General features: G+C 47.8%; 3 protein-coding genes across 3 annotated transcripts; 1 reads left to right on the top strand and 2 right to left on the bottom strand.

The window, feature by feature from the left end:
• Positions 1–2,469: 2,469 nt before the first annotated feature.
• On the bottom strand, positions 2,470–4,332 carry LOC136452620 (transcription factor WRKY19-like). Its single transcript, XM_066453223.1, has 3 exons — positions 3,820–4,332; positions 3,596–3,721; positions 2,470–3,484 (listed from the first exon to the last, which is right to left on the bottom strand). The coding sequence occupies exons 1-3, from the start codon at positions 4,176–4,178 to the stop codon at positions 2,947–2,949; spliced, it is 1,023 nt and encodes a 340-aa protein (XP_066309320.1). The 5' UTR covers positions 4,179–4,332; the 3' UTR covers positions 2,470–2,946.
• Positions 4,333–32,490: 28,158 nt separating this feature from the next.
• Positions 32,491–33,183, top strand: LOC136454938 (uncharacterized). The gene has a single exon (XM_066455173.1). The coding sequence runs from the start codon at positions 32,491–32,493 to the stop codon at positions 33,181–33,183; it is 693 nt and encodes a 230-aa protein (XP_066311270.1).
• A 1,143-nt stretch (positions 33,184–34,326) lies between these two features.
• On the bottom strand, positions 34,327–40,808 carry LOC136450247 (COP1-interactive protein 1-like). The gene is made up of 4 exons (XM_066450625.1): positions 40,628–40,808; positions 40,400–40,468; positions 38,759–38,932; positions 34,327–38,390 (listed from the first exon to the last, which is right to left on the bottom strand). Exons 3-4 carry the CDS (start codon positions 38,811–38,813, stop codon positions 34,483–34,485), a joined length of 3,963 nt encoding a protein of 1,320 aa, XP_066306722.1. The 5' UTR covers positions 38,814–38,932; positions 40,400–40,468; positions 40,628–40,808; the 3' UTR covers positions 34,327–34,482.
• Positions 40,809–72,089: the final 31,281 nt, after the last annotated feature.

Below are 72,089 nucleotides of genomic sequence, written 5' to 3' on the forward strand. Positions count from 1 at the left end.
CACATTATAAATTAATTTTCTTGCCAAACTTTGCCACAAGTGTGGCTTCGGTTTTTGCTCGTCACACTTTCTGTGGCTACCACAGTTTGCCAAAAGTTAGGCGTGGTAAATTTGGGCATGAACCAAACAAGCCTATTTGCTCGCCACACTTTACGTGGCTACCACAGTTGACCGAAAGATGGTCATGACAAGTTTGAGTATGAACCAAACAAGCCCGTATATCTTTTGTGCTGTTTCATGCCACATCGGATGGCCGACCTGTACGTGTGATTACTGTACCTAGGCAAAGTCGAAGTCATTGTAACGTTTGGGGGTGGCATATACCTGTCAACAATAATGCACAACAGGCTTTTTTTGGGTGTGGTTATACTAATACTAAGAGCATGTCTAACGGTTTTTGTTTCCTAAATCCACTCTTTGAACCTTATTTGAAGAGTCGTTCACTGCTAAAAAAATTTAACCAAGGCATTTTGCAAAGGGCTCAGAGGCGGACGGGAATTTGAACCGCCTCAGTTAATGCATATGATTAACCGAGGCGGTCACAATCAACCGTCTCGCAAAATCGATTTACGGAGGCGGTTAAAAAATAACCTCCTCCAAAAATCTATTAACCGAGGCGGGCTAATACCTCCATTTTTGGAGGCGGGCCTCTTATAAGGCCTGTCTCAGTTAATATGGCCGAGCCCACAAGGAAGCCCACTCAGCCCAAAACTCGGTCACAGTATATAATCAGTCAAAACCCTAGCCCTCTCTCAGTCTTCTCTCCTTCACTCTTCTCCTCAACGCCGCGCGCTCCTCCCGCCGCTCGGCCTCACGCGCCGGCGCCCCTCAGCGCCACTCGGCCTCTCTCTCCTTTCCCTCACTGGCTTCACTCTCACTCTTCTCTCCCTCACCTCTCTTCTCACACGGCACGGTGATGGCTCAGAGGCGAGGCTCGACGAGTGCGTGTTGGCGGAGCGGCGATGTGGCCACCCGTCGTGGGAGGGGTGGCGGATCCAGTTGCGGGCTCAGCCTCCTCCAGCAGCCTCTCTCCCACGCTCGGATCCCTCGCGACAGTGGCGGGCAGAGCAGCAGCAGCAGCGGGCGGGCACGCAGGGCGACGGTGGCTCCTGGCGGCGCGGACCCACGACGTCCGAGCTCCCCGGAGGTGGATCCATGCGGTCCGCGCGCCCCGGCGGCGGATCCAGACCGACCAAGCTCCTCGGCGGCGGATCCATGCCGGTCGAGTGCCTCGGCAGCAGATCCAGACCGGACGAGCTCCACGGCGGCGGATCCACGACGGCCGCTCCCCCAGTGCCGGATCCAAGAGGCTACGAGGACGGCGAGGACGGCGGCGGCGCGCCGGGCGCGGGGCGGCGGCATCGGTGGCATTGGGCTTGGCGGGCCCGTCGATGGGCTCATCGACGCGCTTTTTCTTTTTTTTTCTTTTTTTTTCTAATTTATTTACCGAGGCGGGCAAGCAACCGCCTCCGTTAAGGCCTGATTAACCCTGATCTTTGATCGGAGGCGTTTGACTTACCCACCTTGGAAAATCGTTATTGAAAAGATTTCTGCAGTAGTGATTTTAATAAAAAGCAATCTATATATGTATCCACGCTCCATCAATTTCTCTATACCTTGTTCGGCACTCTAGAGAGCTATCTCTGCACTCTAGAGAGCTATCTCTGCACTCTATTAGAGCGAGAAATCAGGAATAGTGTTGGAAATGTTTGGGGGTCTAGTTTAAGAAGTTCTTGGAGGATTAGTTTAAGAAGTTCTTGGAGTACTTTTTTCACCAAAATCTCTATTCCTATCAACAATAAAGGATATAAAGAAGCTCTGGTATCTACTCCAAGCCATCAGGCCCACTATACGAAGTCAAAGATGCTTGGCCGATTTTGCGATGACCTCAGCAACGATGACTTGTGGCGGTTTTCACTAGAATTGGGTTCTCTTAGCCATGCTATCCTGGTTAGGGATTTTACTAGGTTTTTTATTTTAATTAATCATGTTGTAAGGTTTTTGGTCCAGTTTCTCTTATAACTATAGGTTAATTCAATTATTTTGTTGTGAATTGTGAGAACTCTCTGCATTTTGAAAGGTTCTTCGAAAAAATATTACTTCCTGTGTCCTAGGAAAACATGTCACTATAGCTTTATTCTAAATTAAACTATTTTAAATTTGACTATGTCTGTAAGGACACCATGTGTATTGTTAAAATACTCATAATGGTCCTGTTCGCTTGTCTTATGAGCCGAACTATTTCAGCGAACGAGCAGTGTTTTTCTCTTACAACAAATCAGTAAACAATACTTTCAGCCGCGACTTTTCAGTAAAACAAACAGAGCCAATAAATCTCCATTAGGCCCATGCATGTGAAATGGAAGATTCTCCATTAGGCCGGTGCATTGTATAGCTAACAAGAACATGTAAAAAGTCGAAGGATACACAAGAGAGCAGGCAACTATACATATGTTAGAATGTCTTCAACAACCACGACCCAAAATATAAGACCCATTCGTTGTTTAGGTAGTGATACAGGCAAATGGTTCAATACATATTTTTGTCTTTTCCAACAACAAGACCCAAAAGATAACCCTTTCTGTAAATGGGTCTACAGGAGAGAGGATACTCAGATTTAGGTTATGCCTCTCCCAGCACCCAAAATAGGTTTTTCATATAGGTACTCTGTTGAAAACTATAGATATTATGTCGGAGACCTATTTTAAATTTAGGTTCCGCAATGGGTCTCCCGTAGAAAACAGCCTTACTGAAAGGCTTCATAGCTAGGCTCGTGTGACGTGCCATAGCCCTATCTACCCTTGCAGACTTACAACTTACAAGGGAGATTATACATCTGTGAGGCATGACAGTGAGAGAGGTAACAAGCTTGCTCCTTTCGCCTTGTCGTCTTTACCTATCGGTATTTCTTCGCTAAACTAGTAGATGCAGGCACGTTTGTGTCGTTTAAAAATAGCTGGCCGGGTTCCCCAGCTCCAAGAAATCGGCGGCGTCCAGCGGGAACATGAAATCCATCTCCCCCATAGCCATAGGGGAGTTGGTCGTGGAGGCGTGCTCCACGTCAGGCACGTTCCGGACACCGGCCATGGTCACGCCGGTGCCACCGCCCACCGCGTAGCCGCCGCCGCTGCTGCTAACCAGCTGGCTCTCTGGCGTCGCCGGCGACACGAAAGGAGACGCGGTGACAGTACAGCCGGTCTCGATGAAATGGCTGCTCGTCGCGCCGACGCCGGCGTCGTCGAAGCCCACCGGCTTGTTGGAGGCCGGCCTGAGCGAGAACGGCAGCACGGCGGGCCCTGCTTCGAGCCCCGGGGAGGTCTGCTCCGTGGTCGGCTGGTTGCTGGGGTGCGCAGCGGCGCCCTGGGCGCACGTGTGGGCGCCGTGGTACACGACGTCGAAGAGCAGCGGGTCACCGTCCGTGCGCTGCACCTGCTTGCTCGCCTGGCAGCTCTGCGCGTGCCTGTGCGTGCACCGGAAGTAGGATCTGCAAGAATAAAATAACCAAGAACAGGTGAGGTGAGGGTCAGCATCGCTCGTGCGCGTGCGCGCATGCTCGATCGGCTGAAAAAGGATTGTGTTGTGGCGGCGCGCTGACCTTGGGTACTTGGCGCCGAGGATGTCCTTCTGCCCGTACTTCCTCCAGCTGAGGCCGTCGTCGAGGGGGCTCACGTCCTGCACGGCGCTCACCCTCACCTGGGTGCTCCACTTGGGCAGCGTCTTCCTGCGTGTTCGATCGATATGATCTCAAACCAAATCACACACAGGTAATAACCAACCACAGCCACAGTAGTAGGCTCTTGCTTTGAGTCCCTTCCCTACCTCTTCTTGCACTGGCCGGCCGCATTGCCGCGGCCCCGGATCTCGCCGACCTGGTCCGACCCGCCGCTGCGCGGGCTGCCATCCCCACCAGACGGCGGCGACTCCGGCTGCCCGGCGCCGGCTCCCGGACGCCCCTCGGCGCAGCAGGACACGGCCATGTGCACGGCCCTGTCGATGGAGGCGCGCATGGTGCTCACGAGCGCCCGGCACCGCTGGTCCCCTCCTCCGGCACCGCCGCCGCCCTGCTGCTGCTGCTGCTGCTGGACCGCCGCCATGTGCGTCTCGAGCTGCCTCGCCATCTCCAGCACCTGCACCAGCTCCGCCACCAGGGCGCACTTCTCTTCGGGCACGCTCTCCATCGCAGCTAGCTAGCTCACTCGGCAGTGGTAGCTAGCTCCCGGCCTGTTGCAGGCAGCTGACTCGCTCACTCCTCTCCTCAGTGCGAGCTGTTCACACGAGTTGTCTTGGCGGCTGGCTGTGTGTGTGTGCGCGCGCGTCGTCGAGGTAGGTGATGATGCGTGTGACAGAGCGTACAACGGGGAGGGTGGGGAGGGGTTCTTATAGAGGGCCGAGGATCGGAGACGAGAGGCAGCACCAGTATCTTGGTTGCTGTCGTCGGGTCGGGTGGAAGAGTAGGAACTTTGACTGGACTAAGCGGAAACAAATTAGAAGGTGTTTAAAAGGACCTTGTGTACCACTACAATTATATTCAAAGGTTTTGACTTGGACCGGTCTTTGGTCATGGGACTGGCCACCAAGATGCTGAGATGTTTTTAGGCTATCTCCAACGATGAGACCTTAAAATCGGCACTCATTCCATTGTATGTGTCACCCTGTGCAAAAGGGTCGCATACCTAAAACATGCCTTCTCCAACAGCGGACCCAAAACAGAGACATGGAACCGCAGCCGCCGCAGTCGTCGTCCAGGGTGCAGCGGCGGCACCCCCTCACCCGGCCCCCAAGCAGCGGCGGTGCCCCTCCCCGGCCCTCAAGCAGCGGCGGCGTCTCCTCTCCGACCCTCAAGCAGCGGTGGCGCACCCTCTCTCGGCCCCCAAGCAGTGGCGGCGCGCCTCCTCCCAGGCCCTCAAGCAGCGGCGGTGCGCGCTCCCCAGGGGCGAGGCTAGGGCCACCAGGGTTGCGGTCTGCGGGCGAAGGTCGGCGGCGCACGCCTTGCTGCTCCCCTTGCCCGGACGCCACTCCTCCTCGTCTCCCCTTGCTGGTCCCCTCCCCTCCATGCTCCTGCGCTGGAGCGCGCCCGAAGGTGCGAGCGGCACGGCCGCCGCCGTCGCTTGCGACTGCATCCACCACTGGCGGGCCTCCTCCACCGCCGCTTCTGGGGGCTGGATCTGGCACCCCATGGTCGCCAGCCCCTCATCGAGCGGGAGTCACGTCATGCTGCACCGTCGGCGCCCCTAAGTCGCCGCGGTCATGTGACGCTGCCGCGCTCGGCCTACTGCCGGGCGAGGCCGGATCCAGGGCCCCACCACCGTCTACCCCTCCTCACCCACGTGCGGTGGCCAGCGCAGGGGAGCGTGCAGCGCATTCGCCGGTCATCTCCTTCGTCCCCGAGTAGGAAACCGCCTCCTTCCCCAAGCCCGGTCTTGCCCCTTCCTCCCTTTTCCTCGTCCTCCTCGCGTTGGCCCTGCCTCGACGCCTGCTCCGCCTCCGCTCCGCACGCCTCCTACTGCTCGCCGCCTCCGACTCCACCTTCGAGTCCTCCGTCGGGGTTGACTACGCGAAACCCGCCAAGTCGGAGCAGGAGGAGGAGGCCTTCGCGCTGGAGGAGGAGGACGATGGCGTAGAGGCCTCTGCCGCCATTGAGGGCGTCGCCGCCGCTGCCGCGCGTTGCCCCACCCCGGCGCCTCCTACGCGCCAGAGATTTGGGTTGAGGAGAGAGAAGACAGAGGGAGGATGCACATTTGGGTTCCCTCTCTCCTTCCACGTAAAATAGGCGCTTGGTATGCCAACTCTGTTTGACGCCGGTTTTTTCACGTGCGCAATGCATTTTGAGTTTGGGTGGCTGCATGCGTAGGCTGTTGGAGACAGTAGTCCGGTGCACACTTTGACCGGTTCCCCCCACAGCTGGATCGCTCTTTTGTTGTTAGTGGTGCACATCGTGCTTCTGGTCCTTTTACTAACTGATGATGCTGTACTGTATAGTAGGAGTAATTACTTCGTCCCCTTTTAAACGCAGATTATTTACGGTCCACAGGATTTTTAACGCGCCAACGACCTTTCCTTGGTGTTTTTCACTTTTTCAGGGGAGGTTTTGGGTGGGACTTGATGCATCTTCTTTGGTACAAGAATTGAGAAGGTACATTGATTTGTTTTTATTTTTATTTTTACAAATCTGAGACAAAGATTATTTCCTACGAGCACGTGTTAGAGACCAACACATCTCAAGATTAATGAAGTTAACATAGGCACATCGTTGCCGATGATCCAAGTCTTGTCAATAGCGGTGACACTCTAGTGATGCTCCAACGGTTCATGGCCAAGGTTAAGGTTTTGGATTGGAAATGGTCGGTTGGGATAGAGAGAAATCTGGAGAGGTCTCTTTGCCCAACAATGGTTGTGTATTGTAGGCAAAACATCGAGGTAGGCGGCAATGATGCCACTCGCCATGAAGGTGAAAGAAAGCAATCGAAAAGGATCAACGGATGAGAAGACGGACCTATATCAAAGTGGTTAGGACAGGTGGCGGAGCTAGCGCTCCATAAGTGAAAACATTAGTACTCCTACTATTTACACTTACTGTTTCCCAAACTCTACAAGTTGAGCTATTGCCTATTGGAACCATAGTTTCCTTTTAAAGCCACTTTGAACCGTAGAAACTTTTTTTCTGAATCCTGGGTTTTTTTGTGGAATTGAAATGTTCCATGTGAACTTTTTATATTAACCTTATAAAATTCATGCGTTCTAAAAAGTCTAAATCTATGAAATCAATGGAACAATGGTAGCCTTGAAGGCACGGAGACATTTTTTTTTTGAGAGGGAGGTTCGCCGAAGATTTCGTAGGATAAGACTATAAGACAAGCCACGATAATTGAGAGGAACGGTACCATGAGCCCATAACCAATCTGTGCTACAACCCGAAGCTTTTCTTTTCTTTTTTTATTATCACGACACCAGCAATCCGACTAATATTGAATACTCTGCTCCGTATCCAGTAGCGCCTAGCGTTCTCGGCTCGGAGGTCCGAACTCCAGTCCTCCAGCAACACACAGCAGAGCTAGTGCGAAGAGGACACGTCATCTTCGTTGCGGACTGTGGACGCAAATGCTGCTGGCTGGGACGAGATGTCAGCGACACGCACAGGAGGTAGCTGGTGCCGATGCTGCCCTGGCGGCTGGCGCCGTGGTTGCATTGGCAAGTAGGCAGCAGCTCGGTGGCTCTGCTTGCTTGCTTGCATTGCATTTGGAAGGCGGCTTCGCCGATTTGCCATCGCGGTCGTCGTGGATCGTCCATCACGTTCTTCACATTGCGATATGCATGCATAGTAATGACGTAATGTGTATATATATTATATAATACTTACTTATTACTGTACTTCATTATACAGTGTATGTGTGCAGGTTCCACTGTGTGGGGCCTTTAAAACCGTGGTGGGTGGGCTCTACTAGCTAGGACATGCCCATGCATGTTGGACGCGTCGAGATTTTCCTCACACTGCCATTGATCTCCTGTATTAACTTTGCCCATACATCTCGGAGCGGAGGACCCGATTCTCACGCGTCCACGGAGAAGGAAAGGAAGGGGATATGATATGCTTTGGAAAGAAGCTTTGACTTTCTACGATTCTGAAATAAACGAGGTTCGCGCCAGTTCGTTGCTACGGGACAGCTAAATTTTTATACTAAAAACATACGGTTCGCATGATAAGATAACAATATTGTGAAATTAAATACCGAAGTTATAGTGACATTTAATTCAAAAGGCAAAGTTCATGAAATTAGCAGAGAGCGCGGCGTCGTAGACTCACTAACTCGACTGTATAAATTTTTCTGTGATTTGGCTAAGATAATGTTTTACATTAGCAGGAAGAAATCTCTGATATCATTTACGTGATTCGGCTAAGATAATGTTTTATGTCGGCAAGAAAAAATCTTCGACATCCATTTCTTTTGTGCGCCAATAAAGAAAATTTGCTAAACCGTGCAATAGGGACGATGATGTTTGAGAAGGGTGTCCACGGAGCGGGATTGGATGCTAACAAGCAGCAAACTAATAGCATCACTCATACAACTCACCTGTTTTTATACTAACTAACAATGTTATGGGACACCGTTCAGATCGGAGCTTTAAACATAAGGAAAAGTGTCTGGCTACAGCCTACAATTGGTAAACTGAACTTAAACCAAAAGCAAAGGCAAGTGGGGATCTCGGGAATAATGGTTGGTACCTTATTCAGGAGAAAAATAGAGTCCGTAAAGGATAGTGATCATCCGTGAATGCCACCACACATCGCTTAGCTACTATAGTCCTGCGATGCAAGTGCAAATCAAGTGTTGCTCGAATTTTCTTCAGATGATGAACAATGAGCTCAAACACAGATTCAACAATAAGATCAGTTGCAGCATTAGATGCATCAACAGACAGGAGGTTACCTTTGGGCTGTCCCGCCCTCGCCGCGCCGCCCTTGGCCTCACGCCGCCCGCTACCCGCCGTCCCAGGCGCAGGGCCGCTCATCGTCCTCGCTCCACGTCTCGAGGCGGCCGTCAGGGTCCGACACGTCGGCCTTGAACACGATCAGCCCCAACACGTCGTCGTCCAGCCCCGCCCCCGCCGCGCCACCCTTAGCCTCATGAACAAGAAATGCATGCTCACCTGGCTGTAACAATCGATTGCTGCCTTAAAATCTTTGTCTTTGAAGGCAGAGTCGCCACGTTTCCTTGCATCCAACATATCCCTCATCTACTGTGTCCATTCTTGAAAAGATAGCTGCAGAATGGAGAATGATGCCGGTTTCACATATCCTACAAAACAGAAAGATTGGAACCAGAATGCACTCATTTATTTTACCTCATTGTTCCCTTCATCATCTCTGTAATGTGCTGTAAATAGGATTTGATGGATGGCAGTTAGGTCCATTCTTGAACAGGCTTCTCCCATGGGAGAAAGAGGGTGTTGTGGAGTAGGAGGTGCCTGTGGTTCTTCCACTTGCTTTGGAATTCCAAGCATCACACGGGACAGTACCTGTTCCATATTTTTCAAGGTAGACCGCAAGAATCATCAGGGTCGTTTTGGTGTTATCCAAACACCCATGTCCTAATTATTCAGCTATGTTAAACACCCACACCCATTTTAGATTCCAATTAGCATTTGGCATCATGGCGTATCCCCAAAAGATCTGCCGAATTGAACACCCGAGCCCGACCCTAACACAGACACCCGCACCCGTGTCCATGTAGTGTGTTTAGAATTTTGTGGTAAACCATACGCTTTTGTAAGAGATATAATATACCTAACAAAAATACTAAAAACACTCGGTTTCACACATTTATCCAGTTTATCATAAATAATGTTCATTCAGCATCAACAATTGATTGGTATTGCAGAGGGTCAGATAATCTACAGATATGTTGGAAACATGGAGCCAGTATGAGCAAACATTGAAAAGCATATAAAGCAACATAAGTAAAGAATGGAGCACACATTCTGTTCTGTAGCAGGTGAGGCTTGAGTGAATCGGTACAGATACCTGATCTCTGCATTTTCCTTCTCATATTTCAATTATAGTTCAATGTTAACAAAACAATCTTCGGATTCAGGAACTTCTTTGGTTGCTGCTCAAATCCAGCATATGAAAATGTCTTCTTGAACACAACACCATTCACCAGAAAAGAATGTCTCTAGGTACCTTCAGGAACCTAAGATGCATACAACAGGTATTAATGTCTTATCATGAAAAATCAAATGAATACTATATTATGTGGCATGCCTAGTATGTAAAGCCTGTAATCAAGGGCAAAATAAAGCAACGAACGCATCATAGGTGTATTGGGCACCTTGACATATTTTGTAATTAACTTGATTAGCTAGGTGTTTCAGTCATAGAAGCGATGCATAATGTCGGGTTCATAAATCCGGGGTCCCTAATGGACATGCTTCCCAGCAAAAGCTCGGCCCAGCAGACGACGTTGCGAACAATGCACAACTCCTGGGCTGGCCCAGATACCCAACAACAGGCCGAAAGGGCGATCCAGTCTTCGACCGGAAGGCCTAGCCAAGGAGGGACGACGCTCGCATCCGACTCCGGCCTGCCTCTCCGACCGGAAGGCCTGGCCAAGAAGGGACGACGCTCGCTTCCGACTCCGACCCGCCTCGCTTCTCCAACTGAGAGTACACTGAACCTCTACCTATAGCTCTTCTTCGACCGGCGCGGTTGGAGCCGACTGGGAAACGACCGAACGGGGACGCCCGCTCGGTAAGGACCCAAAGAATCAGGCGGAGCAAGTAAGGCGGGGCTCTCAAGTCAACCGCAATACCGAGGACCGTACCCTGCACACCTGCGAGACAGTACTGTCAGGCCATGTCAAAAGGATGCCCTGCAACCTTCCAGATATATCAGAACACAAACAGTGTTGTAGGTGCCGACATTTGACCAACAGTATGGTAGGCGCCAACATTTGCCATACCAGAAGAACACGGTGGAACCAACCACATGCATCCAGCGATCAACAGTGTTGTGGGCGCCGACAAACCGCCTTGTACCAGATGGCATGGGCAACAAGACTAGGTAGCACGCATACTCTCTTTCTCTCACACTCTCTCTCATGTAAAGCCGTCCACTTCATCTATAAAAGGAGATGCGCTCTCTCCAAAAGAGAAAATGATTCGAACAACCTAGGACGATCGATTCACATACGACCCGAACAACGAACAGACGGTTGATTCTGATTCTCTTTGCTTGGCTCTAGAACTCTAAATCTAGACAGAGCATACGTTCGAACACTTAGCGTATGTCGGAGCTCCCGTCACTCTTGGCCCTTCGGTCCAGAGTCCGACCGGACCGATGATACCCCCCATCTTTCTCCCTCTCGTTTGTAACCCCACAGCAAACTTTGAGTACCTAGGCTCAGGAATAAAGTCTCTGACAAACTCAGACTGGACGTAGGGCACATTGCCTGAACCAGTATAAACCCTGTGTCATTGAGTGCTAGGCCACATCCGATCACAACGTACGGCAAAACGACAAATATTTACTAGTTGGTCACTTTTCGCACCGACAGTTGGCGCCGTCTATGGGGAGGACGCCGTATGTTCATGCTTTTGGTCATCGGATGGCCCACCTTTCTGCCGTCTTCGGCATGGCGGGCTCATGCGATACGACTCACTTCGGTTCGCTGGAGTTTCCCACACTCCCACCTGTTGGGATGTGGGTTCTCCCGTCTTCGAGCCATCCTAGGCCTTCCTCTTTGGAAGCCTAGACTTCATCACTGACCGGCTCGGCATGCTTCACCTCCATGAGGAGGCACTTGTCCCGGCACCCATCGGAGGAGGAGCGCCCTCCGTCAGTTCTGGGTCACCCGATGACCTCTCTGACAAGGCGCCTGTGCTTCGCTCTGAGCCTACGCTGGGCTCAAACCCCTCTGTGAGTAACGTACATACTGTTCTTTACTCTCTTTTTTCTATTTTCCGCCAACTCTCCAGAGGGACCCCGTTGTCCTTGCCACGACCGCCATGCGACCGGTTCCCCTACGGCCTCGCGTCCCCCGCCGATGCGTACGAATGGGGGCTCCGAAAGATGCTGGTGCCGCCCCCTCTCACATCCAAATTCATGGGGATGGTGGGCTACGCTCCTACCTCTTTTCATGACCTCATGGATGACGATGTTCAGAGTGATGGCTCTAGCATCGGTGATGTTGTGGCACCTAGCCACCCTCTGTCCCGGGAGTGCGCTATGGCGGACGTCCCAGGACAACTGCCGGTGGTAGCGGAGTCTCTACAGACCCACACCCCTCTGGACCCTCGCGTGGAGGCCCTCGCGTGTGCGTAGGAGCATGGCGAGGAGCTATGACAAAGGTGGCAAAACTAGCCACCACCTGCGTCGGCGCGCTCGGCGCAGCATGCTGTGCCACGCTCGCATAACCCGGCGAGCGGCGCTCGGGGTCGCGCCAGCCAGGTCCAGTGCAACATCATGGACAGGGGGGATGATCCCTCACAGTTCACTCAGGCTGGCCAGAACATCGCCGCTGCGGCGATGCTTCTGCGTGGCCTTCCAGAGCCTGTCGACCCCCAGCAACAGGTGGTCCACCAGAACCTCTGGGTGCGGGTGGAAACCGTCGCCGTTCAACAGGCGAAGAACTCCACGTCGTGACACCGACCATGGCCTCTTTCCCTACCGGGGAATAGGGCCGCACCAGTCGAATCGCTCCATCCGCTCACCACTACAATCGCCGGGTGCAGAACAGGAAGCCACAGCTGCACCACGGCCTGACCCGGTGCCCGCTCCACACCGGCCACTTGTGCGCGAATGCCTCAGGCCGAACTGAGACGCTCGCAGTGTCATCAACAACCAGCGTCAAGTCCAACGTGATGATGACGTCCACCATGCGGCGGTGAGAGCAGATGGCACGAGCCCCGGCCGGACCATCAAGGGGGGCGGGTAAAAAAAACCCTAGGCACGATCACCGACCCGATGATCGGAGTCCTAGCCCGGATGGCCTGGGACCATGGGCCTTTGGCTGACGCATCCAGAGAGCGTCATTCCCACAGCGCTTCCGACCACCTACCAACATTGCCAAATACATCGAGAAGACGAATCCCGGTATATGGCTCAAAGACTTCTGGCTCGCCTGCCAAGCTAGGGGAGTGGATGATGACCACTTCATCATTCAATACCTCCCTGTCTGCATGGGGGAACATGTTTGAGCATGGCTTGAATTCATCCCGCCTGACAGCATCCGTGACTGGGCGGACCTCAAGAGGATCTTCATCGAGAATTTCTAGGTGACGTATGTCTGCCCAGGAAACTCCTGGGACCTCAAGAGCTACCAGTAGGAGCCCAACGAGTCCCTATGAGACTACATCTATAGGTTCTCAAAGTGGTGCAACTCCCTTCCTGATGTCGTCGACGCAGATGTCATCAGCGCGTTCCTTTCTGGGACAACCTGCGAGTCCCTAATCCACAAACTTGGTTGTTTGAAGCCCCGAACCACCCGCGACCTGCTCGACGTCGCCACAAACCACGCCTCCGGCGAGGAGGTGGTCGGAGCAGTCTTTAGTGGAGGCCAAGACAAGGGCAAGACCAAGCATGAGGACCAAGACAAGGGACCCTCCACGTAGAGGGGCAAAAAGAACAAGAAGGATCAACGCCGACCGGCCAACTCCACGTTGGTCACCATGGCTGATCGTGCGGGCAAGCAGCCCTAGTAGGACCAGCCTAGCCACTTCGACAAGCTCATGGAGAGTCCATGCACCAACCACGCCTACCCCATCAAGCACCTCTACAAGGACTATGAACTCCTAAAGCGCTTTCTGCGACAAGCCAATGACCTAAATGATGGAAAGAGCAAGGAGGCAGCAGCCAAGAAAGGAGGCGCGGTGAGCAAGGATGGGAATGGCTTTCTTGATCCCGAGGATTGCCTCATGATCTTTGAGGGATCCAATGTCATCTACTCTAAGCGCCAGCACAAAGTGTGCTACAAAGAGGCATGCGTCACTAAGACGGCCATCCCCTCCTTCCTAACTCATCAGAATCCCCGATCACCTTTGATCAGAGGGACCATCCATCCCACATCGCTAGACCAGGTCGCTACCCGCTCATCATTGACCCCATTGTCCGCAAGAAGCGCCTCACCAAGGTGCTGATGGACAGAGGCAGCGGCCTCAACATCTTCTACATCGACACCCTCGACGCCATACGCATCCCTGGTCGGAACTCCACTCAGTGAGCTCTCCCTTCCATGGCGTGATCCTAGGGATGCAAGCATACCCGCTCGGGCAGATCAACCTGCCCATCACATTTGGTGACCGAGCCAACTTCCGCTCAGAGGTCCTCACCTTCAAAGTGGTGGACTTTCTAGGGTCCTACCATGCCATCTTGGGGCGGCCATGTTACGCTAAGTTCATAGCAATCCCCAACTACACCTACCTCAGGCTAGAGACGCTGAGACCAAACGGCATCATCACTGTGGGTAGCGCCTTTTCGCACACCTTCATGTGCGACCGTGAGCATTTTGAGCTCACCACTGTGGTCATCAACTCAGTCGAGCTCCCTCAGCTTGGAGAGTCATCAACTCCAGCAGTCCTGGACTACAACAAAACAACCTCCTCGGCTGCCTTCTGCCCAACCAAGGAAACTAAGGCAGTGGGGATCTATCCCACTGACCCAACCAAGACGGTGCGGATCGGGACCCAGCTCCTGGCTAAATAGGAATGCAAGCTCACTGACTTTCTACGCGCCAATCATGATGTCTTCACATGGAAACCTTCTGACATGCCAGGCATACCACGGGACGTCACCGAGCATGCATTACGCCTCATCCCGGGCTCAAAGCCCACCAAGCAACGACTGTGTCGCTTCAACGATGAAAGGCGTAGGGCCATAGGCGAGGAGGTCACCAAACTCTTGGCAGCCTAATTCATCAAAGAGGCATACCACTCTGACTGGCTTGTCAGCCCTATTCTTGTTAGAAAGAAGACCAGGAAATGAAGAATGTGCGTTGATTATACTGGTCTCAATAAGGCATGTCCCAAGGACCACTTTTCGTTGCCACGCATAGACCAGATAGTTGACTCCACCTCAGGATGCGAAATCCTCTCTTTTCTGGATGCCTACTTGGGCTACCACCAGATCATGATGAAAGAGTCCGACCAGCTCACGACTTTGTTCATCACCCCGTATGGTTTGTATTGCTATGTAACCATGCCTTTCGGTCTGAAGAACACTAGCGCCACCTATCAATGGTGCATGCAGCAATGCTTCACCGACCAAATTGACCCGCTCAACCAGCCTAATTTGGCAGAGCAGCCAAAACCAACAATCGTCGTCTATGTTGATGACATAGTGGTCAAAACAGCTCAAGCTTGCGACCTAATCGCAAACTTGGCCACCATGTTCGTGAACCTCTAAAGGTTCAACATCAAGCTGAATCCTGAAAAATATGTTTTCAGGGTTCTAAAGGCGAATCTGCTTGGATACATCGTGTCCAAATGCGGCATCGAGGCCAACCCCAAGAAAATCATGGCCATCTCAAACATGGGCCCTATACGCAACATCAAGGGCGTACAAAGGCTCATTGGCTATTTGGCCGCCCTGAGCTGGTTCATCTCCTGGCTAGGCGAGTGGGGAATACCTCTCTACAAGCTTCTCAAGAAGACATACATGTGCGTCAGGACTGAGGACGCACAGTAGGCTTTGGAAAGCCTCAAAACATCACTCACGTTGGCTCCAATCCTCGTCGCTCCCGAATGAGGAGAACCCCTCCTCCTCTATGTCACAACAAGCAACCACGTGGTGAGCGTCGCCCTAGTCATCGAAAGGGAGGAGCTAGGACACCACCTAAAGGTCCAGCGACCCATATACTTCATCGGTGAGGTACTCACCAACACCAAGGTTTGGTACCCCTAGGTGTAGCAACTGCTATACGCCGTGCTGATGGTGACCCAGAAGCTCCAGCACTACTTCACTGACCATAAAGTCTTGGTCGTCACCTCATACCTGCTGGGAGACATCGTCCATAACTGTGATGCCATGGGGCGGATCTCCAAGTGGGCACTTGAGCTAATGGGCCACGACATCAGGTATATCCCCCGCACCGTTATTAAGTCTCAGGCCCTCGTAGACTTTGTCACTGAATGGACGGAGGTCCAGCTCCCGACCCCAGACATCACCCACAAGTACTGGATGATGTACTTCGATGGGTCAGTAATGAGGCCTGGCTCGGGGGTTGGAGTGGTTCTCATCTCCCCAGATGGGAGCAGGCTCTGCTACATGATCCAACTCCATTTTTTGGCCTCAAACAACACCACAGAATATGAGGCCCTCATCAATGGACTACGCATCGCCATCGAGCTTGGCGCTACATGACTGTACATCTGCGGCGACTTGGAGTTGGTCATCGACCAAGTCATGAAGGAGTCCTCTTGCAAAAGCCCCCTCATGGCAGCATATTGCTGGGAGGTGTGCAAGCTCAAGGACAAATTCTGAGGGATCGAACCGCATCATGTCCTCCGAAAGGACAACGACGTAGCTGATTTCCTCGCCAAATTGGTGGCCAGGTAGGCTCCTTGTCTGGATAGGGTCTTCATCAATGATCTTCATGAGCCATATGCCCACGTCCTGGAAGGACCAATCCAGACACATTTTGACTCTGACTCTGACTCTCCACTCGGGGGCTTCAACCTAGGCACCTCCATGGCAACGTCGCCCGCCAACATCGCCATGGTGACTTTCGACCCAGCCGACTGGAGAGCACCGCTACTCACCTACCTCCTTGAGGAGGTTCTCCCACCCAAAAGGACTGAAGCACGATGGATTGCTCGATGCGCCAAGACCTTCATCGTAGTCGGAGGCAAACTTTACAAACGAAGCCTGTCGGGAGTACTCATGAAGTGCATCCCGACCGACCAGGGGAAATAGCTCCTCCTCAAGGTCCACGCCGGGATCTGTGGACATCACACGGCCTGAGGTCGCTGGTCGAAAAAGCCTTTCGCCAAGGTTTTTACTAGCCCACAATGCTACGAGATGCAGAGGAGGTTGTCCGCAGGTGCGAGGGATGCCAGTTCTATGCTTGGCAAACTTATTTGCTGGTACAGGAGCTTCAAACCATCTCCATCACCTGGTCGTTCGTGGTCTGGGGCCTCAACATGGTAGGACCCCTCTAAAAGGGCCGGAGCAGCTTCACTCACCTACTCGTAGCGGTCGACAAATTCACCAAGTGAATAGAGGCAAAGCCCATCACCAACATCCACTCGGAGGAGGCAGTCAAGTTCTTCCTCGATATCATCTATCGGTTCAGTGTTCCTAACTGTATCATCACTGACCACGGAACCAACTTCACCAGCAAGAAGTTCCTAGACTTTTGTGATGGGTACGGCATCAAGGTTGACTGGGCCTCAGTCAGACATCCACGTACTAACAGTTAGGTCGAGCGCGCTAATGGTATGGTCCTCCAAGGACTCAAGCCACGCATCTTCGACCGACTCAATAAGTACGTTGGGTGATGGGTTGAAGAGGTCCTAGCGATCCTCAGGAGCCTGAGTATGACCCTGAACCGATCCACTAGGTTCACCCCCTTTTTCCTAGCCTACAGAGCTAAAGCGGTGTTGCCCTCCAGCCTCGACCACGGCGCCCCAAGAGTAAAGGCCTTTGACCATGACCAAGCTGCGGAGGCTTAGCAAGACACAGTCGACCTGCTCGAGGAGACTCATGAGACAACCATCATTCGCTCCGCTCGCTACCAGCAAACTCTCCGAAGGTATCATGAAAGAAAATCAGGGGGAGGATCCTCGAGGTCGAAGACCTCATGCTCCGAAAAACCCAATCAACCAAGGAGAAACACAAACTATCCCCACCATGAGAAGGACCCTACATGGTGACCAAAGTGATCCGACTAGGCACCTACCGACTGAAGGATGACAACGACAATGTTCTCACCAACACTTGGAACATCTAACAGTTATGTCGTTTCTTCCCCTAAAAATTCGGTCGTACCGCTTTCTTTCATTTAACGTTTGCTCCTACAAGCACCCCGGCCCGAACACTTTTGGCCCGGGTCGCTTGGGGGCTCCACGAGGGTGCGATACCACCTCTCCCTTTTTAGTATCATATAGTAATATTTTTCACCCAAACAAAAGGGTAGTCCATTCTTTTAATTACCCTATGTAACTTATGCTTTAAACTTTTGACCGATCACACCCCGCCACGACCTATGGTTACGAGCAGCTGAGCCTCGCGGGTCATGCCTAGGTCCTTAAGGCTACAACCTATGGTTCAAACGGGCAGGTGCAAAAAAGAAAGAATAAAAAAGCAAAGCTATGCTAGGGTAAAAATAAGAAATGGATGGGACATGCTTCCCCTTACGGTGTGATTCCATCACAAAACAAAACTGATGTATTCATAAATACACAAAAATGTTTACATGGGGACTCCCCCACGAACTTATCCTTTACATATGCTAAGTACTTCTACTCTAATTTCTACTATGGTCGCCCGGTGGCATCGGCTGATGGCGCGACCGGTGAAGATAAAGGCTGCTCGCTCTCCGACGGGGCGACGTTCGGTTCAGTCGGAGGTGGGACAATGTTCGCTTCTGACTCGGCCTCCACTCCATCCATGGACTGGGGGACGTCTTCTTGGCATGCCCCTTCAGCCACACTCGCGCATCGAGCATCCATCACCCACTGCGCGGAGACTTGCTCGGCCACCATCTATGCGCACGGCAGTAAGCTCTCCCCGAGCGCATGAATGGCATTCGCGTGCCAGCCGTCGACGTACCCACTGCAGATGGTGGCGAAGTCCAGGTCCGGGTGGTGTATCGCCACTAAACTTAGGACCTTCGATGTCCTGTTGAACATCGCATCGAAGATAAGCGCCCAAACTTTGTCTAGGACCTCAACCAGTCGGATGGCGGGCTTGCTGGTGCTCGGCACTGACCCGAACACCTCCTAGACGACGACCTAGGCGACGTTGTAGATCTGGTCAAGCTCCCTCTTGAGAGCACATCGCTCTTCGAGGGACTTGGCTAGCACCTCCGCACTATGACCGATCGCCGCCTTGGCGGTCTCCAGCTCCTGCTCCAGTGACCCAACCTTTCCGTCTAGTTCTGGAAGAAGGATGACAAGCTCAGAAGCAAGTTAAAGGAAAAACCAAGACATCAACCAAAAGCAGAATAGGTACATACCGAGGTGGGTGTTCTCAAGGATGGAGAGACCTTCCTCCTACCGAGTCACCTACTTGTGCAGCCGAGCGTTCAGCTCCTCCGTCCTAAGCATCTGGCCCTAGAGTGCAAGAACTTCTTGGTCGACCTCTGATCGGGCCTTCCGCTCTGACTCTAGAGCCTCCAGGGACCTCGGGAGCGCCACCCTGGTCTCTGCCAGGGACTTTTGGAGAGCCACCTCGGTCTCTGCCTGGTGGACCTTCGCCGCATCAAGTCCCCGCTCAGCGATGATCACCCACTCCACCGCGAGCAGTTTCGTCGCTCGTGCTTCCATCGCCTCGGCCGCCTGGTCTTGAGACTTAGAGCAGGTGGACTCTAGCTGGTGCTTGAGCTCAGCAACCTGCCGCGATGCCGTAGCCTCCCGCTCCATCCGAGCGTGCTCCTCTCGGAGAAAATGGGACTTGCGGCTCGACATCTCCTCCAAACCCTGCAAAGCAAGAAGCAGGCATGCTAAGACAACCAGTAAAAGACCAAGGAGCCAAGGATGAATGCAGAAAACTTACCTCTACAACATAGGGTAGGTCGACTGTAACCGCTTGATGGACGACCTTGACCCAGTCCAAGGCCTCCTCGAGCCTCGCCCTGGTTTGGGCGAGATCGAACTCCATCGTGAGTCCTCTCCCCCCAAGTACATCCTAGAGCTGCACCTCCTCCTCATCCCGAAGAATGAACCGCACCTTCCTCGGGTCATCGGGGCAGGGCCACACTAGGTTGGTGGTCTCCCCCAACCAGCTTGAAGGCCCAACCAATGACCAGACCACCGCCAGCTCCTACGATGGCGTCATGGCCGGCGGCTCCACCCTGTTGCCTACCTCACCGGGGCAGGGGATCTCCACCTCATCGATCCTGCGTCCCGCTGCCAGATGCTCTGCCTCCGACCTGGCCACGTCACCTCTCGATGCCTCCAGCTCTGACCAGGAGGGCGAGCCGTGTGTCCCTCCACCGGGCGAGGCAGGGAGCCCGGTCTCCCTCATCTCTTCCGCCGTAACCAGTGCAGGAGGGATCACCAGGGTGACCTCCGACCCAGTCGCCGTCATCACCACCAGGATCGCCAGGGTCACCTCCAACCCAGCCACCGCCGTTGCCACCAGGATTGCCGTCATCACCTCCGCTGCCGCTGCTGCCGGGCCCTCAATCGACCGGGAGGGCATAGCCCCTAGAGGGGAAGGCCGCACCACCGCCAGCCTGCTTTCCCCACCACTTGTCGTGATCTGCTGTAGGCTGGGCCTCCACTCCTCCCACACAGGAGGTGGGGTGATGCTCAGCCCTGTCAGTATCTGGCCACTGTTGAAAAAGTATAGGTCATCGCACTCAAAAAACTCAACTATGAAATCAAAAGAAACCTGGGTTCATACCTAGACGCAAGGGGCAAGGCCCTGAAGCCCTGACCCGCTGGCAACGGGCCCGCCGGATGAGGACCGCTCATGGGTCATGACCCACGCCCCCTCACATCAACTGGGGGGGAGTCAACCCGACTGATTCTCGATCGGCCCATGAGCCACCGCGATCGCCGGCTTGTAACGCACCCATCGGAGCAGCTGGCGGGGCGTCCCCCCGTTGTGGGTTGCGCGCACGCGCTGACCCCAAAGACACGAGGGTGCGAGCCCGCTCCTCCAACCACCCGGCCTGCCCTGCCACGCCCGGAGCAGGTAGGGGCAAGGCTGGCGATTCCCCCGAACGGTGCGGCGACCGCGTCCGCTTCGCCTCCCGCTCGTCGACGATGTCTGAGCTCACGGCATGCTTCCTTGGCGCAGGAACAGATCTGTGAGTTCCCCTCTCCCTCGCTCTACCCTTTTTCTCCTAGGAACCACCGTGGCACACGAACGCTCTTGGCGAGAAGGAAGAAGGAGGAGAGGCGGCGGTTGGGGAATAGGCAAAGGAATAGGATGAAAACCCTCTCCCTTCCCCTATTTAAGGAGGAGATGCAACAGTTGGAGAAAGGCGAAGGGTTGGGGCGAAAAACCCTCTCCCTTCCCCTATTCAATGTAGATGAGAATGCGGTGGGACGCATCCTGACCGATGGGATGTGCCCTGCTCGATGAGACGACGCCTAGTTAGACAGGACATGGCCTAGGCATGGCCCCACCACTACTGCATGCTGGGCATGGGAAACAAGGCGCAACCGCTTGCAGGCAGCCCTCTGCCTTCCTAGGCAGGACCTAGAAGGGCCCAACAATGGGATCTCTGCTAAGGAGAGACCAATGGGCTTCCTAAGTCGATCGGATGGCTCAGGCGAATGCCGAGAGATAGGTAAAGAGCAGAGGGATGCCCTATGTGGGCCATGTCGACTCCATCACCAACAACGAACACGGATCCCATTCGGACATATCCGATAAAAACTCCTCAAGCCTGTCACTCGAGTCGACAAGGTAACTCTACCAATCCCCCTTACTCTATTTTTTTAATACATGATCATTCATTCATCCATTCTCATACACGCATTCACACATTCATTCATACAGTCATTCATTCATCCTATACATTCGAAGCATCGCATATGCAATTAATGCATCACAACGCTCTGTGTTGCGTCACAAAGCGGTAGTTGCCTCAATCAACATGAGCAACGACCGACCGAGGTTCGAAGACCGGCCCACGAAGGGCTCGAGGCCGCCTTGCGTCAAACAGAGCCAGGGGAGAAAACGCAGATGAGCCCTAGCGGCCCTCGCCCAATCTGCTCTAAAGCAGACAGGGTCATCTCAACCTTCTCGTTCGATCCTAACCTCGAGCCATGCCCACAGAATCTCCATCGAGGGGAGGCTAGCGGGCCACCTGAGTCGGTCTCCGAAATGACCTAGGCATCTGCTAGGACACGGGTTAAAGAGCAGTGGAATGCCACATGAGGGCTATGCCGACCCCGTCACGAACGATGGACCCGGATTCCACTCGAATGTGCCCGTTAGCGAGCTCACCGAGCGCGTCGCTCGAGCCATCGAGGCAAGCAATGTTAGCTCAACCCATCCGGTTGCGGAAACTGTGGATGGGGTAATGTACAGAACTAGACCAACCCCTACCGAGCCCAATGGGGCTCAGAGGCTTAGGTCGCCCGACACCGATTCAGGAAATCAACCAGCCACGTAGGTTGCGAGCGGGACAAACACGGACGAACACCCAGAACGACAGTCTGCGGCCCCAGGAAAAGAGTACCAAGATGCTCAGCCTCCAACCAACTCGCCAGTCGAACACAGGCTCGAGGGATACACCAATGGGTGCGCTCGCGTGCACCCGCTGTCAAGACGAAGAATTCCCCTGCTGGCAAAACAAAAAAAAACCAGACGATTCTACCCGAATCGCCCGGGGGCTCAGGGGCTACACTCGCGGGTGTGCTCGCACGCACCCGCTGTCAAGACAAAGGATTCCCCCACTGGCAAAACGAAAAAAAACCCCAGATGATTCTACCCAAATCGCCCAGGGACTCGGGGGGCTACACCCGCAGGTGCGCTCGCGCGCACCCGCTGTCAAAACAAAAAATCTCCTAGACGATTCTACCCGAATCGCCCGGGGGCTCGGGGGCTCCTATCGGGTTCATAAACCCGGGGTTCCTAATGGACCTGCTTCTCAGCAAAAGCTCGGCCCAGCAGACGAAGTTGCGAACAACGCGCAACTCCTGGGCCGGCCCAGATACCCAACAACAGGCCAAAAGGGCGATCCAGTCTCCGACCGAAAGGCCTGGCCAAGGAGGGACGACGCTCGCCTACGACTTCGGCCCGTCTCTTCAACCGGAAGGCCTGGCCAAGGGGGGATGACGCTCACTTCCGACTCTGACCCACCTCTCCGACCGGAAGGCCTAGCCAAGGAGGGACGACGCTCGCTTCCGACTCCGGCCCGCCTCGCTTCTCCAACTGAGAGTACACCGAACCTCTGCTTACAGCTCTTCTCCGACCGGCGCGGTTGGAGCCGACTGGGAAATGACCGAATGGGGACGCCCGCTCGGTAAGGACCCAAAGAATCAGGCGGAGCAAGTAAGGTGGGGCTCTTAAGTCAACCGCAATACCAAGGACCATGCCCTGCACACCTACGGGACAGTACTGTTAGGCCATGTCAGAAGGATGCCCTGCAACCTTCCAGACATATCATAACACAAATAGTGTTGTGGGCGTCGATATTTGACCAACAGTATGGTAGGCGCCGACATTTGCCATAGCAGAAGAACACGGTGGAACCAACCACATGTATCCAGCGATCAACAGTGTTGTGGGCGCCGACAAACCGCCTTGTACCCGACGGCGTGGGCAACAAAACTAGGTAGCACGCACATTCTCTTTCTCTCACACTCTCTCTCGTGTAAAGTCGTCCCTTCATCTATAAAAGGGGATGTGCTCTCTCCAAAAGAGAGAACGATTCGAACAACCTAGGATGATCGATTCACATACGACCCGAACAACCAACAGACGGTTGATTCCGATTCTCTCCGCTTGGCTCTAGAACTCTAAAGCCAGACAGAGCATACGTTCGAACACTTTGCGCACGTCGGAGCTCCCATCACTCTTGGCCCGTCGGTCCGGAGTCTGACCGGACCTCTGATACCCTCATCTTTCTCCCTCTCGTTTGTAACCCCACAGCAAACTTTGAGCATCTAGGCTCAGGAAAAAGTCTTCAATCGACTCAGACTGGATGTAGGGCACGTTGCCTGAACCAGTATAAACCCTATGTCATTGAGTGTTAGGCCACATCCAATCACAACGTATGACAAAACGATAAATATTTACTAGTTGGTCACTTTTCGCATCGACACATAATGTATGATTCATGTCGAAGATAACTTCGATTTTTTTACAGCCAGAGACCGTGACTGATAAGGCACACAATCATCCGTTGAGTCTTAGAGTACCGCATAAAAAATGTTCTAGGAATTTTCATGATTTAGTTACCTTGAACTCTTAGGCGTGCTAGCTGTGACGGCGTCCCCAGGCGTCTACAGATCGTCTCCAGGGCATTGGTGCAGGTGCATCACTCACCACAGCTGGACAGTAACACTGATCAACATTGGGTGCTAAACAATCTTTAAAATATTCACATTCACTTGCACGGTTGCAGTTGCACTGGCATCGCTCACCACCGAGCAAACCAAGTCAATAGCAGATCGCAAGGCCTGAAACTGATCCGCGATCAAAGAAAAGCGCACAATAAGCAACAGCACACGGGTGCGTGAGGGATGGCCTCGGCCTGAATCCTGTCCAGCGCCCCTGTCCGTCGTGGCGGAGGCGGAGGATGCGCGCAGCGGAGCAGGCTGCTGTGCAACAGCACACGGCGAACTGAATGACATTAGGGTGTCGGACTTTCTCTATCATAGTACAGTCAGTTCATGTCTGAAAACATAATTGATTGAACACAGATATTTGTTTCAAAAAAAAAACTGGGCACAGATATTGGCATCTTATAGTGAGGTCCTCCGCCGCTGATCCCACGCGGCTCTGGCTCTGGCTCTGGCTCCGGCTGCGCCACTGGTTCGTGTTCATGGACGACTCCACCGGAATGCATCAAATGCAGAAGTGATTTCAAATGGTAGATTAAGGTGAAAATTGCTTGAAAATGGAAATCAGAAATAAATGTTGCCTCACATAGATAACATGAGTAGTAGTGAATTTGGATGGTTCTATGAACCTGATTTTCAAACTTCAAACATTTGATTCTCAAACGTCAAACATTTGCAAACCAAAGGGAGTACGAAGAACACTTGTTACGACATAAAACTTGGATGACCATTGATTAAGCTACAACTCATTTATAGCCACTAATGAAAAGTTGCTTCTCCTTAGTACGAAGAACACTTGGAACCCTCCTCATGAAGCACTGGAAAAAAAACAAATAAAAAACATTTAACACGATCAGTATAAATCTCTTCTCATCTATTGTTATTATACAAAAAGTGAAATAAGTCCGATCAAAATTAATTTTATTAAACTACAATTGTACTTGGGATTACGAGGTGAATAAGTCCGATCAAAATTTATAATTTATTAAACTGCAATTGTACACAGGATTAGGAGATCGATGTCTTGCATATGTACACTTCTTTTGTGTATCTATTTACAGAAGCAAGAAGAATATAAAAACATAGATGTTCTACCTATCCCAGGCATCCACTTCAAAAATATTTTATCAATTAGCATATCATAGTTCGAGAATCATAACCCAGTAGTACATGACTTCAGATTTTAGCAAAAGCAAACAGCAACCATAGGAGAAGAGAGACAGGAAACAAACGCTCACCTTGCGTCCGCTTTGTGTGCGTATATGGCCGTTGGCCGCACCACCCGCTGTCCTGGCACGCACACCCGGCCGCTGGTCGCGCTCCCCGTCCACCGTGCGTCACCTTCGCCTTGGATTGGAGAGTGCCGCTGCTGAGTGACCGACTAGATCTGAGCGTCGTGTGCATGTCTGGCCGCGGGGAAGGACGGCAGGGACAGGGGCTCTAGCAATGGTTTCGGCCGAGAAGTTGACTACGTGTCTGCGTGTGTCGTATGCGGGGAAGGAACGCACGCGGTGATTGAAGACGGGATTCCTGTGATTGAGGAGTAACTGGTGATTGATTTTCTTTCCATTTTGCTGGATGGATGACGGGAGAGCCGGAGGCTGCTATCGCAGGGAAAGCGAGTGATTGTTATGGGAATTGATTTTTGACTTCCTGATTTGCTGTGGCTGTTATGGGGATGGAGCTTATCGCATGGAGCGAGTGCGCGTTGCCTTCCTGATCTGATCGCATGAGGTGGCTTTGGTGTCGCATCTGTGGACGGAATAGTTATGACTGTTTTAGTTGTAGAGATAGAGATGTAGAGACAGAGAATAGATCTTGCATGTTCGCTTGCTCGTATACGATCATGGATTATAAGCTGGAATAGTAGTTTTCTCTCACACCAAACTAGCTAACAATAAATAATCCATGATCGTTTACGGCCTGCCGAAAAGGCTGATGATTAATGTTCTTGCTTTACTGTTACTCGATACTACTCTACTAGGACAACTGGAATTTACTATATATGTCTTGCTAAATCGCACTCTGCTCGAGTCTCCGTGCTGCTGTGCTCTGGTAAATTTGCACCGTAACTCACGTCTTGGGAAGCACAAGACAGCAACGTGGTATGAATACAACCAGCAGGTCAGTGGAAAATAACACGCTGTACTATACAATCGTCCTTTTGGCAAGTAGTAGTGAGTGGGAACACAAAATCGAGAGATAAATTAAACCCCAAGAAAATCACCACGTGGTTTTCTGCTTTTGACATGTTCCACTCCCAACACGAGCGAGCGAGCGAGCTAGACTGACGATGAGGGCGTATCCCTTCCTCTATTTTTACCACGTCTCTGCAGCCTGCTGCAAGCTCCCCTACATAGCCAAGCCACCCAACAACACTTGTTTCGTTTTCATTCTCTGGGAATCAGTTTATTAGTTAGGGTGTGTGGACGCCATCGTGCTTACGGCACCTTTTGTGCTCTCGCGCATGCCTCGCTTTCTTCTCGTTATCGTTGCTGGTTCTCGCTTTGATCCCGTCCGCGCGCTCCGACAAATTTTACTATGTCTGATCCGTGACAGAGATAGGCGAGGCAGAGGGTGTGACAAATTTGGGCCCTGTGATAAGAATAATGCGCCGAGATAGCCGATAAAGACGGGTATGTCCAGAAGCCCAGCTATTGTACATACTGATTCAAAACATTGAGGCCCTCTTTATTGGAATGGAAAAAAAAATTAGAAAATTTTAGCGGATTGACCACTCGTTTGGTTTTACTGTTGGTAACGCAAACCTAAATGATTTAAAGCTGCGTACGTTACTGGTGGGAGATACGAATTAAACTTCTTTACATTTGTGTTACTGTGGAACCAACCAAACAGCACGCGATATAGAAAGTTTTCCAACGTGAACCTTTGAAACCAAAGATTGAACTATCCTAACTGGACTTTAATTTTGGAGCTATCCTACGGGACTTTAATTTTATTTGGAGGAAAATAAGCATGAGGCTTAATATAACCTCGCTCACCTTTTGGTTTTCCTTTTTCTTTCTTCACTCTTCTCCATCGAAACGCTTTATTCAGGCCACTCTCAATGGGAGTTTCAAAGGAGTTTTATTCTCATTTAATAATGTGACACAACCGTAAATTTGCTGAGTTGACACGATATTAATGAAGAGAGAGAAGAAGAGAGTTTCCATCCTTCGCAGTTAGCAACACAAATGAAACTCCATTGAGAGCAAGGCTAATAATATAACCTGCTGCTGGTTGTATGTAAACTTATAGTCAATTTATTAACTCACTCGTATAATAGTTAGCCCACTTGTTTGTCTCACAAAATTTCTTAGTTCTGGTGTATAAACTGGCTCCACATAGCCCACTTATAGCCTCTCATTGTACTTGCTCTGACAGGGATTTCGTTTCATTTTCTAGCACACCCGGCAATCACCTGTGCACGGCGCATCCTTGACGTGTGAAAACCAGCTTGCATGTAGCGTGCAAACCAACCTGCACGTGAAAGCTAGTGTGAAAGCTTCCTTGACGTGTGAAGCCTTATTGCCTCAAAAGATAGTAGTATCACAGTAACATTCCAGATCGTTGGCTGCATTTTTTGACTGAAAAAAAGAGTTAGTGAAACATATTTGGAACAAGTTCAAACACCGTTAAAATATATTTTAAGTTTGAGATATACGAAAGCAACATTTGAGATCGTTCAACGCATTATGGACTTATAAGAGAGATTTAGTGAAACATATTTGGAACAAGTTCAGATGCCGTCAAAATATATCTTGAGTTTGAGATATACTAAATGTAATTCCTTTAATATATATAATCATTTTAATATACACATATGCACTCATGAATATTGGATTAATTAATAAATTGTAGTTACCTACAAATAGTTTACATGATAGAGTGGATCACAATAACATGCATATATTAACTCATGCATCTTGTCTTGGAAACATTGAATGAAATTCCGCACCGAGAGAACCAGTTTTATTTCTTATTTCAAATTAGCAAAGCTGACGTGGTAGTCTCAAAACAGTAAAATAAAACTCACCATTAAGACTGGCCTTATAACTTTCTTCCAAATTATAAGATGTTTTGTCTTTTCTAGATTCATAGCTTCTGCTACGTACCTATCTAGATATATATTATGTCTAGATACACTGAAAAAATTATGAATCTAGAAATGCCAAAAGAGAGAATGGGGGAGGATCGGAAGTAGTTATCTATAGGATCTCAATTACATGGGTATTCTACTCCTGTATTTCTTCTATTCCTATGTTTTGAAAATATTGCGTTCCAAAGGAGGCCTGAACAACAAATACAAAAAATAATGTGTGCCTATATATACTTTGGTTCCTCCATAAAATTAGCATGCATACACGCATGTATACCAATTGCGCTATATATCCGACAACTTTAAAATAATGTTGATTTTGTAGCAATCTATGCTATATAACAGAAATTTAAGAGATATATACTGTCTATAATACTTTAAAAGATTTGGTAGCACGCACGTACCAATTGCGCTATGCCTCTGTTCGGCTGATACATAAGCCGACTGATAAGCCGGCTGAAGCTGTTTTATTGTGAGAGAAAAATAATATAGATTCTAGCTAATAAGTTCAAGTGAACAGGGACGAGAGAGAATGTACACTGTATTATCGGATATACCGATATACATTTGCGGACCGTTTCCATGTTGAATCGTTTGTCGGCAAAGACCCGACACACCTTTCTGATGTATAGGCATATGCATGCAGTTCACTGTTCACACTTCACACGTAGTCCTTCTGACTAACTTTATAAAAAAGAGTAATAACATTTATGATATAAAATGATCATATTATGAAAATATATTTTATGGTACATCTGATGATACTAGTTTGATATCATAAATCTAGATGTTTTTTCTAGAATTTCGGTTAAAGTTTAAAAAGTTTAACTTAAGACAACTCTAAAAATCGAACCTTCCAAAGTCCCTGTAGTACGTACGGTACGGTAATTAATTACTGTTAGTGTTAGGTGGAAAAATATAATGAATAATAGTATACTTACCGATCGCTAGCTAGTCATATGGCTTCTAGACTGCGTTGATCTGATCCTGTACAGACCAGTGACCAGTCTCGGTCGGAGACCCAGACCGGCGAAAAACGATAAAACCATGAACTCTCATCGCGGAGAAGCAGAACAAAATCGGCGGAGGAAACGTAACATAGAATTGGCTCGAAACAGACAGAAAACGACGCATGCACGCATTATGCTCTCTCTCTTCTCTCTCTCTCTCTCTCTCTCTCTCTCTCTTACACACACACACACACACACACACACACACACACACACACACACACACATATATATATATATATATATATATATATATATATATATATATATATATATATATATATATATATATATATATATATATATATATATATATATATATATATGCGCCCAAGCAATGAGATGGCCCTGTCAGTCTGTCACAACGTAAACTACTAGTGTCTGGAGTTACTCTGACTACATAGTCAAAGCAACGTAAACTACTAGTGTCTTGAGTTACTCTGACTACACAGTCAAAGCACGTACATACGTCGTCGTCTGGCCTGGGAGGTGTATCAGCGACTCGTATATTACTTCCTCCTGTTAGACTGGCCACATGTAAGTACTTGGTTAATTAGTCATCACGGAGAGAGACCGGTTTCATCGTGGGGTAGGGTAAGTTGCCAGGTTTGCTGGCCTGGCTGATCATGATGTGCGAGGGAGGAGACACATCACCGTGCGTGGACTGGTCGTCGGTGCTTATGGTAAGGCGAGTACATACATAAACCATGCGTCATGCTGCCTCTCCATTCCTCACATACCCAGTCGTCGTTTATACTAGTGCTACTGATAAGCCACTAGTGCATACCGGAAAAATATAGTACTTCTAGACTAGATTGTTCTACTGAAATTTTCATGCGTGGTTCAGCTTAATATAATTAAGTTTTCCATATATATACATTCTCCTTGCTCGCTGTGAGAAGAAAGAAGCGACTGGTTAAAGCTAGAAAGTTTTATATACCAAGCAATCTTATTTACTTTGTAAGCAAATAGCTCCAAATTCCCAGTCTATGATGGTCTGACCTCAGCTACCATCCCAGCTACAGTATATTGATCCAGACCTTGTAACAAACCACTCTACTCTACTACATGCACGACCAAGTTGCTGTGATATATAATTAAAAGTGTGCTCATGTATGCGTCGTGTGTTAGGAAATCATATACAGATTAAATTAAAAGTCAGGTAAACATGACAATTGGGCACCTGAGCAACGTACATGGCACGTCAAGGTAACAACAGTGATTTCCGGGCCCATCGGCTGGCCTAATAAGTCAGCTTATTTGCTGGCTTATAAGCTACGATACAGTATTTTTCTCTTTAAAAAAACCAGTCATACAAATCAGCATCAGTGGCTTTTCGACCAACCGAACACTAGAAAACCAGCGATTTATGTATTGTGAGCAACAACATGATGCATCAATACTTGTTCCAAAAATACAAGTGTGGTTCGTTTATGTACCTGAAATTAAAAGAGTACGACAAGCGACGACAGCAAAAGGTAAAATACTAATGGCTTTTTATTATAGAGGTAATAAAGAAAGAAAAATATATTGCCTGCCACTAGTGCAGACAGTACTATCCGGACGCCCTACCAGAGCAACTAGCAAGGCAGCAGCAAAGGACAAGGGAGGAACCGTTCAAACTTCGCTTTGCGACTGTTACTTTCCTACAGTACTCCATACGGAGTATGTATGTGGCTGCGCTGCTCTTACAGTTTTTCCGTACGTACCTGGTCATAGTACAATGAGTAAATTTTACCGACGGTTTTACAACTTGTCGTAAGTTCTGGTCTAGGTTGCCATATTTTCAAATTACATATTTAACTCTCTAAATTTATCTTGAGTTTTCAACTAGATACTTGGTACTTTCAAATTACGTTTTCAGCTCTCTAGTCTTGCTCCAAGTTCTCATTAACTTTTAAAATACACACTTAACATCTTAAACTTGTATTACTATCCTGGTACACTCCATTCCCTAACATGTGCCCACCACACTCGTGCAGCCATAGCACGCCGCTCCATGTCCTTGTCATGCTTAGCCTTCGCCGGCGTGGCCCTCCTTGATTCTAATTGACTCACTCCTACTCCACCTCACTGTGGCACCAGCCCCCACCTCCCAACAGTAGCATTCAACACCACCACCACACTCCTTCCTCTCCCCCGTCGCATACGACCTCATGCTCATTATCGCCATCTCCTCGCACTCAGTTCCTCCGCTCTTCCAACCTTCCTCACCTCCCTCGGCAACGGCAGGGCCGTCGCTGCAGCGTAGTAGGGTGAGTGTAACGCATGACATATGGTGGCCCGGGCAGGCATGATATAGGCATATAGCCTAGCGTGGCAAAGTGGTTGTGGCACCACATCGACTATGTAGCATAGACAGCCACGGGTAGTACGACGACGAGAATAGTGCAGCACTACACGGGTAAGGTGGGCATGTGCGACGGTGTGGGGGAGCTGAGGACAGTGGCGCAAGGCAGTGGATGGACCATAATTGTACAATAATACAACTTTAGAGAGTTGAACATGCAGTTTGCAAGTACTAGGACCGGGTCGAGAACTCTCGACAAGTTTAGGGAGTCGAACATGCAGTTTGCAAGTACTAGGACCGGGATTAGAACTTGGGACAAGTTTATGGAGCCAAATGTGCAATCTAAAAGTATCAGGGAGAACTCGAGACAAGTTTCAAGACCAGTAAATTTTTCTCTAGTATAATTATTCTCGCATGTACCCTTCCAAATCAGACAATGTAAGGGCAATCATCTAAACTTTTTACCCTAAATTACTTTTATGTGTTGCTTTTGATGTTTGGATTAAAAGTGATACCGGTGGACTTGTCTTAAAAAGAACAGTTTCATAGAAATATACGTTTCCTATATTTTAGACATAAGAATATAATAATGATTAAAGTTTAGAATCGTCGATAGATATAATTTTAAAATGTCATTTACCTGTGACAAGACGTTCATCTCACGATCAAAGTTCAGTTGTAGTATCCATCTCATGTTCCAAGGAACAGACAACGCTATTTTCGTTTGTGAAGTTTTCCAATTTTGAGAGGATCAAGTGGAGCATATGCCAACGGTATTGTTGAGACAACATGGGCCGTATACTCGGTGTCGCTGTGATCTCAAGTATGGGCCTGTCGTGGCTGCGGACCCACCAAGCCCAGTTCTTGTAGGTGGGCTACCGGCGGCGCAACAGGCGAACGCGCGAGGCACCAGCGGGGCTGCGGTAACGGCACGGCCTGCAAGGACACGGCGGCACCAGCCGTGGCCGGCGGGGCTCCGTCGCCTCGCCTGTTCGCCTTCGCCAAGCTCCGCGCGCGACCGCCTCCATCGCTGGCTCGTGTCTTCGTTACCTGTGTCTCCCCGCTCCCGCTTCACGCAGCCGTTTTGCTCTCCCAGTCTCCCAGCACGCGCGCCGTCGGCGCCCGGAGCCCTGCCTGCAATGGCGTGCGCCGCCGCGCGTTTGCCACCATGATGCGCGCTCCGCGTGGGCGCAAGCTGACGCTACAACGAGCTCGTCACAAGCCAATGACCGCACTGGTGCAACGCAGTTTCAGGTATGCCTGCGATCCAACCCCACCCCACCCCACTCGTTGACGGGCTTATGGCATAGTCATCAGTATACTGTTAAGCGTTGGTAAAGTAAAAAATTGGAACTGAGTATCTAAACCTCAATGGCGGGGATGCGTCCGGGATACCCGGAAGAAGGAACCTAATGGCCGCGCTAACTCCCGTGGATGGTCAAGAGCGTATCTTGGTCTCGCCCGGCCCTGAGGGCACGGACTCCGTCTCGTCCGACCTCAAGGATACGGGATACGGGTCACCCGGCCCCGAGGGCACGGGCTCCATCTCGCCCGACCTCAAAGATATGGGATCCGGGTCACCCGACCGCAAGGGCGCGGGCTCCGTCTCGCCCGACCTCAAGGATACGGGATCCGGGTCACCCGGCCCCAAGGGCACGGGCTCCGTCTCGCCCAAACCCTCGGGTGAGAGCCCCGTCACGCCCGACCCTTCGGGCGAGAGCCCCGTCACGTCCGACCCCAAGGGCACGGACTCCGCCTCGCCCAATCCCGAGAGCGCGGGCTCCGTCTCGCCTGACCCCGAGGGCGCAGGCTTCGCCTCGCCTAACCCTGAGGGCGTGGACTCCGCCACGTCCAATCCCGAGAGCGTGGGCTCCGTCTCATCCGACCTCAAGGATATGGGATCCGGGTCACCCGACCCCAAGGACGTGGGCTTCGCCTCGCCCGAACCCGAGGGCACGGGCTTCGCCTCGCTCGACCCCCGACGGCGCGGGCTCCCCCTCGCCCCACAGAGGTCCGTACCGCCCCCAACCACTACGGATCTGAAAGTACGAGTCCAGGGTCAAACTTCTGACGCCAGAAGGAGAGCGGGCGCGCCTTTGACGTGACCTACGGCCACGACGGGCCACGACTGAGGACGCACGTCGCCAACAGCATCGGGCGTGCCAGCGCTGTACTACCTACTCCCCGTACGACCTCAGGCGGAGACGTCAACGAGCCATACCGTCCGCTGGAACGGGATGGAGTGCCACGACTGGCTGACGACGCCCGCGTACGGCATCAGTGACAAACAGGGCAGTGACGTGGAGGAGTCCCCGTCGTCATCTACAGGGCCGGCGGGACCTGCGTAAAGGAGATGGAAGACGTTGCAATCCCAGAAGCCTTCCTCTCCTCGTCTCTTTCTCTCTCTCCGATGTAATCTACATCTCTCCCTTCATCTATAAAAGGGGAAGCATGACACCCCGCGGAGGGGGAAATTCCAACAGACACATCTAACACGTCTGAACGGCTTAGGCACTCGGCAGTAGACAAAGAGCTCAACCAAACTCACTCTTTTCACCAGAGACTTAGGACCTTCTTTCTCTCTCACCTGTTTGTAACCCCTACTATAAACTAAGTGCCGATAAGGCGGTAACACAAGCAGCAGCAGACTGGACGTAGAGACGTTCCGCCTGAACCAGTATAAATCCTTGTGTCCTCCGAGCACAACCATCCGGGTCAAACGTGCAAACTAGAAATTTACTAGCCGGTGATTCAAAACACCGATAGGATGATTGCTGGCATAGTGGATTCCATTTGTCAACAGAATTCTTCATAGAAAATTACTTTTGAAAAAGTGCGTAGAAAGTTACTAGAAACTCAGCCTACAGATTTGACTTCTGATAAAGTGCAGCCAATGATGGATCTGGTGATAGTTTTCATACGCCTTTTAGCAATCAATTACAAAAGGCTCCAAGATGAGGGAAGTTTAAATATAAACTCCAATGCATGGTGAGTTTGCAGGGGACTGACTAATCTGAACCAAAACTGAGGAAGAACGAAGACAATCCTGTAATCTGTCATGAACAGCCAAAATGTGGCAAAGATTCTTTACTAGCCGTGTTACCTTCCTGTGCGAATTTGGATTGAAAACTGCAAATCTGAATATTTCTTGAGCCTTCCTTCGCAGTCTCAGGTAGTATGTTGACGAATCCGATAAAAAGATAAGGCAAAACAAATAAATTAATTAATACAGCAGTCCCCTTAGTAGCGAATAGAATGCACAAGCCACTGAATATGAGTATATGACTACCTCCAGGAAGTATTTGAGCCCTATATATGAAACATAAGAAAAATGGCAATGGTCTCCTTACTGCAAAAATTCACAGCTAGAATGAAGCCTTTACATCTTTCACTGACTTTCAAATTTAGAGGCAGAACGGGAGGCGAGGCCGACTATGACTGCGGATGTAGCGCACCAGGTCATCGCTATAGTTCTTGTGGTAAACAATGGTGTCGCTCAGCTGCTTGATGGCTTCTCTCTTCTGCTGCCCTCTAGCTGCTAGCTCGTCTTCTTTCTCGTCGACTGTCTTCTTGAGCTGGAGCATCTTTGCCTCTGCCTCAGCTGCACTCTTCACCATTTCTGATACCACCATTTCTTTCTCTTTCAACCTAATAGCCAGCTCATTGTTCACATTGGCAAGTTTCTTCTGTTCATTAAGATGATCATGTACCTTCTTCCTCAGGACTTTAAGCTCGTCACTACATGCAGATGAGCGGTCAATGAAGAGCAAAAAATTCAGATTGAAGACTGTTTCTAGCTCATCCAGTTTGTCAGCCCATTTAGAGACCCCTGATTCAGCATGTCCTTTAACTTGCAGGAGAGTTCCTTCCAGCAAGCTGACTCTCCCTGAAAACTGCTGTACTGACTGTTCAAGATGACGGATCTCTGCCCGCAACACTTCCACTGCCGCTGCATATCTCTCTTCTTTGCATTTGCTTTCTGCCTCGGTAACTTTCAGCTTCTGCTTTGCTAGCTGGAGCTGAACTTCAAGGTCTTGGACATGCTTTTGTAGCTTAATATTCTCCTTATTTGCAGACAACTTCTCTTCTTCCAGAAGCCGATGTTTGTCCACAGTTTCTGTGTTTTTCTGCTCTAGCTGATCTATCTGCTCCATCTGACTCCTCTTAAGTATCTCAAGATGTGATGCCCTTGTGGACACCTCATCATATGCATACTGAAGTCTCTGACAGCTACGAACAGCCCCTCTAAGGCTCTGGTGGAGAATCTTCAGTCCTGCCTCATGATGAGAAATTTTTTGTGTAACTCTATCTTCAAATCCTGCCAAAAATGACATATTTTCTGTGCACGCTTCAATCATAATTTTCAGATCCTTCTCCAACTTAGTCTTTTGAGAAGACAATAGATTGATTGTCTTCTCCAGATCTTTTGTTTTTGTACTCATGCCATCAAGTTGACAAGCTGCTTCAGCCAGGGCCTTCTCAAGATTATCATGTAGGTTAGACACTTTCAACATTGCCTCTTCCAACTGCTTGTCCAAGGTGGAATTGTTTTCTAGTTGGACTGAAAGCTCCTCTTTCAATCGTGTCACCTCATTCTCAATATTTTGCACTGAAGTCTCTGACTGCTTCAGTTGTGTTAGCACTGCATCCTTCTCTTCTTGTATTGCCTTCAACTCATCCTGCATCTCCGCCTTGGCTTCTTGTGATTGCTCAGTCAAAGTATAGATGTTCTTATGTAACTCATCATTAGCTTGCTGTAGAGTTGAAATGTTCTCAGTTTGCTTTTCAACCACAATCTCAAGATTCTTGACAGAAGCCTGAGACGTCTGTAACTCCAATAGAGATGTGTCCCTCTCTGCACGTAGGTCTGAAATTTCAGCATGCAGGTTGCTCCTGGCTTCTTCAAACTGCTTGTCCAAGATGGAATTGTTTTCTAGCTGGACGGAAAGTTCCTGTTTCAGTCGTGTCACCTCATTCTCAAAATCTTGTATTGAAATCTCTGACTGCCTTAGTTGTGATAGCGCTGTATCCTTCTCTTCTTGTATTGCCGCTACCTCCTTATGCAGCTCAGCCTTGGCTTGTTCTGCTTGCTCTGTCAAGGTACATATTTTATTGTGTAACTTATCATTATCTTGTTCTAGCGTTAAAATGTTCTCACTTTGCTTTTCTAGCACACTCTCTAAGTTCCTGACGGAAATCTGAGACATCTGTAACTCGGATAGAGCTGTGTCCTTCTCTGCACGTACTTCTGCAATTTCAGCATGCAAACTGCTCCTGACCTCCTCCAATTGCTTCTCCAAGACAGAAATGTTATTCTTCATATCTTCATTAGCATGATGCAAGATTGAGGTTTGCTCTTTTCCTTGCTCCAACTCAATTCTAAGGTTCTTGATACAACCATCGGACTGCTGCAACTCTGAAATAATCTTGTTCTTTTCATCTTGTAATGCTAAAATTTCAGCATAGTGACTAACCTTCGCCTCTTCCAATTGCATCTCTAGGTTGGAATTGCTATTTTGCAAGTCTTCATGAGCAAGCTGCAGAACAGAAATTTGTTCTCTTTGCTGCTCTAACTGGACTTCTAGGGTCTTGAGTGAATCATTTGACTGCTGTAAGCTATTGATGGCCTCTTCCTTCTCTCCTTGTAATGCAATGATCTCCACTTGCAGATTAGTCCTAGTTTCTTCCAGTTGCTTGTGCAAGCTATAATTTTTATCCTGCATTTCTTCATTTGCTTGCTGGATAACTGAAATTTGGTTGCGCTGCTGTTCCAAGTCAATCTGAAGATTCTTGATTTGAGCCTCAGATTCTTGTAACTGAGCGAGTGCTACATTTTTCTCCTGTTGAAGTACCGTAACCTCATTATACAGATCGGTCTTTGCTGCTTTGAGGTCTTTGTTGGCCTCCTGAAGATTTGAAATCTCTTGTACTTGCTGTTCTAACATGCTCTGGAGATTAACTATAGAAGCAACAGCTTCATTCTTTTGTCCTTGTACTTCTACAATCTCATTATGCAGGTTAGAATTTGCCAGCTCCAGGTTTTCATTAGTCTTCTGCATATCTGAAATCCTATCAAGTTGCTGTGACAGATCGTTCTCAAGATTCATCAAAGAAGCCTCTAGCCGCTCTATCTCTGATGTGGCAGAATTCTTCTCCTTCCGTAGCTCCGCAATATGACTATTGAGAACACTTTTTGTTGACTCCAGTTCCTTTTCTAGATCCTTAACATTAGACTGTGCTTCCTTTAACTCACTCAAGTACATAGAAATTTCTGATGTTAGCCTTTCTTTTTCTTCTGCTGCAGTACTACGTTCCTTGTCCAGATTGTTCCTTATCTCTGTGGTCTCAGCCTTCAGGCCATCTATTTCCACCCTCAGTTGCTCGAGTTCTCTTTCAGCTGAATGATTTTCTGTGGTCAATGATTCATTTTCAGCTTTGGCTTCCGCAATGGTTGCCTTCAGTTGAGAGCACTCATTATCTAAGTTATGATGAAGTCTTTTCAGGTTATCATGCTCCACCGACAGCATCAGGTTATGGTTCTTCACGTTCTGGTTTTCTTCAAACAAGATCTGCACCTCTTTCTCAGCCTTCAGGGACTTCTCTAGCTCTGATGCCATGACACTGCATTTATCCACTGTATCTTTCAGCTGTTTGTTCAGATCTTCCATCTCCTTCTTCATGTCTACAATTGACATCTTCAGGTTATCTCTCTCTTCTTCAATAGTTTGCATCTCACTAGACAATGTTTTGACCTCATTCTCCTTAGATTTTATGATGTTAAGCAAGTCTCCTTCCTCCCTCTTTGCAGTTTCAACTAATGATTTCAGATTTTCATTCTCAGATGACAAATTTGCAACCTCTAAACTTAACTCTCCTCTTGTAGCTTCTTTATCCTTGATTGCTTTTTCTAGTAGCTGCTTCAGATCAGATATTTCCTTGGCTTGTTCTTCTGTACTTTGTTTTAGCTTCTCATTTTCTGCTTCCATGCTATGATGCTCATCAAGCTTACGGTTCAGACCATTTTCTTCATTCAACACTACTTTTGGTGTAGTTACATTATTGTCTGATCTGTCGCCTTCCACGTCTGAATCAGATGAATCTGAACCTGAGGAACTGTGGCCAACAGTTTCTAGCTTGCTAATTAGCTGTTTGTAGTGCTTGTGAAGGTATTGATAGTCCTCATGGAAGCCCTTCACAAGGGAAGATAGCTTTGATTTCTTGACGGGATTTCCAGAATCATCTTGTTCATTCTCAGTCTTTTCGTTTTCCTCTCTTATCATTCTTAAAATGTTCTCCACATTTTCATCAACATCTGAAAAAACAAAATAACACTATTGTTTTCAGACAACGGCTCGCTAGAAACAGGAGAGCCATTAGTTGAAGAATAAGGCAGAGTTCTTCTAAAACAATGCGATTTTAGCTATATCAAAAGCATTTTAACGATGAAAATTGGACACATTTGTTTCAAAAAAATGAAAACTGGACATGTATGACTCAGGCATGTTAATGTGGTATTGTAACCACATTGAGATCAGCCAAACAGAATGGCAAAAAAAAACAGTACATAAGTAGGAATATTCTCTTGACGCGAAACAATTTCATTTATAAAGGCACATTGAGATCCCTTTATGTACATAAAAATTCATTTGAGTAAATATTAATCTTGAATTAAGAGAATACCCTTTTTGCTCTCTAAAAGATGCTTGGACTTTCTAATTTTGTGTTTCTTCGTCATGCTGAAGTTCTTGTATCCACAAGCTTTAGCTTTACTATTTCTTTGCAGAAAATGTTTCTCAGACCAAATTGATCATAATTGAGGGCATATCATGCTGCAACTCCTGATTAGCTTTGCTCCTGAATGTGTAAAAAGGAAAGGAAAACAATGAGTAGGAAGTCGTCCGTGCATAATATCTCATCTAGAATAGCAAAAAGATATCCAAAAGATCAAGAAAACAAATATAGCTTTTTCAATGTAAATGGTTTAACTAGTTAATGACAGAAAATACTTTTTTTGAACGTAATTAATGATTGAAAATACTCTCTGCACACACAGCTGAATAAGTGTAAATTGGAAAAGATTGAACGTCTTTGAAGGGGTGTATATCACCAAGACCAAGTTAGCAAAATTGGAGAGTTGAATGTACAGGTATATTTCCAGAATGCACAAAGGCATTAATTTGTGAAGCTCGTATGCAGAATTTGGAGCCAAAATTAGTAGCACCGGTAAAGCTATTTTGACGCTGATGCTATTGCACTAGGACCAAGTAGAATGTCAAACATTTCAAGTATGGAATTACATTTGCAGTTTGGATCTTGGCAAATCATGGTTGACAGAAGAAAAGAAACTTTTATGAACTACCACAGCATTACCATTAACAGCATATATTAAGACTAAGGTATTCTTTTTTAGATAATACTGATTACTTGTGAAAGACACTTTGGAAGTTCATTGCACTAGCAATATAGTGGCATATATCTGTTGTCTTATGTTAGCATGGACAGTACTACTAAATAACCAGATGGATCTATAGAGATGTTTATAATGTACTCATACAGATATTGTAGCCTGTGAGAAGCATGGACATGTTCATCTTCTATGCCTACAAGGACATCTCAAAACCAGAGTCTGACTGAGCTAAATTGCAATCTGGATGAGTACATTATAAACATTTTATCCATTTTCATCTACCGAGTCTCGTCGTCGCCCAACCTCTTGGGCAGCATAACTGCGTAAGTTGTCAAAAAAAATGCGTAAGTTCAGATGCATATTTGAAAGGGTACCCTATTTGAAATGCCATATGGGTCGTGCTGAGCATGAGCCCAGTATATTGTTCATGGCATACCAGTACATACTGATATGCGAGCTGATTGGGGAAAGACCAGCGCCATATGGCAAGTAGTATTTTGTCTTATGAAATCATCAACCAGTGGTAACAAACATGCGGGTCCCAGCTAGCGAAGGAATATTCAGAAAACTAATGCATGAACACAGAGAGGAAGTTAAAGAGTGACGACTGACAAGTGCCAACCACTCCGCAGATATAATCACATATCCAGAAAGGAAGAAAAACATGCAAGAGGCAACGAAGGCTAAGACTTTGGAACACCGGTGTAATCTTAAGCTTCTGCAGCGATCCATGTCAGCTGCCACATCAGAACGTGCAGGCCCACAAGGCCACAACGATCCATCCAAGATCGCACACGCCCACACACATTCCTACAGAAATTTCTAGAGTACCGCAAGAGCAAGAACATCACAGCAGCCCACATAATCGGGGAAACAAGAAACCAGATAAAAACTGAGAAAATCAAGAGACATACCGCCGGAATGTCGCCTCTCCAGCTCTTCTCTATAACTCCCTCCCTCGCTTGTTGAACCCGAAACAAGATCTGAAGAAATGAAAAGAAAAGGCAAAGCATGATCAGAGATCGCAAACCGGTTGCAAGCACAGCAACCTATCAGATCAAATCAACTCAGGGGAACAGAAGCCAACAGCAACAGATGGAAATCAAAATCCAGACCAAGACACGGGAGGAGGAGGAGGTTACCTGAAACTGAAGGGATGGGTCGCGTGCTCAGCCAGAACCTGATCTAGAGAGCGGAGGTTTCTTCTCCACTGATGATGTGCGGGGAGCGTTAGAAACGCACACTAGCGAGCAAGCGAAACAACCATGGTCTTGTCCTTTTGGAGACTCTGTAGCATCTACCTGACGCCTAGAAAGCCCTCAGTTTGGGTACCTTATTACGAGGACGCCACCTAACCGAAACAGCGCTCCCGCCACTGCGAGCGCGAGGGCGGGAGATACGGCCACCCCCGATGCGCGGACAGGTCCAGCGTGAAGTGGCTGCCATGCGGAGCCCTCGAGGGGCGTGGTCCCAGCTGGCGAGGCGTGGGAGCCAGCTGGGCAGCGCGGCCGGCTTTTTGTCTCGTCCGCGCGTTGACGCGTCGGGAGTTTTGTCCGGGAGTTCGGCTACCCGCACTCGTCCACCTCTATTTTTATCTTTAAAAAAAATATTCTATTTTAATCATCAAGATTCTCTACTCTATATCTATTTTTTTTCGCATCCATGTTATCTCTATCCCATACTCTATACCCACTATTCCATATTTTATTCTCCTCCCTCCCCCTTCTCTCTCCCTAACTCTCTCTCTCTCCTGCTACAGTGTTTTTTCATGCGTGCACAGTGCACCTCTGGTATAGCGCGCGTACCGGCCGGCCGCTACGCGCCCGTGCGCGATACAGGCGCGCGCACGCTACACCTGGCGTACCGGCCGGTTTGCAGGTGCGCAGTGTGGACAACCTTAACGCTAGGAAAGCCAGGATGTTGTTCTGTGGCCATGTTTCAGGATTGGTTGGATCTGCCAGTAACTCGCCGGCTCAAGGGATGTTTGGTTTTACAGACTAAATTTCAGTTCCCGTTACATCGGATGTTTGACATTAATTTAAAGTATTAAATATAGACTAATTATAAAACTAACGGCATAGATTGAGCCTAATTTGTGAGACGAATCTATTAAGCCTAATTAGTCCATTATTTGACAATATGGTGCTACAGTAAATATGTGCTAATGATGGATTAGTTAGGCTTAACGGATTCATCACGTAAATTAGTCTTCTTCTGTGTAATTACTTTTATAATGAACTCATGTTTAGTCTTCCTAATTAGCGTCCGAACTTCCGACGTGACAGAGACTAAACTTTAGTATCTAGAACCAAACACCCCCTAAAGCTAACTTCTAGTTGTTTAGTTATCTTGAGAAGACTTAGCCAGGCTCTGGAAAAATGAGATGGGATTCCGTTTTTCTGTGGCTAGGCTTGGCTAAGCCGTCGCCCAAGTCTCGTCGCCACCCGCTCTCGGTTCTCCGCGCTCCTCCGCTCGTCGGTCCACCGCTTCTTCGGTCGCGCTCCTCTGCTGCTCGGCGTGCTTGGTGGCACGCTGCTCCGCTAGCCGCGCTCGCCCATGCCAGCGTCTTCCCAAGGTCCAGCACGCTCGGTGGCTGTTGGGAACCAATACTAGGTTACCCAAAGAGTAGGAGATAATAACCATCAACATTGATTTATCCGAGCAGACAAGAGCGCGACTACTGCTCGAACCGACCCCTAGGTGCGCAAGCTCCGCCTCGCTCGGCCTCTGAGGGCGGGCTCCGCCTCGCCCGGCCTCTGAGGGCGGGCTCCGCCTCGTCCGAACTATGGGGACGGGCTCCGCCTTGCTCGACCTCTAAGGGCTAACTCCGCCTCACCCAGCCTCTAGGGGTGGGCTCCGCCTCGGGCGACCCTTAGGTCTGCGCTCCTCCTCGCCCGACCTTTGAGGACAGGCTCCACCTCGCCCACCTCTGAGGGCTGGCTCCACCTCGCCTTGCCTCCCTGACCCTTGGGTCTGCGCTCCGCCTCGCCAGACCTCTGAGGACGGGGTTCGCCTCGCCCGACCTCTAAGGGCTAGCTCTGTCTCGCCCGGTCTCTAGGGGCGGGATCCGCCTCGCCTGACCTTTGGGTCTGCACTCCTCCTCGCCCGACCTTTAGGGGCGGGCTCTGCCTTGTCCGACACCAAGGCCGTGAGCTCCGCCTCGCCCGACCTCTGGGGGCGGGCTCTGCCTCACCCGACACCAAGGCCGCGAAGGCCGCGGGCTCCGGCTCACCCAACCTATGAGGGTTGGCTCTGCCTCGCCAGGCCTCTAGGGGGGACTCCGCCTCGACTGACCCCAAGGCCGGGGATCCGTCTCGCTCGACAAAGACCCATACCGCCGCCAACCACTCCAGGTCCAAGCGTATGGCCCTAGGTCAAAGCTCTAACACCAGAGAGGGCACTGGCACACCTCGATATAACTCGTGGCCATGATGAGCCATACCTGGGGATTCACATCAGGAACAACGTCGGGTGTACTAGTGCTATTCTGCCTAACTCTTGTACGAACACTAACAGACACGTCAGTTCACCACGACGTTTGCCAAGACGGAGTGGAGCGCCACAACCGGGAGACGACGCCTGCGCATGGCGCCAGTGACGGATAGGGGCACAGCGTGGAGTTGTCCCTGTTGACGTCTATAGGGTCGGCGGGACCCGTGTGAAGGAAGAGAAGGACCCGGCGATTCTTGAGGACTTCTTCTACTTCTCATTTCTCCTCTTTTCTCCTCTACTATAACTATTACTTTCTCTTGATCTATAAAAAGGAAAGCAAGGCGTCCCATAAGGGGCATCGCAACACATCACATCAATTCGGACTCAAACCCATCGAGCCCCGAACCGATCAGAACACACGAGCACACAGGCGGGAAGCAACCGAGCTCTCGACACCTGTTCGCTTCTCTCACCAGATACTTGGGACATGTCCCTCTCTTGACCGTTTGTAACCCCTACTATGAACTTTTAGTGCTAGTAATACGAGCAGCAGCAACAAACTAGACGTAGGGACATTCTGCCCGAATCAGTATAAACCTTGTGTTCTCTTAGCACATCATCCGAGCCAGACGCGCAATATTAGAAATTTACTAGTTAGTGGCAACTCAAAACACCGATAGTGGCCCCCCTCGTTCGGTGGCCGAGCTAGGCAGCAGCAGCACGCGCGCGGCGCTAGTCCGCAGCCGTGGCCAAATGCGGTGCAAGGTGAAAGCATCTAGGCCCCTAGTTGGATTTTGGTGATTAATGTCAATACAAGATTACTATGACTAACGTGTGTTTTGCAGAGGCAATTAAGTTAGGTCATGGTAATGGAGATCGATTGGGCAATCGAGGTTGTCATGCCCCTACGATGGAAATCATTTCGGTTTTCAAAGGATAGACGACAAGGTTAAGGATAACTAGTTCTAAGTGTCAATTGAAGTTGGAGAGACACTTAGAGTAGTTTAGGACTTTGTTTTTTTCCTTTGGTCGTACTATTAAGGGGGTATAAATGGGTAGCTTAACCTAGTTGAGTCTAGTGAGTTAGGTGTGGTGCACACTTATTAAAACTAGCTCTAGGTAGCTCCTATGAATGCCTAAGATCCTTTGGAGCAAACTTCATTCACATATGATCGAGAGTTGGAAGTGAATGGAGGGTCAAATACTGACCGGACGTTGGCTCCGGTGTAACCGGACGCTGGCCGCAGGGTCCGGTCAGTTCATTTGACCATGAAGAACAAGTCTGGTGTGACTGAATGCTGGAAGGTCATGTGACCGGACATTGAGGGCCAGCGTCCGGTCGACTCCAGTAAGGGTCCAGACTTGAGAAAGAGTGACCAAACCCTGAGTATCCAGCGTCCGGTCGTTTACAATAAGCATCCAAGTGCGACCGGATGCGTTTGGTCAGTACTGACCGGACCCTGATAGCGTCTGGTCATCACGTGTAAACTGTTGCGCGGGTTGAACTGATCGGAGCATTCGGTCAAAACGATCGGAGTGTCCGGTCACCCCGCAGAAGCTCATAACGGTTCGTTTTTCAGGCTGCCTTATAAATAGAAGCTCCACTTGTGAGTGGAGTTACTTTTGCTCATTCCAATAGCTGAGAAACACGTTTGTGAGTGTCAAGAAGAGCAAGGTCCTAGTGAGGTGTTTATGATTTGAGAATCCAAGAGTAAAACCTCATTAGTGAATCAAGAGTAGACAAGTGTGCATCCATCTTCTTATTAGGCTTCGTGTGGTCAAGTGAGAGTTTGTGCTTATTACTCTTGGTGATCGCCATCACCTAGACGGCTTGGTGGTGATTGGGAGCTTGGTGATCACCCGGTGGAGCTTGTGGGTGACCCAACTCAAGTTGTAAACGGTTATGGGTGATTCGCCGCGACGGAGTGTCGAAGAATCAATCCGTAGAGAGCACTTGATCCTTGCGCGGATCAAGGGGGAGCTACACCCTTGCGTGGGTGCTCCAACGAGGACTAGTGGAGAGTGGTGACTCTCCGATACCTTGGCAAAACATCGCCGCGTTCCTCTCTCCATTTACTTTGAGCATTTACTTTAAGTATTTACTTTGAGCAATTCAATACTTGTCTTTACATTCATAGAATTGCTATGCTAGAGTAAGTTTAGAACATAGGTTGTAAGTGTTTTGTGCGTTGATTTGATAGAAACACTTTTTTAGGCACAAGGGGTTAATTGGGCTATCCGTAGGATTTGATTATTGCAAGAAAATTTAGAATTAGCCCAATTCACCCCCCCCTCTTGGGCATCTTGATCCTTTCAATTAGTATCAGAGCCTTGTGCTCACGTTTTTAAGCTTAACCGCTTAGAGCAAGATGTCTCATGGGGATGGACCTCCTCCTATCTTTGAGGGGGATGATTTTCCATATTGGAAAATTCGCACGGAGGCTTACCTAGAAGCTCTAGATGTTGGAATTCTTAGAGCCGCCTCTCAAGGGTTCCCAACACCTAAGAATGCCGCACAACTCTAAGGCGATGAAGTAAACTATGAAAAATGGAATACAAAGGCTCGCAACACTATCTTTAGAGGCCTTTGTAAAGATGTGTTCAATCGTGTAAGGAACTATAAAGACGTCCATGCACTATGGTCGGACGTTTGTGTGCTCTATGAGGGAACCAAGAGTGAGCGTGAGGAACGCTATCATCTTATGATTAAAAAGCTAAATTCTTTTGAGATGCTTCCCAAAGAAAGTGCTAATGAAATATATTCTCGTTTAAATGTTCTTGTAGAGGAAGTCAATGGGCTTGGATTTACTCAAATGTCACCATCTGACGTTGTGAGAAAGATCTTGAGTGTCCTCCCCATTGACAAATATGGGCACATTGTGACCGTGCTATATCAAGGTGATCTTTCCGCCGCTACACCGACACAAATCTTGGGAAAGATCAATGCTCATGAGATGTACATGCACATCACACCACAAGATGGCTCATCCTCTACAAAGAAGAAAGAGAAGGACTTAGCATTCAAAGCTAGCCAAGATAAGGGCAAGGCAAGACTTGAGTATGAGAGCTCAAGTGATGAAGATGATGAAGAAAGTCTTGCTCTCATGGTGAAGAAGACCGCCAAGATGCTAAAGAAGCTAAATAAGAGTGGCATCAAGTTTGATGGCAAGAAGAAGAAGTTCTTCACTAGCTCAAGAAGAAAGCCAATCTCCGAGATGGATTACTACAATTGTGGTAAACTTGGCCACCTAGCTCATCAATGCACAAAGCCCAAGAAAGACAAGTTCAAGAACAAGGGCAAGAAAGATGATTCAAATGATGAAGATGAAAAGAAAAAGAACAAGCCATATAAGAAGAGAGATGGCAAAAAGAGAGACTTCTACAAGAAGAAGAAGAGTGGCAAGGCCTATATTGTCGGTGATTGGCTCACGGACATTGATTCATCAAGTGGATCATCCGATGATGAGAGTGACAATGAGAAGGTGGCCGCCATTGCTATTGATCTTGCATCCTCACCGCCACCATCGCTATCATCCTCTATACACCTATGCCTTATGGCCAAGGGTGAACGCAAGGTAACTAAGGGTGATGATAGTAGTGATGATGAGCAAGCTAGTGATGATGATAGTGATAGCGATGATGATTCACCCACATATGATGATCTTGTCAAAATATTAAGAAAATACACTAAGATCATTAGAAAAAATAGAGCTACAAATGAAAAACTTGATGCTAAAAATGATTCACTCTTAGCTAAGTGTGATACATTGGAAAAGGCTAATGATGAGCTCAAAGAAATAAATGACTCTATATCATCCAAACTCAAAGAGCTCAAATCTTCCAAGAAAGAGCTTAAAGATAAACATGATAAACTTGAGTGGGTGCACAATGAGCTTATCATTAGTCACAACAAGCTAAAAGATGAATATACAACTCTAAAGATCAATTATGATACCCTTGTTATTGCACAAGAATTCTTACCAAATAAGCCACATGTTGCTACTAACCATGTTGTTAAGATTGATATAGCTACCTCATGTGATGATTTAATTGATGAGAGCATTGAGCATGGATCTAGTAGCAAAGGCAAGCAAGTGGTTGAGTGCAATGACTATGATGAGTATGTCAAGCTCAAGAGTGACCATGAGAAGCTCATGAAAGATCTTGAAGAGATGAAAAGTCATAACACCATTGTGCTAGAAACTCTTGATCATGACAAAGAGTTGATCCTTGAAAATGAGAAGCTCAAAGAAGAAAATAAGAAACTCAAGGAAGAGAAGAACAATGATATTCTCAAGGAAGAGAACAAGAAGCTCAAGATGGAGAAAGAGCATCTCAAGGTGGGATTGAGCAAGTTTGCTAGAGGCAAGCATCTCCAAAGTGAGCTACTCATGAATACCGTCATGAAGATGGATAGAAGTGGCATTGGATATATGACAAGTGTAGAGAAGAAGAAGGCTCAAGCTCAACACCAACAATCAAAGCCAAAGCTAAAGCCAAAGAGATGTTTTGAGTGTGGACAAGAAGGCCACTTTGCTCATGAGTGTCAAACTCCACCACCACAACCATTGCTCAAGCATGCTAGACCCTTTGCTTTTAATGCTCACTACATGCTTAGAAAAGATTCTAGTGGAAAAATGAAAGTCATATTCTTAGGACCCTCCAACAAGAGTAGGCCTAAGAAGATTTGGATGGCTAAGTCACTTGTTGAGAAGGTGAAGGGCCCTCAACAAGTTTGAATCCCTAAAGCTTGAATCTCTTGTGTGTAGGTGAACTACAAGACCAGTGAAAGTCATTGGGTTATTGATAGTGATTGCACTCAACATATGACCGGTGATCCTCGTATGTTCACCTCACTAGATGAAGAGGTAGATGGACAAGAGAAAATAACATTTAGAGATAATTCAAAGGGCAAGGTTAAAGGATTGGGCAAAGTAGCAATATCAAATGATCATTCCATCTCCAATGTGCTCTATGTTGCCTCATTGAGTTTCAACTTGCTATCCATTGGGCAATTATGTGATCTTGGTTTCCAATGCTTATTCACCGAGAAGGATGTTGTTGTATCCAAAGTAGATGACAAACAAGTGATATTCAATGGATTTAGATACAACAACTTATATCTAGTTGACTTCACCTCCGAAGATGCAAACTTGAAGACTTGCCTATTCACCAAAACAACACTTGGGTGGCTATGGCATAGAAGACTTGCTCATGTTGGGATGAGCTCACTCAAGAAGCTTATGAAGAATGATTTGGTGAGAGGGTTGAAGGATGTGAAGTTTGAGAAGGACAAGCTTTGTAGTGTATGTCAAGCCAGCAAGCAAGTTGCAAACACTCATCCAACCAAAGCTTCATGTCAACCACAACAGTGCTAGAACTCCTACACATAGATTTATTTGGACCAACAACATATAAGAGTTTGGGAGGAAATCTCTATTGTCTTGTGATTATGGATGACTATTCAAGGTATACATGGGTGTTCTTCCTTCATGACAAATCCAAAGTTGCATCTTGTTTTAAGAAGTTTGCTAAGAGAGCTCAAAATGAATTTGAAGTGAAGCTCAAAAAGATAAGAAGTGACAATGGCAAAGAGTTTGACAACACAAATATTGAATCCTATTGTGATGAAGTTGGAATCAAACATAAAGTCTCCGCAACCTATACTCCTCAACAAAATGGTGTAGTTGAGAGGAAGAATTAGACTTTGATCACCCTTACAAGGACAATGCTAGATGAATACAACACTCCGAAGCTCTATGAGCGGAAGTAATCAACACCGCATGTTATGCATCCAACCGTCTATTTCTTCAAAAGTTCCTTATCAAGACACCGTATGAATTGCTCAATGGGAAGAAGCCAGATGTCTCCTTCTTTAGGGTGTTTGGTTGCAAGTACTACATCTACAAGAAGTGGCAACACCTAGGGAAGTTTCAAAGACGTTGTGATATAGGTTTTCTTGTTGGTTACTCATTGAAGTCCAAAGCATATAGAGTATTTAATCATGCCACCGGCTTGGTTGAAGAAACATATGATGTGGAATTTGATGAATCTAACGGCTCCCAAGAAGCACATGAGAATCTTGATGATGTAGGTGATGAACCATTGAGGGAGGCTATGAAGAATATTCCGGTGGGAGACATCAAGCCAAAAGATGATGAAGAAGATGTTCAAGTCATTAACCAACCTTCTTCATCAAATGTACCACAAGATGGTGAAAAAGATGGGAGAGTGGAAAATGAAGATACTCATATCTCTCATGAGCAAATGGTGGTACAAGCATAAGATGTTGATGCTCCACAACCTCCTCCTCAAGTGGTCAATAGAAGAAACACACCTCTCCTACAAGATCATCCACAAGATCTTATCATAGGGAGTCCATCAAAGGGTGTGATGACTCGATCTCAAAAACTTACTTCATTTATTGCTCATCACTCTTTTGTCTCTTGCTATGAGCCTACCAAGGTAGAAGAAGCTCTTAAAGATCCAGATTGGATCAATGCCATGCATGAAGAGTTGAACAACTTCACTCGTAATGAAGTTTGGACTCTTAAAGAGCGACCAAAAGGTGCAAGAGTCATTGGAACGAAGTGGGTGTTCCGCAACAAGCAAGATGATCAAGGTGTTGTTGTGAGGAACAAGGCAAGACTAGTTGCAAAGCAGTTCTATCAAGTTGAAGGTTTGGATTTTGGAGAGACCTTTGCACCGGTTGCAAGATTAGAAGCCATCCGTATCCTTCTTGCATATGCATCACATCATGAAATGAAACTATATCAAATAGATGTGAAAAGTGCTTTTTTAAATGGCTTTATAAATGAACTAGTCTATGTTGATCAACCTCCCAGGTTTGAAGACCCTAGATATCCTAATCATGTTTATAGGTTGTCCAAGGCACTATATGGGCTTAAGCAAGCCCCAAGAGCTTGGTATGAGCGCCTTTGGGACTTCCTCATTGAGAAGGGCTTCACCATTGGGAAGGTCGACACTACACTATTCACCAAGAAGCTTAATGGGCATATCTTCATTTGTCAAGTATATGTTGATGATATCATCTTTGGATCATCAAATGAAGACTCATGCAAAGAATTTGGTGAATTGATGTCGAAGGAGTTTGAGATGTCAATGATTGGTGAGCTTACGTTCTTTCTTAGTTTTCAAGTCAAACAAATGAAAGAAGGCATCTTCATCTCTCAAGAGAAATACACAAAAGATCTTCTCAAGAGATTCAAGATGGATGAATATAAGCCAATTAAGACACCAATGCCTATAAATGGACATCTCGACTTAGATGAGGGAGGTAATCCGGTTGATTAAACTCTCTACCGTTCTATGATTGGTAGCTTGTTATATTTAACCGCATCTAGGCCCGACATCATGTTTAATGTGTGTATGTGTGCTAGATTTCAAGCTAGTCCTAAGGAAACATATTTAATTGCCGTAAAAAGAATCCTTAGGTATCTTAAGCACACACCAAGCATTGGTCTTTGGTATCCCAAAGGAGCTTTATTTGAATTAATTGGCTATTCCGATTCGGATTACACCGGATGCAAAGTTGATAGAAAGAGCACATCCGAAGGGTGCCATTTGCTTGGTAGATCACTTGTGTCTTGGTCCTCCAAGAAACAAAATAGTGTGGCTTTGTCCACCGCCGAAGCGGAATACATTGTCATGGGTGCTTGTTGTGCATAAATATTATACATGAAACAAACTTTGCTAGACTATGGAGTAGTTCTAGAGAAAGTACCTCTTTTATGCGACAATGAAAGTGTGGTAAAACTTGCAAATAATCCGGTTCAACACTCTCGCACCAAGCATATAGATATCCGCCATCACTTTCTAAGAGATCATGTGGCTAAAAATGATATATCACTAGAAGGTGTAAGATCCGAAGATCAATTAGCGGATATCTTCACTAAACCGCTAGATGAGGCTACATTTTGTAGATTGCGGAATGAGCTCAATGTACTTGATTTTAGTAACTTCACTAAAAATTGAGCTTGTGTTGTCCCTTGCATTCATTGTAATATACAACATATTTAATTTGTGGTAATGCATATAGGGCTTGTCTAACATGATTAAGATAACCGCCCAAAAGCGTGTGAAGAAGCTTAACCTTGGATCAAACTTGACAAGCAACTAGATTTACTTACAAGTAGTGCATATGCATGAATGTTGTTTTGTCGTTTTGTTCCATTTGCCCTCTTATTGCCTATTTTCTTAAAAAGAATTATAGCCTAAGGCAAAATATTTTGAAAAATATGAGGGTTTGAGAGAGGTCACTCACATTAGTCCCAATTGGTATTTATTTGGATCTTATTCAAGTTGGGACTTGATTGGGAACAGGCAGCGTGAAGGAAGTTTGAAGATTTGCTGGAAAAGGTGCACCGGACACTGCATCAGACGCTGTTGTCCAGCGTCCGGTCAATTCACAGGAGGTGAACTGCTGGTGAAGGAGTGACTGGACGCTGCATCTGTGCGTCCGGTCAGGAAGGGTTCAGCGTCCGGTTGATCGAAGGAAGGACAAGTTGTATTGACCGGACCCTGCCTGCGTCCGGTCATAGACCACCGGACGTGTCCGGTCCCGATTCTAGAGGATTTGGACCTCTTTGGAATCGATCGGACGCTGGGTGGTAGTGTCCGGTCGCTACCACCGGAGCGTCTGGTCAGTGGATCTTGCGTGGCTTCAGGACTCATTTCTCCACTTCCTTTTCTATCACATGTGGGGAACTATTTAACCGCAAGCCATACCCTTGTTCGCCCTTATCCCACCATGCCCTAGCCCGAGCCGCCACCAAGTCGTGCCGCCGCAGCCTCGTCTTGCCGCCGTCCAGCTAACTCCACCCAAGCCTGCCCGCGCGCCATCGCGCCAGCACAACCCGCACCACCATAGCTCACCGCACCGCCAAGCCTCCCCACGCGCCACCATGCCACCACGCTCGGCCCCCCTCGCTAGTCGCGTGCCGCCGTAGCTCGCCAGAGTTGCCTTGTCCACACCCCTGCTCTGCCTCTTGCCGGAGTCGTCTAACCCTAAACCTTGGTAAGCCCTTCTTTTCTGCCGATTCATCAGGCTACTCATCTTTTGCGCTGCAACCTGAACTTCATCATTGTCACTGATCCACAGCCAATTCCTCATAGTGCTTCGAATACCCTAACCCTAGCTCGGTTCCGAGAATCCTCGTGTGACATCTTATCTTTTCTTAGATCGCTGATCGTCAGGTAGAAAGCCATTCGATTCAAATTCGCATCTACATTGCTTTCTCTATTAGGGTTTTGCATCTATTAGACATATGGTATTTATTTGTATATCCATCTATTCTATCATGCAGCGAGTTGGTTCCGTTGTGGTTCTTGTGGCAGTTGGCAGTCAACTCAGAGCCAAGCTCGTGAGTAAGGATCGAGGCCAAGCCTCGAGAGGTTCAGTTTGTCTGTTGATCTTCATCAACATCAGTTCATCATCTTGTCAGTTCAGACGGCTCGCACCAAGAATGTTGGTGGTGGCCCAGGTGATGATGATCGGAGGCCCCCGCCTCGCCAGCCAGCCGGATCAAAGGGCAAGTCAACCAAGCAGGTGACATCCAAGAAGTGGAAGTACCCCAACGTAGAGATAGCGAGAGCAGCAGCTGTTGCAGAGGCCGCAGAGCATGCCAAGAGAGGTGGTGCCCGCAGTGGAGTTATCATTGCAGATCAGTCGGTTTCACCAGCACTAAGAGCTACGATTGAGGATGTTGAGCGTCGTCACGGTAGTCCAGCTGGGACTGTCATGTTTGTAGGACGATGGGTTGCTATTGAGGAGGGTCCGTCAGCACAGCAGCAGCCCCCACCAGCAGAGCCTCAGCTAGCCCAGGAGACTCAGGAGGGCGAGCAGGCACAGCAGACCCAGGAGGCCAAGGAGACAGAGCTGGCACCCTAGCTTCGCTGCTCTAGATGGACCCATGTACCAGTCTCGTCGAAGCCGCCGACACAGCGGAGGGGATCACGTCCTCCACCTAGACCACAGGGTCCACCTCTAGTGGTACACCTCAACTTGAGGGCTGCTACCACCAGGCAGGTTTAGCAGCTGTGTTTTGTTGAGTTTGAGGTTTGGTTTCCTTCGAGGAGGGATGAGAGAGCAGCTGAGGGTTTCTACACGCTACTATAGGAGGATTTCTACAATGCTTATCTCAACAGTGGAGCAGTGTTCAGATCTCAAAGAGTCTATCAGATAGAGTCTATTGTGGCAGCAGCCGGAGAGAGCATTCGGTCATACTTGTCATATTTGCCAGGACTGACAGATTTGATTGGATGGATGGGGATATATGTACTATCTTGGGTTTGTTAGTTTTATGCTTCACTCTTCATCGATCCACATCATAGGTTTATTCACTTTGCTTTCAGAGGCAAAGACTACAGAGTGATGAGTGGCAGGGCTAGAGAGATACTGAGGCTACAGGAGCAGCCTATCAAGATGCATGAGGTTTGTTATGGACAGCAGGGACCTCCCAGGCATCCTCATAGAGGGCTGGTGCCCCCTACAGATTTAGCGCGCCATTGCTTCAAGGAGCCCTTTGACAAGGGGTCGAGCAGGAACCCCAATGACCTGACTCCTACAGCGAGAGTGCTAGAGGCCATCATTAGGAGGACACTGCTTCTCGGGTTGGGATACAGGGAGGGCCTAACTCGCTTACAGCTCTGGCTTCTCAATGCCATCATGCAGCAGACAGTATTTGATATCTGGGATCTCCTGCTTTCAGAGATGGAGGACAAAATAGCTGAGGGATTCAAGGGTCGCAGGCAGCTTCCCTATGCTCATTGGATCACATTCCTCATCCACAGAGTAGTGCTTGATAAGCCCCCTAGCATGATGGATGAGTATACAGGTGCTACCATAGAGTTCCCAGCTTACAACCTATCACAGAGGATCAGACACACCACTCCTCAGGCATCCAGACAGCCTAGCCGTCGTCTCGACATGCCAGAGTCCACAGCTCAGCAGGATGAGATCATCAGAGGGATTGTAGCCATTGAGGAGGAGGAGCTAGAGGCACAGCAGGAGGTGAGCAAGTATAGTGACAGCTCTGACAATGACTACCAGCCTATTCCTTAGATGCCTCCACGCAGACACGATGCAGAGGCCGGTAGCTCCAGTTCTGCTCCACCTACTCCACAGATAGACCTTGCTCTCATTGCTATTCTTGAGCGGATGTAGCAGGATCAGACACGATTGGCACAGGAGACAGCTGCAAACTTCGCACAGTTTCAGGCTCGTCAGGATGAGTTCCAGCGGCAGCAGCAGTTCCTTTAGCACCAGCAGTTACTTATGCAGCAGCAGCTCATGGGATTCATGCAGCATGTAGTGTTAGCCATTGGGGTCCCACTGCCACAGCCTTTGCCCTAGCTTGCACAGCCTCCTACCACTTCGACGACTCTAGTAGTACAGCCTAGTGGGCTCTAGAGTCAGGGATAGCCTCCAGCTCAGTTTGCTTCACCTCTTGTACATGTGTCCTAGTGGTTAGCCTCACCCATGGTAGCCCTGCAGTTCACTCCATTTCAGACGGGCTTCACACCAGAGCAGTCTTCCTCGCTATTCATGCCTAAGACGTCAGTCTCTAGGAGTCTTGGAGCATCCTTCAGCGAGTTGACCAGCATGCCTACTCCGCCTCATATGCATACCACCGGTCCATCTACAGCAGCTCTAGTCACAGTGACTACTCAGAGGCTCCCCTCGTCTGTCGCCTCGTTAGATCCTATGATAGACATACTAGTAGCTTCACAGGCAGCACCAGCCCCAGCTCAGACCCAGACCACTTCAGCGACACTTCCTGCCACAAAGGGTCAGTCAGTTCAGAGCTCAGGGTCAGATGATGATGGTGCCTAGTTCCAGCTTGCTTCACGTACTTCAATGCCCGACTCGTCCACTGTAGCCCCACCGACCGACCCTTAGGTTTTGGTGTTTGACGCCAAAGGGGGAGAGGGAGTTTGAGTATGTAGTCTTAGGGGGAGCTACATTTAGGGGGAGCTAGTTATATAGTATTAGCTTATTATATACATTTGGAGTTTAATTTGTGTGATACACTATTACGTATGCATTCGTGTATTTACTTTCATGCATTCTATTATATATATGTGATAGTGCTATCTACATGATTGTGATATTTGACATGTGTGATTTCTACTTTGCATTATCTATATGTCATATCATTTGTGATGCTCATTTGCTTTTGCTTCCGCATTTATCCTTCGAAGCAAATGAGCTTTGTTACTTGTACTCATGCTTAATTCATATTCTCTGAGTACATTGTATTAGCTTGGGTCATATAAGCTTGCCTAACTCTTTTGTTCTTATCGACAAAAGTTTATATGAACCAAGCCCTTCAAAAACCTCACTCTTTAACATACTCGAGGTAGTATTATCATCAATCACCAAAAAGGGGGAGATTGAAAGCATCTAGGCCCTAGTTGAATTTTGGTGATTAATGTCAATACAAGATTACTATGACTAACATGTGTTTTGCAGAGGTAATTAAGTTAGGTCATGGTAATGGAGATCGATTGGGCAATCGAGGTTGTCATGCCCCTACGATGGAAATCGTTTCGGTTCTCAAAGGATGGACGACAAGGTTAAGGATGACTAGTTCTAAGTGTCAATTGGAGTTGGAGAGACACTTAGAGTAGTTTAGGACTTTGTTTTTCCTTTGGCCGTACTATGAAGGGGGGTATGAACGGGTAGCTTGACCTAGTTGAGTCTAGTGAGTTAGGTGTGGTGCACACTTGTTAAAACTAGCTCTAGGTAGCTCCTATGAATGCCTAAGATCCTTTGGAGCAAACTTCATTCACATATGTTCGAAAGTTAGAAGTGAATGGAGTGTCAAACACTGACCGGACGCTAGCTCCGGTGCGACCGGACGCTGGCCGCAGGGTCCGGTCAGTTCATTTGACCGTGAAGAACAAGTCTGGTGTGACCAAACGCTGGAAGGTCGTGTGACCGGACGCTGAGGGCCAGCGTTCGGTCGACTCCAGTAAGGGTCCAGACTTGAGAAAGAGTGACCGGACACGTCTGGTCAGTGGTGACCAGACCCTGAGTATCTAGCGTCTGGTCGTTTACAGTAAGCATCCAAGAGCGACCGGATGCATCCGGTCAGTACTGACTGGACCCTGACAGTGTCTGGTCATCACGTGTAAACTGTTGCGCGGGTTGAACTGACCGGAGCGTCCAGTCAAAACGATCGGAGCGTCCGGTCACCCCGCAGAAGCTCATAACGGTTCGTTTTTCAGGCTGCCTTATAAATAGAAGCTCCACTCGTGAGTGGAGTTACTTTTGCTCATTCCAACAGCTGAGAAACACGTTTGTGAGTGCCAAGAAGAGCAAGGTCCTAGTGAGGTGTTTGTGATTTGAGAATCCAAGAGTGAAACCTCATTAGTGAATCAAGAGTAGACAAGTGTGCATCCATCTTCTCATTAGGCTTCGTGTGGTCAAGTGAGAGTTTGTGCTTATTACTCTTGGTGATCGCCATCACCTAGACGGCTTGGTGGTGATTGGGAGCTTGGTGATCACCCGACGGAGCTTGTGGGTGACCCAACTTAAGTTGTGAGCGGTTTTGGGTGATTCGCTGTGACGGAGTGTCGAAGAATCAAGCCGTAGAGAGCACTTGATCCTTGCGTGGATCAAGGGAGAGCTACACCCTTGCACGGGTGCTCCAACGAGGACTAGTGGAGAGTGGTGACTCTCCGATACCTCGGCAAAACATCGCCGCGTTCCTCTCTCCATTTACTTTGAGCATTTACTTTAAGTATTTACTTTGAGCAATTCAATACTTGTCTTTACATTCATAGAATTGCTATGCTAGAGTAAGTTTGGAACATAGGTTGTAAGTGTTTTGTGCATTGATTTGATAGAAACACTTTTCTAGACACAAGGGGTTAATTGGGCTATCCGTAGGATTTGATTATTGTAAGAAAATTTAGAATTAGCCCAATTCACCCCCCCTCTTGGGCATCTTGATCCTTTCAATTAGTATCAGAGCCTCGTGCTCACGTTTTTAAGCTTAACTGCTTAGAGCAAGATGTCTCACGGGGATGGACCTCCTCCTATCTTTGAGGGGGATGATTTTTCATATTGGAAAATTCGCATGGAGGCTTACCTAGAAGCTCTAGATATTAGAATTCTTAGAGCCGCCTCTCAAGGGTTCCCAACACCTAAGAATGCCGCACAACTCTAAGGCGATGAAGTAAACTATGAAAAATGGAATGCAAAGGCTCGCAACACCATCTTTAGAGGCCTTTGTAAAGATATGTTCAATCGTGTAAGGAACCACAAAGATGCCCATGCACTATGGTCGGACGTTTGTGCGCTCTATGAGGGAACCAAGAGTGAGCGTGAGGAACGCTATCATCTTATGATTAAAAAGCTAAATTCTTTTGAGATGCTTCCCAAAGAAAGTGCTAATGAAATGTATTCTCGTTTAAATATTCTTGTAGAGGAAGTCAATGGGCTTGGACTTACTCAAATGTCACCATCCGATGTTGTGAGAAAGATCTTGAGTGTCCTCCCCATTGACAAATATGGGCACATTATGACCGTGCTACATCAAGGTGATCTTTCCACCGCTACACCGACATAAATCTTGGGAAAGATCAATGCTCATGAGATGTATATGCACATCACACCACAAGATGGCTCATCCTCTACAAAGAAGAAAGAGAAGGACTTAGCATTCAAAGCTAGCCAAGATAAGGGTAAGGTAAGACTTGAGTATGAGAGCTCAAGTGATGAAGATGATGAAGAAAGTCTTGCTCTCATGGTGAAGAAGACCGCCAAGATGCTAAAGAAGCTAAATAAGAGTGGCATCAAGTTTGACGGCAAGAAGAAGAAGTTCTTCACTAGCTCAAGAAGAAAGCCAATCTCCGAGATGGATTGCTACAATTGTGGTGAACTTGGCCACCTAGCTCATCAATGCACAAAGCCCAAGAAAGACAAGTTCAAGAACAAGAGCAAGAAAGATGATTCAAGTGATGAAGATAAAAAGAAAAAGAACAAGCCATACAAGAAGAGAGGTGGCAAAAAGAGAGACTTCTACAAGAAGAAGAAGAGTGGCAAGGCCTATATTATCGGTGATTGGCTCACAGACATTGATTCATCAAGTGGATCATCCGATGATGAGAGTGACAATGAGAAGGTGGCTGCCATTGCTATTGATCTTGCATCCTCACCGCCACCATCGCTATCATCCTCTACACACCTATGCCTTATGGCCAAGGGTGAACACAAGGTAACTAAGAGTGATGATAGTAGTGATGATGAGCAAGCTAGTGATGATGATAGTGATAGCGATGATGATTCACCCACATATGATGATCTTGTCAAAATATTAAGAAGAATGATTTGGTGAGAGGGTTGAAGGATGTGAAGTTTGAGAAGGACAAGCTTTGTAGTGTATGTCAAGCCAGCAAGCAAGTTGCAAACACTCATCCAACCAAAGCTTCATGTCAACCACAACAGTGCTAGAACTCCTACACATAGATTTATTTGGACCAACAACATATAAGAGTTTGGGAGGAAATCTCTATTGTCTTGTGATTATGGATGACTATTCAAGGTATACATGGGTGTTCTTCCTTCATGACAAATCCAAAGTTGCATCTTGTTTTAAGAAGTTTGCTAAGAGAGCTCAAAATGAATTTGAAGTGAAGCTCAAAAAGATAAGAAGTGACAATGGCAAAGAGTTTGACAACACAAATATTGAATCCTATTGTGATGAAGTTGGAATCAAACATAAAGTCTCCGCAACCTATACTCCTCAACAAAATGGTGTAGTTGAGAGGAAGAATTAGACTTTGATCACCCTTACAAGGACAATGCTAGATGAATACAACACTCCGAAGCTCTATGAGCGGAAGTAATCAACACCGCATGTTATGCATCCAACCGTCTATTTCTTCAAAAGTTCCTTATCAAGACACCGTATGAATTGCTCAATGGGAAGAAGCCAGATGTCTCCTTCTTTAGGGTGTTTGGTTGCAAGTACTACATCTACAAGAAGTGGCAACACCTAGGGAAGTTTCAAAGACGTTGTGATATAGGTTTTCTTGTTGGTTACTCATTGAAGTCCAAAGCATATAGAGTATTTAATCATGCCACCGGCTTGGTTGAAGAAACATATGATGTGGAATTTGATGAATCTAACGGCTCCCAAGAAGCACATGAGAATCTTGATGATGTAGGTGATGAACCATTGAGGGAGGCTATGAAGAATATTCCGGTGGGAGACATCAAGCCAAAAGATGATGAAGAAGATGTTCAAGTCATTAACCAACCTTCTTCATCAAATGTACCACAAGATGGTGAAAAAGATGGGAGAGTGGAAAATGAAGATACTCATATCTCTCATGAGCAAATGGTGGTACAAGCATAAGATGTTGATGCTCCACAACCTCCTCCTCAAGTGGTCAATAGAAGAAACACACCTCTCCTACAAGATCATCCACAAGATCTTATCATAGGGAGTCCATCAAAGGGTGTGATGACTCGATCTCAAAAACTTACTTCATTTATTGCTCATCACTCTTTTGTCTCTTGCTATGAGCCTACCAAGGTAGAAGAAGCTCTTAAAGATCCAGATTGGATCAATGCCATGCATGAAGAGTTGAACAACTTCACTCGTAATGAAGTTTGGACTCTTAAAGAGCGACCAAAAGGTGCAAGAGTCATTGGAACGAAGTGGGTGTTCCGCAACAAGCAAGATGATCAAGGTGTTGTTGTGAGGAACAAGGCAAGACTAGTTGCAAAGCAGTTCTATCAAGTTGAAGGTTTGGATTTTGGAGAGACCTTTGCACCGGTTGCAAGATTAGAAGCCATCCGTATCCTTCTTGCATATGCATCACATCATGAAATGAAACTATATCAAATAGATGTGAAAAGTGCTTTTTTAAATGGCTTTATAAATGAACTAGTCTATGTTGATCAACCTCCCAGGTTTGAAGACCCTAGATATCCTAATCATGTTTATAGGTTGTCCAAGGCACTATATGGGCTTAAGCAAGCCCCAAGAGCTTGGTATGAGCGCCTTTGGGACTTCCTCATTGAGAAGGGCTTCACCATTGGGAAGGTCGACACTACACTATTCACCAAGAAGCTTAATGGGCATATCTTCATTTGTCAAGTATATGTTGATGATATCATCTTTGGATCATCAAATGAAGACTCATGCAAAGAATTTGGTGAATTGATGTCGAAGGAGTTTGAGATGTCAATGATTGGTGAGCTTACGTTCTTTCTTAGTTTTCAAGTCAAACAAATGAAAGAAGGCATCTTCATCTCTCAAGAGAAATACACAAAAGATCTTCTCAAGAGATTCAAGATGGATGAATATAAGCCAATTAAGACACCAATGCCTATAAATGGACATCTCGACTTAGATGAGGGAGGTAATCCGGTTGATTAAACTCTCTACCGTTCTATGATTGGTAGCTTGTTATATTTAACCGCATCTAGGCCCGACATCATGTTTAATGTGTGTATGTGTGCTAGATTTCAAGCTAGTCCTAAGGAAACATATTTAATTGCCGTAAAAAGAATCCTTAGGTATCTTAAGCACACACCAAGCATTGGTCTTTGGTATCCCAAAGGAGCTTTATTTGAATTAATTGGCTATTCCGATTCGGATTACACCGGATGCAAAGTTGATAGAAAGAGCACATCCGAAGGGTGCCATTTGCTTGGTAGATCACTTGTGTCTTGGTCCTCCAAGAAACAAAATAGTGTGGCTTTGTCCACCGCCGAAGCGGAATACATTGTCATGGGTGCTTGTTGTGCATAAATATTATACATGAAACAAACTTTGCTAGACTATGGAGTAGTTCTAGAGAAAGTACCTCTTTTATGCGACAATGAAAGTGTGGTAAAACTTGCAAATAATCCGGTTCAACACTCTCGCACCAAGCATATAGATATCCGCCATCACTTTCTAAGAGATCATGTGGCTAAAAATGATATATCACTAGAAGGTGTAAGATCCGAAGATCAATTAGCGGATATCTTCACTAAACCGCTAGATGAGGCTACATTTTGTAGATTGCGGAATGAGCTCAATGTACTTGATTTTAGTAACTTCACTAAAAATTGAGCTTGTGTTGTCCCTTGCATTCATTGTAATATACAACATATTTAATTTGTGGTAATGCATATAGGGCTTGTCTAACATGATTAAGATAACCGCCCAAAAGCGTGTGAAGAAGCTTAACCTTGGATCAAACTTGACAAGCAACTAGATTTACTTACAAGTAGTGCATATGCATGAATGTTGTTTTGTCGTTTTGTTCCATTTGCCCTCTTATTGCCTATTTTCTTAAAAAGAATTATAGCCTAAGGCAAAATATTTTGAAAAATATGAGGGTTTGAGAGAGGTCACTCACATTAGTCCCAATTGGTATTTATTTGGATCTTATTCAAGTTGGGACTTGATTGGGAACAGGCAGCGTGAAGGAAGTTTGAAGATTTGCTGGAAAAGGTGCACCGGACACTGCATCAGACGCTGTTGTCCAGCGTCCGGTCAATTCACAGGAGGTGAACTGCTGGTGAAGGAGTGACTGGACGCTGCATCTGTGCGTCCGGTCAGGAAGGGTTCAGCGTCCGGTTGATCGAAGGAAGGACAAGTTGTATTGACCGGACCCTGCCTGCGTCCGGTCATAGACCACCGGACGTGTCCGGTCCCGATTCTAGAGGATTTGGACCTCTTTGGAATCGATCGGACGCTGGGTGGTAGTGTCCGGTCGCTACCACCGGAGCGTCTGGTCAGTGGATCTTGCGTGGCTTCAGGACTCATTTCTCCACTTCCTTTTCTATCACATGTGGGGAACTATTTAACCGCAAGCCATACCCTTGTTCGCCCTTATCCCACCATGCCCTAGCCCGAGCCGCCACCAAGTCGTGCCGCCGCAGCCTCGTCTTGCCGCCGTCCAGCTAACTCCACCCAAGCCTGCCCGCGCGCCATCGCGCCAGCACAACCCGCACCACCATAGCTCACCGCACCGCCAAGCCTCCCCACGCGCCACCATGCCACCACGCTCGGCCCCCCTCGCTAGTCGCGTGCCGCCGTAGCTCGCCAGAGTTGCCTTGTCCACACCCCTGCTCTGCCTCTTGCCGGAGTCGTCTAACCCTAAACCTTGGTAAGCCCTTCTTTTCTGCCGATTCATCAGGCTACTCATCTTTTGCGCTGCAACCTGAACTTCATCATTGTCACTGATCCACAGCCAATTCCTCATAGTGCTTCGAATACCCTAACCCTAGCTCGGTTCCGAGAATCCTCGTGTGACATCTTATCTTTTCTTAGATCGCTGATCGTCAGGTAGAAAGCCATTCGATTCAAATTCGCATCTACATTGCTTTCTCTATTAGGGTTTTGCATCTATTAGACATATGGTATTTATTTGTATATCCATCTATTCTATCATGCAGCGAGTTGGTTCCGTTGTGGTTCTTGTGGCAGTTGGCAGTCAACTCAGAGCCAAGCTCGTGAGTAAGGATCGAGGCCAAGCCTCGAGAGGTTCAGTTTGTCTGTTGATCTTCATCAACATCAGTTCATCATCTTGTCAGTTCAGACGGCTCGCACCAAGAATGTTGGTGGTGGCCCAGGTGATGATGATCGGAGGCCCCCGCCTCGCCAGCCAGCCGGATCAAAGGGCAAGTCAACCAAGCAGGTGACATCCAAGAAGTGGAAGTACCCCAACGTAGAGATAGCGAGAGCAGCAGCTGTTGCAGAGGCCGCAGAGCATGCCAAGAGAGGTGGTGCCCGCAGTGGAGTTATCATTGCAGATCAGTCGGTTTCACCAGCACTAAGAGCTACGATTGAGGATGTTGAGCGTCGTCACGGTAGTCCAGCTGGGACTGTCATGTTTGTAGGACGATGGGTTGCTATTGAGGAGGGTCCGTCAGCACAGCAGCAGCCCCCACCAGCAGAGCCTCAGCTAGCCCAGGAGACTCAGGAGGGCGAGCAGGCACAGCAGACCCAGGAGGCCAAGGAGACAGAGCTGGCACCCTAGCTTCGCTGCTCTAGATGGACCCATGTACCAGTCTCGTCGAAGCCGCCGACACAGCGGAGGGGATCACGTCCTCCACCTAGACCACAGGGTCCACCTCTAGTGGTACACCTCAACTTGAGGGCTGCTACCACCAGGCAGGTTTAGCAGCTGTGTTTTGTTGAGTTTGAGGTTTGGTTTCCTTCGAGGAGGGATGAGAGAGCAGCTGAGGGTTTCTACACGCTACTATAGGAGGATTTCTACAATGCTTATCTCAACAGTGGAGCAGTGTTCAGATCTCAAAGAGTCTATCAGATAGAGTCTATTGTGGCAGCAGCCGGAGAGAGCATTCGGTCATACTTGTCATATTTGCCAGGACTGACAGATTTGATTGGATGGATGGGGATATATGTACTATCTTGGGTTTGTTAGTTTTATGCTTCACTCTTCATCGATCCACATCATAGGTTTATTCACTTTGCTTTCAGAGGCAAAGACTACAGAGTGATGAGTGGCAGGGCTAGAGAGATACTGAGGCTACAGGAGCAGCCTATCAAGATGCATGAGGTTTGTTATGGACAGCAGGGACCTCCCAGGCATCCTCATAGAGGGCTGGTGCCCCCTACAGATTTAGCGCGCCATTGCTTCAAGGAGCCCTTTGACAAGGGGTCGAGCAGGAACCCCAATGACCTGACTCCTACAGCGAGAGTGCTAGAGGCCATCATTAGGAGGACACTGCTTCTCGGGTTGGGATACAGGGAGGGCCTAACTCGCTTACAGCTCTGGCTTCTCAATGCCATCATGCAGCAGACAGTATTTGATATCTGGGATCTCCTGCTTTCAGAGATGGAGGACAAAATAGCTGAGGGATTCAAGGGTCGCAGGCAGCTTCCCTATGCTCATTGGATCACATTCCTCATCCACAGAGTAGTGCTTGATAAGCCCCCTAGCATGATGGATGAGTATACAGGTGCTACCATAGAGTTCCCAGCTTACAACCTATCACAGAGGATCAGACACACCACTCCTCAGGCATCCAGACAGCCTAGCCGTCGTCTCGACATGCCAGAGTCCACAGCTCAGCAGGATGAGATCATCAGAGGGATTGTAGCCATTGAGGAGGAGGAGCTAGAGGCACAGCAGGAGGTGAGCAAGTATAGTGACAGCTCTGACAATGACTACCAGCCTATTCCTTAGATGCCTCCACGCAGACACGATGCAGAGGCCGGTAGCTCCAGTTCTGCTCCACCTACTCCACAGATAGACCTTGCTCTCATTGCTATTCTTGAGCGGATGTAGCAGGATCAGACACGATTGGCACAGGAGACAGCTGCAAACTTCGCACAGTTTCAGGCTCGTCAGGATGAGTTCCAGCGGCAGCAGCAGTTCCTTTAGCACCAGCAGTTACTTATGCAGCAGCAGCTCATGGGATTCATGCAGCATGTAGTGTTAGCCATTGGGGTCCCACTGCCACAGCCTTTGCCCTAGCTTGCACAGCCTCCTACCACTTCGACGACTCTAGTAGTACAGCCTAGTGGGCTCTAGAGTCAGGGATAGCCTCCAGCTCAGTTTGCTTCACCTCTTGTACATGTGTCCTAGTGGTTAGCCTCACCCATGGTAGCCCTGCAGTTCACTCCATTTCAGACGGGCTTCACACCAGAGCAGTCTTCCTCGCTATTCATGCCTAAGACGTCAGTCTCTAGGAGTCTTGGAGCATCCTTCAGCGAGTTGACCAGCATGCCTACTCCGCCTCATATGCATACCACCGGTCCATCTACAGCAGCTCTAGTCACAGTGACTACTCAGAGGCTCCCCTCGTCTGTCGCCTCGTTAGATCCTATGATAGACATACTAGTAGCTTCACAGGCAGCACCAGCCCCAGCTCAGACCCAGACCACTTCAGCGACACTTCCTGCCACAAAGGGTCAGTCAGTTCAGAGCTCAGGGTCAGATGATGATGGTGCCTAGTTCCAGCTTGCTTCACGTACTTCAATGCCCGACTCGTCCACTGTAGCCCCACCGACCGACCCTTAGGTTTTGGTGTTTGACGCCAAAGGGGGAGAGGGAGTTTGAGTATGTAGTCTTAGGGGGAGCTACATTTAGGGGGAGCTAGTTATATAGTATTAGCTTATTATATACATTTGGAGTTTAATTTGTGTGATACACTATTACGTATGCATTCGTGTATTTACTTTCATGCATTCTATTATATATATGTGATAGTGCTATCTACATGATTGTGATATTTGACATGTGTGATTTCTACTTTGCATTATCTATATGTCATATCATTTGTGATGCTCATTTGCTTTTGCTTCCGCATTTATCCTTCGAAGCAAATGAGCTTTGTTACTTGTACTCATGCTTAATTCATATTCTCTGAGTACATTGTATTAGCTTGGGTCATATAAGCTTGCCTAACTCTTTTGTTCTTATCGACAAAAGTTTATATGAACCAAGCCCTTCAAAAACCTCACTCTTTAACATACTCGAGGTAGTATTATCATCAATCACCAAAAAGGGGGAGATTGAAAGCATCTAGGCCCTAGTTGAATTTTGGTGATTAATGTCAATACAAGATTACTATGACTAACATGTGTTTTGCAGAGGTAATTAAGTTAGGTCATGGTAATGGAGATCGATTGGGCAATCGAGGTTGTCATGCCCCTACGATGGAAATCGTTTCGGTTCTCAAAGGATGGACGACAAGGTTAAGGATGACTAGTTCTAAGTGTCAATTGGAGTTGGAGAGACACTTAGAGTAGTTTAGGACTTTGTTTTTCCTTTGGCCGTACTATGAAGGGGGGTATGAACGGGTAGCTTGACCTAGTTGAGTCTAGTGAGTTAGGTGTGGTGCACACTTGTTAAAACTAGCTCTAGGTAGCTCCTATGAATGCCTAAGATCCTTTGGAGCAAACTTCATTCACATATGTTCGAAAGTTAGAAGTGAATGGAGTGTCAAACACTGACCGGACGCTAGCTCCGGTGCGACCGGACGCTGGCCGCAGGGTCCGGTCAGTTCATTTGACCGTGAAGAACAAGTCTGGTGTGACCAAACGCTGGAAGGTCGTGTGACCGGACGCTGAGGGCCAGCGTTCGGTCGACTCCAGTAAGGGTCCAGACTTGAGAAAGAGTGACCGGACACGTCTGGTCAGTGGTGACCAGACCCTGAGTATCTAGCGTCTGGTCGTTTACAGTAAGCATCCAAGAGCGACCGGATGCATCCGGTCAGTACTGACTGGACCCTGACAGTGTCTGGTCATCACGTGTAAACTGTTGCGCGGGTTGAACTGACCGGAGCGTCCAGTCAAAACGATCGGAGCGTCCGGTCACCCCGCAGAAGCTCATAACGGTTCGTTTTTCAGGCTGCCTTATAAATAGAAGCTCCACTCGTGAGTGGAGTTACTTTTGCTCATTCCAACAGCTGAGAAACACGTTTGTGAGTGCCAAGAAGAGCAAGGTCCTAGTGAGGTGTTTGTGATTTGAGAATCCAAGAGTGAAACCTCATTAGTGAATCAAGAGTAGACAAGTGTGCATCCATCTTCTCATTAGGCTTCGTGTGGTCAAGTGAGAGTTTGTGCTTATTACTCTTGGTGATCGCCATCACCTAGACGGCTTGGTGGTGATTGGGAGCTTGGTGATCACCCGACGGAGCTTGTGGGTGACCCAACTTAAGTTGTGAGCGGTTTTGGGTGATTCGCTGTGACGGAGTGTCGAAGAATCAAGCCGTAGAGAGCACTTGATCCTTGCGTGGATCAAGGGAGAGCTACACCCTTGCACGGGTGCTCCAACGAGGACTAGTGGAGAGTGGTGACTCTCCGATACCTCGGCAAAACATCGCCGCGTTCCTCTCTCCATTTACTTTGAGCATTTACTTTAAGTATTTACTTTGAGCAATTCAATACTTGTCTTTACATTCATAGAATTGCTATGCTAGAGTAAGTTTGGAACATAGGTTGTAAGTGTTTTGTGCATTGATTTGATAGAAACACTTTTCTAGACACAAGGGGTTAATTGGGCTATCCGTAGGATTTGATTATTGTAAGAAAATTTAGAATTAGCCCAATTCACCCCCCCTCTTGGGCATCTTGATCCTTTCAATTAGTATCAGAGCCTCGTGCTCACGTTTTTAAGCTTAACTGCTTAGAGCAAGATGTCTCACGGGGATGGACCTCCTCCTATCTTTGAGGGGGATGATTTTTCATATTGGAAAATTCGCATGGAGGCTTACCTAGAAGCTCTAGATATTAGAATTCTTAGAGCCGCCTCTCAAGGGTTCCCAACACCTAAGAATGCCGCACAACTCTAAGGCGATGAAGTAAACTATGAAAAATGGAATGCAAAGGCTCGCAACACCATCTTTAGAGGCCTTTGTAAAGATATGTTCAATCGTGTAAGGAACCACAAAGATGCCCATGCACTATGGTCGGACGTTTGTGCGCTCTATGAGGGAACCAAGAGTGAGCGTGAGGAACGCTATCATCTTATGATTAAAAAGCTAAATTCTTTTGAGATGCTTCCCAAAGAAAGTGCTAATGAAATGTATTCTCGTTTAAATATTCTTGTAGAGGAAGTCAATGGGCTTGGACTTACTCAAATGTCACCATCCGATGTTGTGAGAAAGATCTTGAGTGTCCTCCCCATTGACAAATATGGGCACATTATGACCGTGCTACATCAAGGTGATCTTTCCACCGCTACACCGACATAAATCTTGGGAAAGATCAATGCTCATGAGATGTATATGCACATCACACCACAAGATGGCTCATCCTCTACAAAGAAGAAAGAGAAGGACTTAGCATTCAAAGCTAGCCAAGATAAGGGTAAGGTAAGACTTGAGTATGAGAGCTCAAGTGATGAAGATGATGAAGAAAGTCTTGCTCTCATGGTGAAGAAGACCGCCAAGATGCTAAAGAAGCTAAATAAGAGTGGCATCAAGTTTGACGGCAAGAAGAAGAAGTTCTTCACTAGCTCAAGAAGAAAGCCAATCTCCGAGATGGATTGCTACAATTGTGGTGAACTTGGCCACCTAGCTCATCAATGCACAAAGCCCAAGAAAGACAAGTTCAAGAACAAGAGCAAGAAAGATGATTCAAGTGATGAAGATAAAAAGAAAAAGAACAAGCCATACAAGAAGAGAGGTGGCAAAAAGAGAGACTTCTACAAGAAGAAGAAGAGTGGCAAGGCCTATATTATCGGTGATTGGCTCACAGACATTGATTCATCAAGTGGATCATCCGATGATGAGAGTGACAATGAGAAGGTGGCTGCCATTGCTATTGATCTTGCATCCTCACCGCCACCATCGCTATCATCCTCTACACACCTATGCCTTATGGCCAAGGGTGAACACAAGGTAACTAAGAGTGATGATAGTAGTGATGATGAGCAAGCTAGTGATGATGATAGTGATAGCGATGATGATTCACCCACATATGATGATCTTGTCAAAATATTAAGAAAATACACTAAGATCATTAGAAAAAGTAGAGCTACAAATGAAAAACTTGATGCTAAAAATGATTCACTCTTAGCTAAGTGTGATACATTGGAAAAGGCTAATGATGAGCTCAAAGAAACAAATGACTCTATATCATCCAAACTCAAAGAGCTCAAATCTTCCAAGAAAGAGCTTAAAGATAAATATGATAAACTTGAGTGGGTGCACAATGAGCTTATCATTAGTCACAACAAGCTAAAAGATGAATATATAACTCTAAAGATCAATTATGATACCCTTGTTATTGCACAAGAATTCTTACCAAATGAGCCACATGTTGCTACTAACCATGTTGTTAAGATTGATATAGCTACCTCATATGATGATTTAATTGATGAGAGCATTGAGCATGGATCTAGTAGCAAAGGCAAGCAAGTGGTTGAGTGCAATGACTATGATGAGTATGTCAAGCTCAAGAGTGACCATGAGAAGCTCATGAAAGATCTTGAAGAGATGAAAAGTCATAACACCATTGTGCTAGAAACTCTTGATCATGACAAAGAGTTGATCCTTGAAAATGAGAAGCTCAAAGAAGAAAATAAGAAACTCAAGGAAGAGAAGAACAATGATATTCTCAAGGAAGAGAACAAGAAGCTCAAGATGGAGAAAGAGCATCTCAAGGTGGGATTGAGCAAGTTTGCTAGAGGCAAGCATCTCCAAAGTGAGCTACTCATGAATACCGTCATGAAGATGGATAGAAGTGGCATTGGATATATGACAAGTGTAGAGAAGAAGAAGGCTCAAGCTCAACACCAACAATCAAAGCCAAAGCTAAAGCCAAAGAGATGTTTTGAGTGTGGACAAGAAGGCCACTTTGCTCATGAGTGTCAAACTCCACCACCACAACCATTGTCCAAGCATGCTAGACCCTTTGCTTTTAATGCTCACTACATGCTTAGAAAAGATTCTAGTGGAAAGATGAAAGCCATATTCTTAGGACCCTCCAACAAGAGTAGGCCTAAGAAGATTTGGGTGGCTAAGTCACTTGTTGAGAAGGTGAAGGGCCCTCAACAAGTTTGGATCCCTAAAGCTTGAATCTCTTGTGTGTAGGTGAACTACAAGACCGATGAAAGTCATTAGGTTATTGATAGTGGTTGTACTCAACATATGACCGGTGATCCTCGTATGTTCACCTCACTAGATAAAGAGGTAGATGGACAAGAGAAAATAATATTTGAAGATAATTCAAAGGGTAAGGTTAAAGGATTGGGCAAAGTAGCAATATCAAATGATCATTCCATCTCCAATGTGCTCTATGTTGCCTCATTGAGTTTCAACTTGCTATCCGTTGGGCAATTGTGTGATCTTGGTTTCCAATGCTTATTCATCGAGAAGGAGGTTGTTGTATCCAAAGTAGATGATAAACAAGTGATATTCAATGGATTTAGATACAACAACTTATATCTAGTTGACTTCACCTCCGAAGATGCAAACTTGACCTTGCGCGGGTGCTCCAACGAGGACTAGTAGGGAGTGGCGACTCTCCGATACGTCGGCAAAACATCGCCGCGTTCCTCTCTCCATTTACTTTGAGCATTTACTTTAAGTATTTACTTTAAGCAATTCAATACTTGTCTTTACATTCATAGAATTGCTATGCTAGAGTAAGTTTGGAACATAGGTTGCAAGTGTTTTGTGCGTTGATTTGAGAGAAACACTTTTCTAGGCACAAGGGGTTAATTGGGCTATCCGTAGGATTTGATTATTGCAAGAAAATTTAGAATTAGCCCAATTCGCCCCCCTCTTGGGCATCTTGATCCTTTCACAAGGTCCACGCGGGCTCTGCGAGGAGCAGCCACATAGTGTTGCCGTGCGTGCAGCAGCTGCTCCCGTGAGAAAGCGCGCAAGGGTCGGGCTGGGAAGTTGCGGGCGCGAGGCCGGTTCACGGGGGTTGGGGGTGTGCACGGCGCACTCACCCGGCATGGGCAGCGTCGGTGGCGTGTCCGACCAGAAAACGAAGAAGCTCGAAGCACGTTCTTGGAGGTCCGCCGGAATCTTCGCCGGATAAGAGACAAAACAATGATTCGATCATACGGTCATGGATTCAAGAAAAGGAGGACAGTAAGGTGAAGAGAACGATGAGAGGTACCTTGTGGTGGTGGTGGTTGACGCCAGAAAGCGACGGCTCGGTCGGAAAAGCTCGTCGGCGTCTCCAGCGTTGGTCTTCTTCAGGTGCCGTGCGGGCTCGCCGTGCTCCCTCTGCCAGCAGGAAGAGCTCTTTCTACTGCCATGCTCGCCGAGGTGCTGCACGCCCACCACCTATTTGACAAAAATTCTCAAAGAGGGTATACTTACCAGCCTGGAGAAAGAGGTGATTCTGTGCGAACCAAACCAGACAACCAAACTAGCCAGGCTTAGACAATACAGATAACCAAACAATTAGGAACTGGCTTGCTATGGACAGTCTAGGCTAAAAAACTAGCAAGGCTAGAAATAGACCAGGAAACTAAACACCCCCATAGTGTTTGGTTCAACAAAATGTAACGTAACGGAATTACAAAGTGTAACAGATATGGTTACTGTTGTTTGATTGGACTCTATCGCGATATCAGGTACCTGTAATCCAATAACAGACTATTCAATTCTAATCCCGGCCGTCCCCGAGTGTTATCCGTGATACCGCCGCTGCCGCTGTAGGACCCGACTCCCGAGCGCTTCTTCTTCATTGCGTCATCGCGTCGCGATTCCAAAGACGCGCAGCCATGGTCGACGAGGCGCTTCAAGATCCGCATCAACTCCTCCCTCGCGTGCTCCACGGCCCAACATGCCGCTCCCCACGAACTCGGCGTCCCCGAGAGGTTCGTCCTCCCCACCCCCGCTGGGGACAAGATCGGGTCCAGATTCAACGCTGCCGCCGCCGCAGTCACCACCGTCCCTGTGGTCGTGCACATGACCGTTAAGGAGGAGGAGGTGGTCCTCGTGACGCCTAATGCCGCGCCTGGCAGCACCGCTGCCGTCGGAATAACAACCGCTTCGATGACGACGAAGACATGGAGCTGCTCAGCTGCAGCACCGTGCGCCGGAGCAGCAAGCAACCAGTGCGTGCTGCAGGGCTGCGGCGGGAGGGAGGTGGTGGATCTCCAGCACCCGGTTCGTCGCTGGGGAGCGGACTCCTCGTCTTGCGTTCGTCACTCCCTGAAGGGCTGAAGATTCGTCGCTCAACGTTCATCATCGTTTGGTGTGCAACTGCAGCTCGTCGTGCACTCAGCTGATTACGTTACCAAGCAAATCCAAACAAAGACCGTGATCTGATTCATTGTTTACGGTTCCAGTGTCATTCGATTTCATTACCATTTGCATTTACATTTGTCCAACCAAACAGCACCTTAGTTAGATAACTATTACGTGGCTTTAGCCAGGTGTTATTTGGATCCAGTAGCTAAAAAATAGATGCATTAGTTGTTTTATATCTATAATGTGCTTTCTTTTCTATAATTCTATGTGTTATTAATAGAACATGTGGACAGATGTAAATGGGAGAACTAAAGTGTATTTTTGTAATCTATTAGATGGTATTAGCTAGGTTAGAGATAACTAGTGGAATACTCCCCTATTCAGTTTTTAAAGTCTGGAAAAGTTTTTAGCAACAATCTACGCATTGTTGCTTTTTCTTGAGCGTGTGTGCCTTGCATGGCTACCTGCAGCATTAATGTCTGCCTTCTAGGTAATTAGCGACGGGC

This window comes from Miscanthus floridulus, chromosome 5, assembly GCF_019320115.1.
Source record: "Miscanthus floridulus cultivar M001 chromosome 5, ASM1932011v1, whole genome shotgun sequence".
In the NCBI taxonomy this organism is placed as follows: Eukaryota; Viridiplantae; Streptophyta; class Magnoliopsida; order Poales; family Poaceae; genus Miscanthus; species Miscanthus floridulus.

Coding starts and splice junctions, on each gene's coding strand:
- LOC136454938 (XM_066455173.1), top strand. CDS start 32,491: ATGGCCGCGCTAACTCCCGTGGATGGTCAAGAGCGTATCTTGGTCTCG.
- LOC136450247 (XM_066450625.1), bottom strand. CDS start 38,813: ATGACGAAGAAACACAAAATTAGAAAGTCCAAGCATCTTTTAGAGAGC. Junction 38,391..38,758: donor TCTTTTAGAGAGCAAAAAGG/GTATTCTCTTAA, acceptor TTGTTTTTTCAG/ATGTTGATGAAAATGTGGAG.
- LOC136452620 (XM_066453223.1), bottom strand. CDS start 4,178: ATGGAGAGCGTGCCCGAAGAGAAGTGCGCCCTGGTGGCGGAGCTGGTG. Junction 3,722..3,819: donor GCCGGCCAGTGCAAGAAGAG/GTAGGGAAGGGA, acceptor TCGAACACGCAG/GAAGACGCTGCCCAAGTGGA. Junction 3,485..3,595: donor CTCGGCGCCAAGTACCCAAG/GTCAGCGCGCCG, acceptor TTATTCTTGCAG/ATCCTACTTCCGGTGCACGC.